At 51.0% G+C, this 70762-nt stretch overlaps 1 protein-coding gene across 2 annotated transcripts; it reads right to left on the bottom strand.

Moving 5' to 3' along the window:
- Positions 1–22610: 22610 nt before the first annotated feature.
- Positions 22611–43901, bottom strand: CTTNBP2NL (CTTNBP2 N-terminal like). Of its 2 annotated transcripts, none has more exons than XM_050326701.1 (5): positions 43848–43901; positions 38852–38959; positions 29201–29431; positions 27406–27513; positions 22611–26632 (listed from the first exon to the last, which is right to left on the bottom strand). In XM_050326701.1, the coding sequence occupies exons 2-5, from the start codon at positions 38948–38950 to the stop codon at positions 25157–25159; spliced, it is 1914 nt and encodes a 637-aa protein (XP_050182658.1). In that variant the 5' UTR covers positions 38951–38959; positions 43848–43901; the 3' UTR covers positions 22611–25156. The 2 variants fall into 2 exon arrangements, with proteins under 2 accessions (XP_050182658.1, XP_050182659.1); XM_050326702.1 differs by having other exon boundaries at positions 43725–43854.
- Positions 43902–70762: the final 26861 nt, after the last annotated feature.

Genomic DNA, 70762 nt, shown 5'->3' with positions numbered 1-70762 from the left:
TCACAGAACTGTGGAGAGATTTGGGTTGGAAAGAACTTTAAACATCATCCTGTTCCAGCCCCTGCCAGGGACAGGGACACCTTCCATTAGCCCAGGTTGCTCCAAACCCCATCCAAACTGGCTTTGGGACTTCCAGGGATGGGGCAGCTACTTCTTTTCTGGGCTGTTTCAACCATGCTGTAGCCTGGCTCCTGGAGCCAGGTGAGGATGAGGGCAAATACTGTCTGAAACACATTACTGAGCTAAACCTGCTGTAAAAAGCCCTCTCTGCATTGTGCCTTACTTGAAAGATGCTGCTGTGGTTCAGAGGTTAACTTTTATCTTAAGCTTAGCTAGGAGCAGAAGAGTTTTAGCATTTTTTAAAATATCAGAAAAGTAGGGGGCAAAAAAAAAGAAAGAGGACAAATTGTGAGCTCTGCCACATCGGTATTAATGGGGAGAAATTTAATGGAAGTCTGTAGAAGCTTCTGATTTACTCTTGTGTGAGATTGGATAGAAATAGCCCAAAGAATCTCATTGCTGCTGCCCAGATTCAGCTGCACAGCAGAGAGCTATTAATGCTCTGTTTTCTTGCCTTTGGTCAATACATCTTGCAAGGCAGGAGGAAGCTGGATTATGTCTGCAAGTGTCCCAATGTCATGCTATGTCGGATAATGAACTGTGGATAAATTGGATCAGCTTTTCAGTTGCCAGCCTCTCTGAAATCCAACAAGGAGTCAGGGCAGCAAGCTGTGCTTTCAGCCTTTTACTCTGATAACCTGCGTGCTGCTGTCGAGAGCTATTGTGGTGATTCCGGGCTGGAGCAGGTGAAAATCATTGTTAACCTGGAAAATGTACAGCTCTGTTTGGCCTGGTGCTTCCCCAAACTTTAGAAATGTCTGGTCTGGTGCAAATCTGCTGTTCAAGGAAATAGAGATGTAATGAGAGCGGCCTCTGGCTGAGCTGAATTCAGGCTTTGCTTTTGACCTGGTTATCCAGTTAATCCTGGGGGGTGAGGAGTGTGGCTCGGGAAGCCTCTCTGGAGGAATGTGACGACCCTGGGGATGGACACCTGAAGGTCTGGGTTTCCATGGAAATGGAGGGTTTGATCCAGAGTTGCTAGAGAATATTGAAAGACCCTTGCCTTGGTTGCAGGGGTATCAACCCTGGCAGTGGAAAACATTTACCAGCTTGGATGGGATCCCAGCTCCACTGGCACTGCTGGGATGGGCTCCCAGCTCCATGGGCTGTCCCTGCCCATTGGCTGTGGCTCAGGGAGGTTCCAGCAGGAGTCTGGGTGTTGTGCTGAGGGTGACAGCAGAGTGTGCTGCTGGGTGGCACAGGGTCCTGGATCACATCCAGCCATTCCAACAGCCAGAGCGCCACAGCCTCCTGCTCCTGCCTGGTGGGATGCTCTGGGGGCAGCTGGAATCATCATGGATCCTGAGGAGCCCAAATCATAGAATATTAGAAATCCTCAAATGCTTTGGGTTGGAAGGAACCTTTAATATCAGCTTGTTCCAGCCCCTGCCATGGGCAGGGACACCTTCCATGGGCAGGGACACCTTCCACTAGCCCAGGATGCTCCAAGCCCTGTCCAAGCTGGCCTTGGACATGTCCAGTGATGGAGCAGCCACAGCTTCTCTGGGCAACCTATGCCAGGGCCTCAGTACCCTATAAATAACAATAAATAATTTATTCCTAACATCAAACCTGAATGTCTTCTGGTTTAAAAGCGTTCCCCCTAGTCCTGTCACTAACCACCCGTGTAAATCCCTCGTGGCTGGTGGAAAGTCGAGCCCCTTCCCTGTGATTCCATGAGGAGCTCAGCCCCACACTTTATTGTGACATTAAACCCCCCGAGCATCTCTCACACCCCGGGGACTGTGGGGCCGCCGGGAGGAGGGATTTGGGGGGGGGGAAGGGGGGGCTGCCCGGCCACTCCATGGGCAGGGTGTCTGTATTTTCATTGGAGCTCCCGGCAGCGTAATCCTGTTAAGGGCTGGGAGTCTGATTCAGCTGTCCTGCTAGATGGCTAATCCTGCCAGCGGGAGCGAGCATTATCCCCCCGCGGGGGCGGCCCCTCCGGGCACGGGGGTCACCGGGGGTGCCTCTGCCAGCCCCGCTCCCCTCCCCTCCCCTCCCTTTGGGAAGCAAGCCCCCAGAAAACCTGGGAATTGTGCGGCACCCCGGGAGCTGCGCTGGGCTGTGTGGGCTCCTTTGAAGGTGGCTGAGCAGCTTTAGGGCCCCGGGCGCTCTGGTGGGCACGGAGCCCGGCTCCCGGTGGGCGCTCCATTGAGACCGGGGAAATCCTGGCTTTGATCCCATTGTCCGCTTTCGGGTCTGTGCTGCTCAATGGCTTCGCAGCCAGGGAGTTAATTTACTCGTTACCTACACATTTGCCGGGCTTAAAAATGCTGGGTTTTTACCCACATCCTCCCTTCGCTTCTGTGATTTCCCCTTATTTTGGGGAATACCACCCTCCTGCTGTGGCTGGGTTTTGCAGGCAGGACGTGGTCTGGTGGGGTTGGTGTCACTGCTGGCTGCCTTGGCTTCTTGGATGGAGGCTTGTAAATGCTTTTTAAAAATAAGATTTCTACAAAATAGGCCGTTTCACTTGCAAGTCTCTTTAGGAAAAAAAAAATAGTTTTGTCCATCTCTGTCCTTAAAAAAAGGAAAAAGATCAAAATCCACTGTTGATGAATAAGGAACATGTCGACAGTAAAACACACGAGTGGCTTCTAAGCAGATGTGAAGTCCCACATCTGAAAGGAGGTGTGGTGGAGATCCACAGGAAACCCACGAGTGCCAGGGACACCCACTGAGGATTTCAGTTTGCAGCAGCCCTTGTTTTGGGTTCCATTTTTTGCCATTTGATTAAATTTGGCCACAACCCACCCCCCGAGCAGACGTGCCAGGAATGCCCATTTCATCACTTTCTGCTATAACCTGAGACAGTGAATCTGGGGTTAAAAGCCTGGAGGAAAGCTGATAAATGTGTATAATATAAACTATTGAAGACTGAAAAATTCTGAAAACACCGGAGAAAGTAAATACAATAAATTTGGGGCGACATTTCTCCTCCTTGCTCAGGTTTTCCAGCAACAGCTTCCCAGCCCTCTAACAGCCACATCACCTCCAGAAGGAGATGGAGAGGCACTCTTGTGAAAGATTTTTTTTTCTTGAACTAAGTGAGCACGAGGAACCTTGGCTCTTTTGTTTCCACCTGGGGTCTCCTGTGGGGTCTGACAGTGCTGTTGATGAGGGACAGATGCAGGTTCCTCCCTGGGAGCTCGTGCCCCCAGCACCCCACTGCCAACTCACTGCTGCCTGTTTATTTTTCCTTGTCTCTTCCAGTTTGGCCCCACAGGAACTTCTCTCTCCCCATCCCCTGTGTCCCAGTCCTAGCTCCTAGTGCAGGCAGGTTGGATTTCCTCATGGAGAGGTGGGAATGGTTGGAATGGCTCTGACTCAGCTCTTGGCTCACGAGGGAGCTGCAAGGGAGCAGTTTGTTAATTTTATTTGTTTATTTTGCTTGAACACAAACCATGAGGTCACCCAATCTGAGGAGCTGGGCTGTAGCTTAACCTGCAGGAATCAATGAAAAAGGGGAGAGAATCATATGAGAGAGGGTGATAAAGTGCATGTGTGGTGTTCCCAGAGCTGCCCATCCTTGGGAAGATGATTGTGGGAACATGGTATCCTCAGACACTCCTGTAAAACCCTTCCCAATTTTGAGGCACAACCCACATCAGGGTCTGGATGCCCCTTGCAGGTCTGAGGTGGGCACTGGGTTCCACGTCCCTTCCGATGCCACTCTCAGGGCACAGGAGGGTCGTGAAGATGCTGAGATGCCTCCAGGGCCTCTGCCAAGTTGCTGTGTGCATTCAGCACGGGCCTGTTTATCCAACAGTGCCAGGGCACTTAAGCCCTTTATGAGGGTGAGAGTTATGCCATGTTTACGGGCTGGCACGTGATGCTGCCGGCCTGGGTGGTACAGCTGGGAGCCCACAGCACCTTGGGCTGAGCTTCCTGAGGCCGTGGGATGAACACCCAAGCGACCCAGAAGCTCTCAGCCCCCCGTGGGGACCCAGCCCTTGGCTCCCCACCAGCCCTCCTCCTAATAATTTTGCCTAAATGCTTTGCAAATCAGCCGGCAACCAATTTATCCCCGAGATGTCACTGTGAGAATGTTAATGGCTCGTTAATTCACGGGGTGCCTCGAGCTGGAGCTCTCGTGGCCGTGCTGCGGGTGGGTGCGGGCGGGCACTGGGACAGCTGGCAGGGGGTCAGGGACTCACTCACAGAGGGTCACCCCATCCCCCAGACCCCGCTTCCCTCCGGTGCCACCCAGCACACCGGGGAAGAACCAGAGCCGTTGAGCTGGAAGAGGATCTCGTGCTTCAAACTTGTTGTTTTTGGACGGAGCTGCCGAGCCCCCTCTCCCCCCACGGCCCTCCCCGCGGTTGTTTATTGGAGCCGACAGAAACACAAGCAGTCGTCGGTCGCTTCTGCGAGCGCCGCGTCCACCGGCACAGGAGGGAGCGTGACGGGGCCGATGACTAACACAGCCTGGAGTTTTATGTGCTCCCAGCTAACGGGTCCCAGATGTTCCCCCTCAGCAGCCCGAGGGGAGAGCGGCTTGTTCGGCCCCAGGGCAGGAAGCTTTGCTGGCTCCAGAACGAGGATCTGGAAGAGGGAACAGGGAATGGGACTGCTCGGTGCCCAACTGCCCCTCACACCTGGGCACGTGTCCTCCTCGCTGTGGCAGCTGGAGCTGTGCTGAGGCCTTGGTGACACTGCCCAAACCCTGGGGGGAATGTTGGGAGCGTGTGGATGGGGCTGGAGCCACCGGCGAGCTTTTGTGGGCAGCACTCAGGCACATGGGAGAGATTTATGAGGCGATCAAAGAGTCTCCTCTCTACCCCAGCTCACCTGGATCTGCTGCTCTGCAAGAGGCCATTCTGACCTAATTGATGCCCCTCACTTGGAGCTGTCTCTTGCAGCGTGCTGGGAGGACCCAGCAGCAGGGGAAGTGGTGTTTCCTCAGCAAGCTGCTGCGTCATTAGAATGACCCGTTGGCTCTCACAAATCACGCTCAGTAAAGCTGTGGGCAGCTTTATTGAGAGAGAGATCATGAGAACCAGGGAGCAGTTAAAACCCGTGTCAGGCATGTGTAGACCACGCTCTCCTGGTGGCACATTCCCACACGTGCCCGTGGGTGCTGCCCACCCCTGTGCCTGGCTCTGGCTGTCGGAGCAGTGCAGCAGCTCCTGGAAGGAGCAGGGGAGCTCTAAGGTGATCACACAGCTTGGACAGGTCGCTTTCCAGGACCTGCAACATCAAAAGGTCATCCTGGAGTGATTTTCTACAACCTGTGCTGCTGTTCCCGTGCTGTGCCAGGGCTGAGGGAGGGGAAGGCTCCAGTCCTGTGGCACGGACTGCTGCCACCTTCCCCTTTGCTAAGGGTGTGCTTTGGTTTGTTGTAGATATGCAAAGATCAGGATCCACCTTCTTCCTCTCCAAATGAAGAAGGAAGTAGTAGGAAGTCCGTGGCCTCTTGCAAGCAGCTGTCTGCGGTCAGTGAAGCGTTTCCCACACTCTGCTCCATGGTCTCACTCCTGGCACTTCTGCTCCTTCCCCTGCCCTTTGCCAGGGTTGGTGGCCTGTCACTCCTGGGGGCAGCACCTGGGAAGTCAGGCACACCTACAGGCTGTTCCAACAGGCACGTGGCACGTTCCTGACTCTGGAAATAATTCCCCAGTCTGGGAGAGGTTTGACATCCCAACTGCCGGGCAGTGAAATGCAGCTGAGGGGGGTGGTGGCTGTATCTGTCCCTTGTTGACATACCAGAGCCTGGTGGCTGTGCCCAGGCTGGTCACCTGCTGCTCCCTGGGGAATTCTGACCTTGTGTGAGTTTAATCTCCAAGTGCAACCTGAGCCCAGAGCTGGCAAAACCAGCGGGTGGCAAGGGTGAGACTGGAATCAGGAGCACGAGACCTTTCCTGCAGCGATGCCCCCTGTGCCCATCATTTCTTGGATGCGATGCCCTCCGTATCCATCATTTCTCGGATGCCACAGGGCTGGAAGCACGGGCTGGCGTGTGCCAGGGGACATGAACTGCTGCCCTGGCTCCTCTTGTCTGGCTCTTGGAGGACAGTTCACCCCTGGGTGCTGCTTCACTCCCTGTTTAACCTCCTCACTGCTTCCCTGCAGAGGTGGTCCCGACGCTTCCAGGGGGTGAACTGCCAGCCTGGCCCTGCACTGGAATTCCGGTTACAGCGTCTCCAGCGAGGTCCCATCTGTTACTTCATTCATGTGATTAATCTGCCAAAGAAATTCCTGATATAAACACAGCATTATCAGAATTTTACTCCGGACTTGGCCCCTGGATTCCCTGCCAGCTTTTGCTGGAATTGCACTTCTGCTGCAGCGACTCCTCAGTGCAAACAAACCGGCTGCAGACAGGGAGGGAGGCCACGGAGCGGGCTGGGGAGGCAGGGATGCTCCGGGTCAGCCCCGGGAAAGGCTGCGGGTGTGATCCTACAGGGATCAGCTGTTTGTAGCACAGCCGGGGAGCCGCGGAATGCCGGGGCCACTGGGATGTTTGGGCGTTCTGGAGCGTGCCAGGAAAAGGACCTGTCACAAACGTGACTGTGTTTCCCTTCCCTGCCCGCACAGATCCGGCAGCACCAGTGCCCCTCACATCAGAGGTCACAGCGGGCGGGTTCCACAGTGGGAATCCTCGCGGATGGGTCCCACACCGGGAATCCCGATGGGTAGGTCCCACACCGTGGGATCCCGTCAGGCAGCACCGCCAGCTCGGGATCCCGATGCCCGCGCTCGGATGGTGAGAAGCGACTGAGCGGGACCATCCCCACGCTCGCTGTCACTCGTGGCGGGGGTGGGACGGACAGAGGGACGCCGGCGGGGACGGAGCTCGGGGAGGTGGCAGCGACACCGCGGAGCCAGGGACGGACCCGCAGCGCTACCTGCTGGCTACGAGCCCGCGGGGGACACGGACCTGCGGGGGACACAGCTCTGAGTGGGACATGCGGGGGGACCCCAGCCCTGCACGGGAGATGTGGATTCACAATGAGCATCAGTAGGTGCAAGGGGACCTCCCCACGCTCGTGCCTCACGTTGCCTCTCTGAGCTCTGGTCTGTCATCATGACTCAGTGAGGGTGCTATGGGGGAGCCCCCAAAATGCTGCTTTACTGCCGGAATGACTGTGTTCTGAATTATCTTGTGGGGCAAATGGCACTTGAGGGGACTAGAGGTGCTGGCAAGAGGCAGTGCCACCCTGGCTGGTAAAGTGTGCTGGGATCAGGATGCTCCAGGGGCAGATCAAGTCTCTTGTGCAAGGTATTTATCAAAACAGACTTCTTTTTTTTTTTTTTTTTTTTTTTTTCCCCCCTGGAGCAGCTGTGGGATATTTCAACGTATAAAATATTTCTTTCCCCCAACTATTTTGGCAAAGAGAAGTTTTTCATATAGATTATCTTTTAAACTTTATAGAGCTTTTATCTGGCTTTTTTTTTATTCTTTCAGTGGAAGGAAAAGTCACTTCCCACTCCGGTGCTCACTCTCCTGAGCAGCATTCCAGCTGGGATGGCTCTCCCACACCCAGCCCCATCCTGCTGTCAGTGCACTGTCCTCTGTGTGATCTTGGAGGCTCTGAGAGCTCCAGTTGATGTTTATGCAGGGAGGGCACCTTAACCCTTCCTTGCTGATCGTGTCTGGGGGAGGGAGACAAAAACTTGCCTGTGCACAGCCAGGGCACAGGTGGGTGCCAGGTCTCCATCCCTGTCTTCTCTGGGGTTTAGTTTGAGTCTTTCTCTCCCCATTCCTACCCCTCTGAGAGGTGGGAATGAGTTCACAGGTGATCAGTCAGGACTGGGTGCTGTGTGCCCCTCAATGCCTCTCACCCTGGGAGGGGCATGGGATGGGTCCCACACTGGGAATCCTGATGGATGGGTTTCACTGTGGATCCTGAGAGGATCTGGGATTTAGTTCAGGCCTTTCTCTGCCTGCTGCTGACCCTCCACGAGGAAGGGGTGGGTGCACAGGTGAGCACCCAGGACTGGGTGCCCTGGCCAGGACACACATCCTGCTCCATCCTCACCCCGGCTCCTCCCTCACCTCCTGCAGGAAGGGGGGTCAGAAGGAGGCGGCTCTGGGGGGGGTCCTGCTCCTGCACACTGATGGTAGGAAGGTGCAGATGCAGGGCAGGATCCCAGCAGGGCTCCCAGAACAGTCCCCAGCCATCACTCGCGCGCGCGGAGCTCTGTGTTTGTTTTTGTAATCCCCCTTTTTTTTTTAATTGTGATTTTAGCGGTGGTGAAAGGTGCTGGATTGACAAGCCGTGGAGACGGAAGGGCCTCTGGACTCCACCGAAGTTTACATTTACAAAGGACACAGAGAATAAATAGAAGACAGTGTTTAGAGTCCTCTGTAGACACTTCAGACTTGCTTATAATTCTGCAGCAATTCCATCACCTCCGAAGTGATTGATGCTCTCTATAAAGTCTCGCCTTAAAACATTTTCCTATGTGTCAGGGGAAGAAGTTTATTACACTTTACTGAAAGGGCAGGATTTGTATTGAGCTGAAGGCTTGAGTCCTTCCCGGCCCCATCCCCAGGAGAAAAAATAATCAGAGTGCTGGAAAAAAAAAAAAAAAGGAGCCTGACCCGAGGCAGGCGTGTGGTTTGTGGTGAGCTGGGTGTTGGGATGAAGCTCTCCCTGGGTGCTACAGACAGGGCAGGAGTAACAGGTTTTCATCAAATTGTTGTTTTCTACAAGCTTATATTTTCCTTCAGTGGAAATGTGAGATGTGTCTGCTTTCAACAAAAAGTAAATCATGTTTTTCATTAAATCACCGAATATATTGAAAAGGGACCAGTTCAGCATGGGGCTGCATGTGTTCTGATCAAAGTACCAGGTCTAAATTTCACTCTAAACTTCTACTTTAGGAGTTGTTTTGATTGGGTTTTTATATGGTGAATTCAAGGCAATGCTTTTTCTCCCTGTGTCCCAGGGTATCCCTGGGCTGTGGCACCGTGGGGCTCTGTGGGGAGCTTGGCTGCCAAGAGACACTTTCAGGAAGGCAGTGCAGGTGATTTGGGATCTTGGATGGATTTCTAGGTGTTGGAAGCAAGGTTTTCCTTCCCAGCTGGTGCTGGTGAGGGGCTCAATGCTGCAGGGGGAGATGCTGAAGGGACTTTGGTGGGCACAAACCCTGCAGGTTGTGCTGGTGTCCACACACAGCCCTGGTGATGCTCTGTGCAGGTGAGCCAGGCTGATGTGACTGTCAGAAAGGGCACAAGGTCCACCTGCCAGCTCTCCCCACGCCCCGTGGTGCTGATGTTCACTAAACTGAGGCTTCCTGCTGTTCATCTGCCTCCAATACAGCAGCTGATGAAACACCCAATTTCTTTAAATGCTTGTTGAACAAAATCAACCCGCGTTTCCAGGCGAGGCACACGCAAGGCCCTTTGGCACTGGCTGTGGAAACACGGAGCAGATGCTGTGAGGAGACATTGTTTTCTCCACTGTAGTTCAGTTGCCTGGAACAACAAGAGCTCGGTGGCTTCTTCTGCTGGTGGCACTGGCGTCACCCTGTGCCTGTCTGGCTGCTGGGCTGGATCTTTGCATCAGCATCGCTCCTGGCTCTTAGGAGTCAAACTGGGGGGGTGGATGCTGAAATAAGGCTGATGACTGGTGGGAGCTGGGGTGTCCATCCTGCTCCTCTCCTGCAGCATCCCTGGGATCAGGGCTGGATGCTGCTGTGCAGCCACAGTCGCTAGTGCTGATTTATCACCGGGCCCACTGGCAGGGAATTAGTCGTGTCTGCCTACATTTAATCTCCAGTTTGATGTTCTAGGGAGAACCTGATGTCAGTTCAGCTAATTATCTACTAAAGACTCTGCTCCTTCCCTGCTTTCGTGCTAGATTCACCTTTTCTTCTTTCCTTTCCACACTGCCCTCAGGTAAAAGACAAATTGCAACATATAAAAAATGACCCCAGCCACTTAATTCGAACCAGAGAAGACAATAAGAGTCTGGAGGCAGAGCTGGATTTATCTTTTCTCTCTGGAGGAGGCCCCTCCTCCCGCCGTGGCCGTGGGCCGGCGCGAGCGGCATCTGAAGCAAATTGAGGGTAACCTCTCGTACTGCAGGGATCTTCCAGCGGGGTTTGCCGGTCCCAGGGACATCTGCAGCCCTCATGTTGGATTTTGGCAGCCCCTGAGCCCATTGTCAGCCAGTTCCATTGCATTAACTGGTAATGGAGAGAGAGGGGTCTGCCAAGCCGGCCCATGCACGCGGGGCCGGGAGCTCCGGCCACGGGCACAGGGATGGCAGCAGAGCTCGGGCAGCTCTTGGCTGCTGGACTTTAATTTAGGGCCTTTCCAGAGCCTGTTTATCCACCCTAAGCTGCAGCACTTGTTCTTCCCTCTGCTGTTTTCCTCCTGGGCTGAGCGGGTGTGTGCGGGTGCCTGGGCAGCCATCCGGACCTGACACAGGGAGGAGCTGGGAAAGCAATTAGAGACTCGCCCTGCCTGCTAATTCAAAGGGATTTTTCTTTTCTTTCTTGTGTCCAACAACATGGAAAAATGTGGATGATGCAGATCAAAAAGAGGAATCGGGAAGCTTGACCTCTGGCTTGCGAGCTGTTGGACCAGCAGCTCAGGGATGAGAAGCCAAATGTCAGGCTCATGATGCCTCTCCTGTGCTTTGGGATTTAGGGGTTTGTTAATTAGTTTTTCCAAGTTTTGAGGTGCTTGACTGTGTATCAGTCACAGCTGGGCTGCTGTGATAAGTTCCCTCCTCACTTCTCTTCTCTGGCCAACATTTCCTGGGTGCCAGGGACAGTTTGTCACACCGGTGTGCCCAGAGACCACCATAGGTGATGGAGCCACTGGTCTTGGTGCATTCCTGACAGGAATACAGGGCACACAGGCTTGGGAGGAGTGGAGTTAGTGGAGTACCTTCAGCTTGGCAGCCCCTGCTTCCTCGTCAGCCCCTTCATCCTTGCTGTATAATCTGCACATCATCAAAATGCCATTAAACAGCAGGCACTGAGGTGGGTGCTGGCCAGAGGACAGTAATTCTGCTGGCAGCTCCCACTTGGGACTCATTATCTATGGGACATTTCCCAAAGCATGAAGGTCACAGCTGCACAACCCCAGGCACAAGCTAGTGCTGACAACACTCTCAGGCACAGAGTGGAATTTTGGGGTGTCTGTGCAGGGCCAGGAATTGGACTCCATGATCCTTGTGGGTTCCTTCCAGCTCAGGATATCCTCTGATTCAGTGATTCTGTAATTCCTTGTGCCTTGGCTGATGGGAGGGCAGGTCAGTGAAATGCCAGCCCCTTCCCTGCCCACGGGGGACAGCCACATCTGACACCCAAAGGCACGGGCACACTGGAGGGTGCCCCTAAGTCGGCTCTGTGGCCTTGCAGAATCCATGCTGTGTCTGAAGCCCTGATAAATCCCTGCTCTTTTTTTAGCCAAGCAGATTCCTGCAGCTCTCGCTGCCTTTCAGGGGTTGTTTGTTTGGTTTTAGCACAACATAAGCAAACTGGAGATTGCAGGAAATTGCAGCGTCCTCAGCAAAGCGCTTGACTCCTATGGAGGAGTCTTTCCACACAAAAAGTAATGACAAAGTAGTGGTTTCAACCCTCGGGATGTGAAAAGTACAGAGATAAGTTTTATCCAGAAGGTCAACAACTTTTAACTTTCATCCTTCAAATCCAAGCCTCTTCCCCAGGAAGTTCAGCTGCGGGTGGCTCAGAAAGCTTTGGACAAGGAGCTGCAAGAGGCTCCTCTAAGCTCCCTGCTCCATCCTCCATTGCTCCCTGCCCCCTATTCCCTGTCCCCTTGCTCCCTGCTCCCTGTTCCCCCACTTTGAGCAGCCCTGGCTCAGGGCAGGGAGGATGGATGGATGGATGGATGGATGGATGGATGGATGGATGGATGGATGGATGGATGGATGGGGTGGCCAGTGGGTGGCTGGAGGGAGGCTGGCAAAAGCCTCTGCCCCAGGATTTGGACTGCCAGCCCAGTGCCAGCAGGGATTGGCACTGTGCAGCTCAGGCTGAGCACAGCAGGGAGCTGTTGGTGCTGTGACCTAGAACATCAGTGGCAACCCATGGCCCTCCCTGTGTCACTTGGGGGAAGCAGGAAAACAAACAAACCCAAGGACAATGGCCAGAACCTCTTCGGGGGGACTTACAGCTTTCTAATTTTATTTAAAAAAAAAGAAGGAGAAAAGTAAATTTTCCCTGTCAGAGCACTGCTATCATCACGCAATGGCACTTAGGAATATTATAAACAACTGGGTCGGTTTATAGGGCTGAAGACGTTTTCCTGTGGCTCGCTCAGCTTCCCTCTCCTTGGTGGGCTGGGAGCTGGGCAGGATGGCCTGGGAAATGAGGGATCAGCAGAGGGGTTTGTGCAGATCCTGGGCCTTCCCATCCACGCCTCCACTCCCCCCAGAGCTCTTCCTGCAGCTCAGAGTTGCTCCCTTTGTCCCTCCTCAGCCACAGGCCGGTGCACCAAGGCAGGGTGGGATGACTCCGGCTCCTGAAACCTCCCCGGTAAAACCCCCCTCCTCTCCCCGGTCTGGTCCTCATTTTCTCCCAGCTCAGCACTTTCTCTGCCTGCAGCCCCATCAGCTGGCAGGCTGTAAATCAGAGCCCGGGCCTGTGTGGCCGCGCTTTGCTCCGGCAGCGCAGCCGAGGAGGACGTTGTTTCGGAGGGGTGGGGAGGAATTATCTCGGCAGCGGAGGAAACCACCCCGGTGTGTGCTCTCTGCTGGCCCTCCCTGCACTCTCTGTGACGGTTTCCTTCACACAGCTGCTGCCTGGAGGGTTTTTTCCCTGCAGCAGAGCATCCCTGCTCTGGGCGTTGCCGGCTGGGAGCCTGGCTGCGATGCCTGAGGATGGACGCGCGTGTCCTGCCGGAGGTGCCTGTGAGGGGCATCCACCCCTCTCCGCTCCTGTTGTGCTCAGAAATGAATGACTCTGCTCCAGGCTTTGCTCTACAACGCTAAAACCTCCTAAAAACCTGCTTTATTCTGCATGTCCAGGGCTGCAAAACACGTGCTGGGGCTGGGCTGCTGGCGCTGCAGTCCCTTACCTGGCAGATGGAGCGTGTAAGGCACACCCTGCAACGCTCTCACATGGAGCAGCAGAGGATTTATAAGATCAGTACGTGACTGACAGATAAGGGACTCCCACAGAGCAAAGATGAGAGCAGGGGAACCAGTAAAGCTCTATGCTTGGACCTGAGTCAAGGAATTCGCAGCCCCTCTTGCTCGGGCAGGTTCTTGTAGAAAATTTGCCAAATCAACCGAACGCCGTAAAAACGTTTCTTGAGGAAGGGCTGGGGCAGAGATGGGTTTTATAAAAAACACCCACCAATAGCCCCGTGTCCCACCCTGGTATTTATGAGATGCACGAGGAGGGTGTTGATAGCAGAGGCATTTTTGCAAGTCGATAAAACGGAAAAAGAGATTCCACTTGGTGAGGAGGGGTGGTGACTTCGAGCGCATCGAGGGCAATGAAGGAGATCATTCCATTGTTCTAAGATTTCCATAACTCACTGTGCTTAAGCACATAAAAATGTAGACATTCTGGCAATAAAGTTTGGGTAATTTTTGAGTATGAATCAAAAATCTCTCCCTCGTGCTCCCCTCCCCCTTGTTCTGCCTTTTGTTGTTGCTGCAGGCGCTGCCCCCCCCCTCACCCCCCCTCCCTTCGCCCGCTCCACCCCATGGCCTCACGAACGGAAAAATGTCTTCAGCAGAAACCTCCCAGCTTTTCATTCTCTAATCTGCAGCATCTGTGCCCAGCCCTGGCCGTGGCCCTGGCCTGCCCCACAGCCCATGCTTGCAGGCTCGTGCAGGTGGAGCCTCTCCTGCTGGGCAGCTGGGCTGGTGGAGGTGACACTGCCACCACCCGCCACACTGCACCTCTGGGTTCCCACTGCCTGGGCAAGGGGGTGGTCTCTCAGGGCACCCCATCACCAGGGTGATTCACCACAGCCCAGGCACCCACCCACTGTTTGCTGTCCTGTACCTGCCACGAAGATCAGCTTTGGCTTATTTTTCTTTTCTTTTATTTTGCAGAGCCAGGATGAGCCCCACGTGCTGCCACAGCCCTCGATGCGTTCACCAGCATCCCCTTAGCTCACGGTGGGATGGGAATGGGAATCCAGGCTGTGGCAGGCAGCAGGGGACATGATGGCAGCAGGAGCACCAGGGACTGATTCCTGCTCCCGCTTTTCCCATGGGAAGGGCTCAGGTGGCAGCCAGCCCAAGGAACACGGTGGGTGCAGGTCCCTGTGGCACTTGGGGTGTCCATGCACTGGAGTCACCTGGTGATGGGTGGCCACTTCTCCTCTTCAACTCGCCAGATGGAGGCACTTTCACCAAGAAATTGGAGGGCTGGGGTGTTTTCCATCCACAGAGGCTGGGGAGACTCTCTGAGGGCTCAGTGCCTGCGTGCCCAGGGGTCCCTCCTGCCAGTGTGGGCAGCTCCGACGTGGGGCAGCCCCTCACCAGCCTTTTCCTTCCTGCTGTTTGTGTGAAGTGCCAAATGTTTTCTATGAAAATAAACATTGTTTGGCCAGCATCTGATTTTCTTTGGGGAACAAGTCTCCCTGAGGGGCAGAGGGGTCTGGTCTGTGCTCCCAGGCCCTCCTGGGCTGCACAGCCAGAATCGTCCCTGCTTTGCATCACCTTCGCTGCTCTTCCTGCCCTGCTGATGGATGGGGCTGTGACACCTGTGCCAGTGGGGTGGGAGCTCTGCCAGCCCATGGTCGTACCAGCTGGGAGGTGTTTGAGTTATGTAAAACAGCGAGTTTTATGGGCACGTGGCAGCCACAGTACAGAGCTGGGAATCTCATGATGCTCCATATCTGGCTCATCACACTCCTACCCAGCAGACCCTCACCCTGCACCTCTGGGACTTGTTTCTTTTTGCCTTTCCCTTTTTCCTCTCTTTCCCCTTTTTTTTTCTCTCTCTTTTTTTTTTTTTCTCAGTGAACAACTTTATTTCCCACTTTGACATTTTCCAGACCCACCTGGGAGCCTGCTTGCCAGAAGGAGAAATGGCACAAGAGGAAATACATCTTCACAGCCTCGAGAGAGGAGAAGGCTGGAATCTGAGTCCATAAACAGCGTTGCTGCACACTGAGCAAAGGCAGAGCAGGTTGGGCTCTGGAGAGTGTAACCCCACCTCTGCTGCTCCAATGCCAGTTAAAAATAAAGAGGAGAAGAGAAGCTTGTTTGGTTTTCCCTCTTGGGCTGGGGATGCCGTGCAGGGAAAGCCCTTTCACAGATATTTTTTTTTGTCTTGGGAACCCCCCAGTTCATGCAATAGCTCAGGCCTGGCCTGGCTGGTCGGGACCTGCCAGGAGCAGGCACAGCCTCCCTGGCACCCACAGCCTCCCAAAAGCCACCATATCCCTGCCCTGTGCCTGGCTGAGCTCCTGCAGCACCCCAGGGTGGGACACAGGGCTCCCTGGGGGTCAGGGAGCTGCCTCCAGTGAAGATCCACAAACAATACCCATTTCTGCCCCAAACCATCAGCCCAGCTCTTTCCACTGCCCCAATGTGGCCGCCACCAGCACATGTCCCCATGTCCTTGTCCCTGGCAGTGAGCAATGTCCTCCTCCTGCCACCTGCCCTGGGTCATCACTGCCCTGCCTCTCCTGGCAGGGAGGTTCAGCTCAACCTGAGCAGTGTTGCAGTGGGTTTAACTCTGATTTAAACAGGTTTTCTCTGGCTCTGAAGATGATGTGTTAGGGTGGTGGTTACCAGGGATGGCAGGGAAGTGGCAAAAGCTGCTCTCTTCAATGCCTTTCCGCTGAGCGCTGTCACATCACCCGCCAGCATCGCTATTGACAGCCCAGAAAACATGGAAAAATCAACCTGAGACGCGCTGGTGCTTTATTTTACATTGGTCAAAGCCTGATCTTGATTAAAGCCCCTTCCCAGCACTGCTAGTGCTGGTACCCGGTGACCCAGCGCTGTCCCCAGCGGTGAATCCCTTGGAGCATCATTTACTCTCCCACCAGAGCACGAGAGCGTTCTCCTGCGCCCGAAACCGCCAGGATAACCTGCGCCTTTGGCATCGGGGTGATGGATGCGAGCCGGCCCGGGGAGGAAGCGCTGCCGATGCTCCCGCAGCCCCTCCCCGCAGCCCGGACCCTCCCACCCTCCCACCCCACCGCAGCTCTCAGCCCTTCACCTTTTTTTTTTTTCCGACTCACTGAGCAACAACTGTCATGTTTATACTCTCCCTCCCCGCCACCGCCACGTCCTGCTCTACCTCAAGGATTAAGCTTTCATCCTTCATTGTGAGCTTCTCCCCCGGGCAACATTTTCCACGAAGGAAAAGGAATTTCTGGGATTTTGCTTTTAAGAGATTATGTTACTAAGCGTGTGTGTGTGTGTTTGTGCCGAGGAGAGGAGCTTTCCCACACACACACACACACTCACACACGGGTGATCTGTCACATCCTGGGGTGGTGCAGGGATAGGTGGTGTGGGGGGACAGGTCTGGAGGTGCTGCCTGGCCCTGGCAGCTCATGGCCCTTCCTCCCCTTGCATCCCTGCATCCTCTTCACCCCTCAAAGTGGTCCCGGTGACAGGACACCCACGAGGGTGTCCATGGCCCCAGAATGGCCCCCTGGGGACCAGGGTGGGTCCCACCACCACCCTGGTGTGGGGTCACCCCTCTGGGATGGGGAATTCAGGGTTGGCATCGCTGGGCATGTGGGAAAGGAGGGGGCTCACCCTTGCTCACTGTTTCCAGGGGTGGCTTCCCTGGCCCTGCTGTTTGAGCCAGAATCACCAAATATCACCTTCTCTCTGCCTGAGGCTGAGTTGCTGTGGCTTTGTGGCTTTCCCTGTCCCCAGTGCTGTCACAATGCTCTTGGGGGGGCTCGTGCCCTGGCAGAGCTGGGACCCACCTCCTGTGCCTGCAGGGCACGCACTGACCTCGCTGTGCTCTCGCCTGTCCTTACAGGAAACCTCAGCTCCTCACAGGGAGCTGATCCCACGCCTGGAGGCTCGGCCTTCCGAGGGTTTGGCTGCACAGCAAGTGTTGAACAAGGTTGTGCTTTCGTTGGCAGCAGCTCTTGTTATTAAATCCTTTTCGGGAGCTCATCTAAGCCCAACAAATTAACATAAGGGAAGCACGACAGCTCGTGTCAACCCACCAAAATAATCCCAATCTGTACTTGCAACAGGGAAGACGTAAACACAGCCCAGGAGGAATAACTGCTGCGTGTTCAGCGTCAGCATCTGGGCTGCTGCTGCTGCTGCTTAGCAAGTGCTGCAGTTCTGCTGGGAAATAACCCGGGGAAGGGCAGGTGCAGCCTCTGAAAAATCCCAGCCCCTGCCAAACCCTGGGGCACTCAGGGGACACCCCAGGACATGGCCTTGCCACAGGCACGGGGGGAGCAGAGGCAGAGCCCCCTGAGAGCCGGGACATCCCCACCCCTGTTCGCATCTGCCGGGGGATGAGCAACAGCTTCACCCGGTGAGTCACAGCTGAGTCAGCCCTTGCTCATCCTCTGTGCTCTCAGTGCCTCTTATTCGAGGTGTTCTGGGGGACAACACGAAGATCTGTTCCTAGAGAGACGAGAAGCTCTTCCCTTGCTTCAGCTGTAGCCAGTAGACGCAGTGATTAACAACCTCTTTCTCAAAGAGTTGCCAGCTTGCTGCCTGGCTGAAGGAACAGCTGCCATGACCCTGCTGCTGGGAAATCAAACAATTCCCAGCTTTCCACTGCTCCTGACAAGTTGTTTTCAACTCCCCTTTAGGAGTCAATAAATAAAAATAGTAGATTCTGCCGAGCTTAAACACAAATGTGGAAGTACATTGAGAAAAGGCTCTCGATGGCACAGGCAGCACAAGCACACCCAGCCTGCAGAGCCCCCACCAAAATACACACAACAGTAGGTCTGTATCACACATGCAGACACACGCTATTGTGGGTATTAAAGAGTCTAAATCTGATTAAAGCCTTTCTATCCCCACCAGTGGTCAATTCCAGAAACCAGCTCACCCAGGAGGCCGAATTCATTTCATCCCCAAAGTCTAATTAAAGCCATTAGTGTATTCCTTGTCTTTCTGATAAGATCAAAGCATTCCAAGAGCCAGGCATTACCTTATTTTCAAGACAATTATACAGCATACAGCATCGATTTATTCTGCCTCCAGCTGTACACGTTTATCTCTGTCTATCATCGGGTAATCGGGACCATCAGACACAGCCCAGCTCTCGGCTGACAAGTGCCTGTGCTGGCTGGGCCGGGTTTCTTTGTCACCCTCACCTCAAATTACCATCCGAGGCAGTGCCTGGTGTCCAGACCCCAGTGCCCACCGCCACGGTGGGACACAGGGCATGGCCAGGCTGCTGTGGTGGCACTCGGGTGCTCCTATGGCATGTGCCAAAGGTTGGGGTACCACCTCCCCACAATGATGCCCCTGAGTCCCTTTGTTCCAGCTGTCCCCCCTTCCCCTGAACAGCCCTGGATTTGTGGGTCTGCAGATCCGTGACTGTCCCTGCCTGGTGCTGACCTGGGGGGCTCTGCCCAGCCTGGTGCTGTCGCAGCTCACCAGGACCACCAGCCCCATGAGGGGCTGGGCAGTGGGGCAGCGTGCAGGGGGGTGCCCTCCCCTCGCATAAACACCTCTCCAGCAGCTCACGGCCCCTGCAAGAGCCGAGCTGTGAATTTTCATCTCTCAGCTAATCAACTCGCCGGCTAGTCCAAACTTGTCAGGAGCTTTATCCCTGCCCTGCCAGCCTCCTCCCGGCCCACGGGTGACAGGAGACGTTCCCATCCCTCCCCGAGACACATCCAGCTGCTACAAAAACAAACATCCTCCCGCTGGTGATTCCTCCTCGTCAAACAGTCCTGACCCTGCTCCCCTGGGGAACATCTGCTCTGCGCCCGTGCCCGGCCACCGGCACATCCCAGTCCCCGGCAGCAGGGATGGCAAAGCCCCGTCCCTGCCTAAGCTGGGGGGGTTATTAATTGCCCATTCTCCCTATTCCTCCATGACAAAACATTAATCACCTGGCTGGGAGGCTCCTGCAGACGAGAGGCAGCTGTGGCAGAGCAGGGCTTCTGCACCGGCCGAGCCGACAGCCCCACGCTGTGCCCTGGGAGGATGGGCTGGCCTGGCTGGGCTGCCTTCGGGAGCTCAGCAGGGTCTGGGCAGGTTGCACACCTAGGGGTTCCCAGGAACCCACCTGGGAAGCAGCTGGGGGATGTTGGGGAGATGGCAGGCCTGGTCCTGACCCTGGCCGTGTGTCTGTCTTGGTCTGTTTTGCCACTGTGTACCCTCGCATTAAATGCCCTGATTGCTGTGCCTGGCCCAAAACACCCTGCAGACACTGCTCTTCACCTCCTGTTTCCTTGGGGGTTGCAGCCCTGCCAGCCTCAATCCATTGTCCCAGACACCCAGGGATGAGCTGCTGGTCCCACATGGAGTAACTCACACACCAGCAGGACGCACGAACTGGCAGCAGAGGACTGAGACCGGCACGAGGTGTTTCACCCTCCAAACCCAGCCCTGTGTGCGTGCTACTTTCACTGTCCTCATCCCAAAAGAGACAATTGCCTCCCCAGACTGATCTTCCCACACCCTTTAAGCTGCTGCTCTGGCTGCTGTGGTGGGTGGCTGTCGGGTGCCGTGGCGGTGAGTGCGGCGCCGGGCCGGCGCCCAGGGGTTATCAGAGGTGGTGGCCGAGGCTGAATTAGCAGGGCAGGGAAGTGGGGTAAGCAGAGCTCAGCTTCTTGGCATGTTTGCTTGTGCTAAACCTGCAGCAGGAGAACTTTTCACAGCAACACTCAGCTCTTGAAGCCTCCCTTGGCCGCGGGTTGGGTTGTGCAAACAAACCGTGTCCGCAGGCACCGCGGGCAGGATGGCCTGGAGCTGGTGCTCAGGGTGGATGCACAGCAAAGCAAAAGAGCTTTTCCTGGCAGAACTGCAGGTCACAGCATCTGGAGGGGCAGCCACGTTTCCCAAGGGATGCTCCTGCTGGGATCACCCCAGCCCTGCTTTCAGTGCTGCCTGACAAAGCCTCACCAGCACCCTGTGTCCCCAGCACTGCATCTCCCTGGCTGGTTTCTCTCCCCAACAGCACACTTTGTGTCGTGCAGCGGCTCCATAAGATGCTCTGGAGCAACATGGTGCTCCAGGACTGCTGGCTGACCCTGCATGAGCTCCAGTCCTGGGACAGGAGGACACACAGCTGCCCCCAGCATCCGAGAGCTGGGACCAAGCAAGCCCATTCGTCAAGCAAGCTCTGTTTCACCAATTAATTTAGGCAACCCAAAGCTCCTGCCCTCCCTGCCGTGGGCACCGTGGTGGTCCTGCAGCTGTGTCCCCATCAGGAAGGCACCACTCTCGGGTTTTGTGCCATGTTTTATCCATGTTTGGAGGAAGTTGTGGCTCTGAATGGGAGGGTGGGATCTGGCACGTGGAACCAGAGCCTCGCAGGACTCACGGCGTGTGGCCGGCTGGGTGCTGGAGGCTTCTTCCAGGGCTGAGCTCCTGCTGGGACAGAGCTGGGAATACTGGGAACAGCTGGTGTGTCCTGACAGAGCAGTAAAACCATGGCTGTTCCAGTAGGATGAGCTGTCCTGTGCTGAGAGGTGCCCTGCGATGGGGCTGCCTTATGATGGGGGTTCTCTACAACAGGCATGCCCTGCGATGGGGGTTTCCCTACGATGCGGGTGACCTCTGTAGGGACAGGTGCTGCCCGTTTCCCCTCCGGGTCCGGCCCCCCCTGTCCCCAGCGCTGTCCTGGCACGAAGCGGCCGCAGGGCAGGTCCGGGCGGGGGAACGGGCGGGGAGCGGCTCCGGTCCTATCCTTTCCCGGGCGCAGATCGCCCTCCAGCGGCCACGAACCGAGAGAGGATGAGCCCTGCACAAGTCCTGGCCCGGCATCCCTGTCCGTCCCTGAGCATCCCTGCCCTGTCCAGGCTTCCCTGAGCATCCCTGCCCGGCCCTGAGCATCCCTGCCCTGTCCAGGTTTCCCTAAGCATCCCTGCCCGGCCCTGAGCATCCCTGCCCGGCCCTGGGCTCCCCTGTCCGTCCCTGAGCATCCCTGCCCAGCCCCGGGAGCGCTGGAAGCAGGGTGGGAGCCAGGGGCTGCAGCCCCAGCACCGCCGGGTGCAGGGATGGCTCAGGACATGGCACTCCAGCCACAGCCCCACACCCAGCAGTGCCTGCAGAGGGTGGCAAAGCCCTTGGCCCCCTCCTTTCATTACACAGACCTCTGGATCCCCTTCTTACCCCACAAAACCCCCCAGGACCCCTCCTCACCCCACACGAGCCCAGGGCTCCTCTCCTCACCCACACACGCAGGATCCGAGCTGGTGCGGTCGCATTTCGGGGGGATGAAGGGATGTCTTCTGTCCAAGGAACTGATGCCCTCTCTCCTGTGCAGAACCCAGCTGTGTGCAGGGACCAGGATCAGAACCAGGACCAGGTTCAGCTCATCCCACTGGAAACAGGCTCCATCCTCCCCCCAGCTAGGCTGGGACTCACGCCACGCTCACCGCACGCACCGTGGCGTGTTGGAGGCACGAGGAACCAGCTCGGTGGTGTTTACCCAAGGCTCTGTCAACATTCCAGGCTTGGGCAAGGACCTGCCACCGCTGCTGCTATAAAAAGCCATCAGGGCTGTGGCTGAGCCACACCAGCTCCCGTTCCTGCCCGGGCAGGGCTCCTCACCTCCGGCTGCTCACGGGTAGGAAGCGGCGCTTGTTCGGTGGCTTTCGGCTGGTGCCACCACTGGCACAGCACTCTGGGGTGTCATCACACCTGGAGAGGTGAACAGAGAGCTTCTTCTTCCCAGGCTGCTGCAAAACCCGCTCAGCTGAACTGATGTAAAGATAAGAAAAACAGGTCACCACTGAGGTGCACATGGGGGAGGCACAGGAGCCGCGGGCTCTTCCCTGTGGGTGGGACGGGAGGCACCCGGAGCAGCTCTCCAGGGCAGAGAGGTGATGGTTCTGTGCATGGACACGCTGCATCCTGGGCAAATCCACAGCCCAGGGCCTGTTCTGAGCTGGGTCACTCCCTGTGACATGACTGAGCCACACTCCTCCAGGGCAGAGGGAATTTCCATGAAATTCTGCCTGAACAAATCAGCAGGGGCCTGGCACATCCATTTCCTCCCCAAGGGTTCATTCATACAATACCCTAAAAGCCTTATCCATCCAATACTATAACACTGTGGCAAAGAGGCACTCTGGGAAAACCTGGTTTAACTCAAAAATACCTAAAAAACAGAGCTGTGTGGAGCACCCTGAGCGTGCTGTGCCACCTGAAGCACACGGTGCCCCAGGGAACCTCCCAAATTCCAGCACCAGCAGCTGCAGGTGGGGGGTGATGGAAGAGCCACACAGCCCAGGCTGCAGCAGCAACTGCTCAGGACTTGCTCCAGTCCCCAGAAATTTGCTTCCTTCTGATATTTCTGAGCCTCCATTAAAGCTCCAGGTCCCATGTGATCACAGACACCCCATTTTCACCACCAGGACAGTTTCCTGCTGGGCGGTCTCAACTCCAAACACCTCCTTCAGCAATTTGCACATCTTAAAAATAAAATCCTTTATTGATAATATGAATGTTTAACATGTTTAATGCCATCAGCTATAAAAATGATTAAAGACTTCAGCTTGGTACATTTGGCTTTACAAATTTACAAGTGTTAATGAATTAATACTAGTGTTATACATTTTGCACTTCATTATACTCCATTAGCCAGTGACAAACTCTGCAACAATGTCTGCTTAGGACAGATGTGAGTTAGAGAAGAAATATTTAGTTGCTTCCACACAGAATCTACATCAACAGTTAAATACTAACTCTAAATGTCTTACTGAATTAGTTGGATCCATTTTAATCCCTTGTGCTTAGTCTCTCTCAGAAGTTAGGCTACTAGCAAAAATACATTCTTTTGCATACCCCCTTCCCATATTATATTTCAGAAGAAACAGTACTCAGTGCATTTCCTATTAGACTTCATCATAGCATCTCTCTCTCTCTCTAGAGCTATCAATAAAGGGGATAATACCAGTTAGATTAATGCAAAAGCAAAGAAACTCGTTAAAGCAGTGTATACAAAAGCCTCACTTTTGAACTGGAAGGGATACATGGGCCAAAATCCGCCTGCCCATCCATTTTTACAGTTTCTCCCAGCGAGAGGGAAAAAAAAAACGTCTCCTGTGGATACTTAGTTAAAAAAGTAATAAATGTGCTTCCAAAAGAGTCACTGCCCATTTAGCTCTGGCTGCCTCTGTCTCTCTGCTGGTGTAACCTGCTGGATTAGGAACGACAGCCCATAATCCCACAATTTAAAAAGGGCTGCTAAAAGGTCTGTACAAACCTCTGTTCCAGTCTAAACACCTGCCACGGTGCGTGGGGTCACTCAGAGCAGCCCAGAGCTCTGGTGTCCTCTGGAACGGGGCTCAAAGCCCGAAGGAACCTCCACGCCGTGGACACGAGTGCAGGGACCCTCCCACGGCACAGGGAGCCTCCCCCCCAACAAAGGTGGCTTTTGTCTAATGAAATACTGAAAAAAATGGCAAAGGAGAACGTGTCTCTGGCAGTGGGAAGCTGTGCTCTGTGTAAACACCACGGGGAAGTGCTCTCAACGCTGGACGACACCGAGCAGCAAGTCCAGCGGCTAAATTTAGGATCAGTTCCCATCCAACACCAGAGATCATTAACTCAGGGTCGTGCTCTCGGCCCCTGCCACTGATCTGTGGGGTTTGTCCTGTATTTCTCACCACAGTGACTCAGAAAATCACCGTGCTGTGCTGGCTGCTTTGCCTGCAGCAAATGTTTCTGCACAGGAACCAGCTGCTTTCTCCCCTCTTGGGCCCAAATGCTTTTTCACACTCATGATTTGCCTCAAACTTAGACAATTCCTCACTAAATGTTATTTGATTTTTTTTTTAATTGCCACATCTTCTTCATATTAGGCAGAAGATCAAGAGTAGATAAAGATTTCCCTAACACACTGTGTGTTTAGTACATATGTGTGTGATAAACCTACACATACATCCATATTCATGTCCACAGCAGTAATGATTTGGTTCCATAATTGTAGCCAAGGAAGGCCAGCAAGATCCCAAAGCTAGTGGGTAAAATCCAGGTCAGTCAGACACAGCTGACAGAGATGAGGAACAAAATTATTGCTTTTGTTTACAGTCGAAGATCCCGTGTTACTGTTGCAAAAAAAACCGGTGTCATATGGATTAGTGATTTTTTTTCTTTTTTCAAGTAATAGTGAGATCTTTGTCAAGTAACAGAAAGATCCTTTTTCTCAGAAGTTCTACACACAACAGTAGAATGCTTGAGGAGCTTGAAAATTCCGGGTGACACACCACAAACCAGAGTTTAGCCATTTAAAAGCACACTGACATCTCTGCAGAATGTGTTCGAGGAAAGCAAAAAGAACTATATGGACAAGAAACACCGTGAGAAAAAAGTATCTGGATTGTGTTACAGCTAAATTTTACCCCAAAAAACCTCATGTGCTTCCTTCAAATTAGCTGGGAGTGTTGGTCTGGTGGTCACCTCACAGAATTTGTAGCGTTATTTGCTAACTTCTCGTAGCAAATGGAAAGAACTCAAAAGAAAAACCAGTGTTGGCTTCAACATTCAGGACTCAGAAGGATTTGTTTCTGCAGCTAGATGGTCCCCTCCTCACCTTTTCCCGAGAATCACATTCATATTGCAGGCTTAGTTCAGGCACTTTTAGAAAATGTTCATCTGGAGTAAAAAGTCTGCAAAAAAAAAAAAATCATCTTTTTCTCCATAATTTAAAAGTAGCATTTCAGTCCCATTAGAGGTTGATAGGTCCCACCACACGATTATGGTTCTTCTCTAATGATCTGACTGTTGCCATGAGACATTTGGAGGCTACTGTATAGCTGTAGTTAAGGTTTCTTCATAAACAAAAATATTTTCCTACCTATTAAAAAAAAAAAAAAAAAAAAGGGAAAAAAAAATATACTAAATGCTTTATACAGACAGAATCTGCTACTATGGAAATAAATAACATGGAGTGGAAAAACAGTGTCTTAGCTCCAGGGTGCTGAGCCGTGGAATGCCACATTCCCAGTTTCTGGAGACTAGCTGCTGGTTGGCAGGAGGATCTCCAGGTCTTTGCCATTCGACACGACAGCGTTGTTGGAGCAGCTGCTCGCCACGTCCATGGGGGCACCCAGGGGGGACGCCTGGGAAGGGGTTTTGGCGAGAGGAGCAGCAGCAGCAGCAGGAGACTGAGCCAGGCCAGGCTTCTTCGGAGGGATGGGCGGGGGGTTCCCCCTCTCTGCTCTAGGAATGGTGGGCGACTTAATCCCAGGAGACAGCGGGCTGAGCGGGCTGGACACCTTGACGGGGCTCGGGGAGTGCCCAGACTCGGTTTTGGGGCTCCCAGCACTGGCCAGGTTTCGGTAGTCCGTGCCAAAGGGGGAGCTGTTGGGGGAGACGGGTTTGATGGGGCCCTGCTGGCTGGTGAACCTGGACAGCACCTGAGTGACCGTGTTGCGGGCCAGCTGCTTGGCTGCCGAGTTGTCGGCCAGAGTTGGGGACAGGTCCCGGGACGGGGGGCTCTGCAGCCCGCTGGACTGATGGTCCTGCTCAGCCTGGGACTGGAACTTGTGCCTGGCCGCGTGGAAGCGCTGGTTGATGCCCACCTGGTAGGAGGATTGGTAGCCAGGGCTGCTGGCCGAGGCTCCCACCAAGCGTTTGGCCAGCACCGGCGAGGAGCAGGGGGAAGGTGTCAGGGAGGACCCAGCTGTGCTGCTGGGGGACAGGGAGACCCCAGCAGAAGGGTGCTGGGACATCAAGTGCACCGGTGACTCCGTTCTCACAGGGGAACTTCCATTCTCCACTACGTTTTCGGAGGCTGCACCAGCAGATTTCTCCCTCTGACCGTGGCTCTCTGTGGGGTTTGTCTGCAGGGGCTCCCCACCCGTCTGCCCATCCGTGTCACAATGCCCATTGGATTTTGCATAGGAGTGAACTGGGCTGGGAAACACGCTGTGAACAGCTTTGCTTGTGCTGGCAGGGTGTGCTCTCTCTGCCTGCAGACACTCGGTCTGGCAAGACACAGATTTCACCAGGGGACTGTCAGTTGTGACACCTCTGGACACCACCGAGGGGCTCGGCTGCAAAGGCTCTGAGGGACTGTGCTCCTGCTGAGAAGCCTCCAGCTCCTTCAGGGCTTTCTTCAGACATTCCACCTCTTCTTTGAGTGCTTTTGTACGGTTTTCTTCTCTGTTCAGCTTGGCTTTCAGCTGCTCCCTCTCAATGTCGAACTCCGAGAGCTGCTTTTCTACCTGTGCTTCCATCTGCAAGCCCCGCTTCCTCTTGGCTGCCAGCTCCTCTTCCAGCTTGCTCACCTTACTCTTCTCCTTTTCCAATTTCAAGCTCAGTTCTGCTGTCTTCTGCCCCTCCTCAGCTGCTTTGGCAGTGGCTTTCTTGCACTCCACCACAAGCATGGAAGACAGTTGCTTATGGCGTGCCCTCTCCTCCTCCAGCTGGCTTGACAGCTTCTTCTGTTCTTTCTCAAACTTTTTCACTTGGGATTTTTCAAACTCCACCTGCAAATTAGGAACAAAAGAGGTTCTAAGGGAACCTTAAAGCCTCGAAGGGCAATGCCCCAAAAAGGAACAGGGCTTAGTGTGTATCTTGGAGCAATCACACTATAAAAGACAGCAACGGCTAAGAAAGAGGTTCTTTGCCCCAGGAACCTGCAAGGCAGTCTGGAATGACTCAGCTTGCACGTAGCAAGAATTATTACTTACTAGTAGTTTTATCATGTATGAAATTCAATTGACCTTTAGTGAGGTACACACCCAGCCTGCCATGCACTGATGGAACAAGCGAGCCGGAGCAAAGCCTGCTTCCACCTCATTTACTGCTTTGTCAGTTTGCCTTTTAAAGGCATTTAGGCTTTAAAATGCTGATGTGTTATGTGTGCTTAATAAAGGCAGCAGCGCTGGAGTAACTGAAAACCGTGGCTTAAATATTTATTAGCATCTCTGAATAACACCCCCAGGAGATCTTCCATGACTTATCCTGAATTTTGAGCACACGGAGCACCACCAGCTGTAAGTTCAGCCCTGTTCTTGAGCACTCCTCAGATTTCAGGCTGCAGTAAGATCTGATTGCCTATTAATAGCTTTTTAGCACTGCTCAGCTACCGAAACACCCCGAGAAATTAAGGTTGTTTTTCATAGCAAAATGATAAAATCCAGGAGTGCCTTGGAGAGGGAGGTTCCTGCTCCTCTTTCAACACGTCCGTGTGTGGAGTTCACCACCCAGGAGCTCGGGGTTTCTGAGGGCTGGGCAATCAGCAGCTCCCAAACTGTACCTGCTGGGTGAGCCGCTCCCGCTCCTTCTCCAGCATGTAGGTGACATCATCCCCCTCGGCCGTGTCCTGGGCGTGCCGCTGCCTCTCCTCCTCCAGGTCCAGGATCACCTGCCAGACAAACACCAGTCAGTGGGTGCCCAGGGGTGTTTACAAGCAGGGAGAGATCAGCACAGACATTCACACAGGTCCAAAGTCACAAGGAGAGCTCAGTGCCTTCACACAGGTCCAAAATGACACACGAGAGCAACCGCTGCAGCCTCAGAGTTCCAAACTCAACTCGAAGTCACGTTTTTGGACAGGCTCAATATGATGTTGTTACCTGGCCTGACCGAGTCAGTTTGTGAAAGAGGTTAGGAAAATGTCACACTGCATCTATCTTCATCTCTTCATTTTAGTATCAAATACCTAAATTGCAGCTTCTCCTCCACACTGTGGAACTGCCTTGAGAAGTTCACGGTATCAGCGTTCCCATCCCAGAATGGTTGGGGTTGGAAGGGCCCTCTGGAGACCCCTAGTCCAAAAGGTGGTCTTGCCACAGGTTCACCTGGAGGGGTTTGGATATCTCCAGAGAAGGAGGCTCCACAGCCTCTCTGGGCAGCCTATTCCAGTGCCCACTGCCACCCTCAAAATAAATCAGTTTTTCCTCATGTTCAGATGGAACCCCCTGTATTTCAGTCTTGTGCCTCTTGTGCCTTGAAACTCAGAATTTCCTGGCAGGACCATCAATAAAATCCCCAGTGATAGGCCAGTCCTTGCTATGGTTCCAGCAGTAATTCCCACACAGCCTTCTCCCCAGTGCCTCACAGGGATTTGAGGACTCCAGTGCAAAGTTTATTTTAAAGAACATTAATTTGTTCCTCCACTTAAGAACAAGATGAGCTCTTGAAATGAAACTGCTTCCCATAAGGACCCAGTTAAGGAGCTCCTTCAGCTTTAACACTGAATTACATGAATAATTGAAATTCTATTAACTCAACAAGGAAGAACCACCCCAGAATACAAACTTCCCAAGAGGATCTGCTGTATCTCATCACCAAAACTCCAAGCTCTCCCAACACATGCTCAACCTGAATTTAGCAGCTCCTCCTTAGCAGTTCCTCAGAAGATCCATCTTCCTGAAATTTAAGCTTCCAAATAATGCTTATATATCATTACATATATAAGGGAGATTTTCACAGGAGGAGACAGGGAGAACAGAAGGAGAAGGAGGAAAAATGTCTGATTTTAATTAGATATTTGGCTGAAAAGTGAAACACAGCCTTGCTGTTACTTCCACAGACTTCTATTTCTGTGGAAGTTTGTGAACCAAGGACTTTATTGGTGTCAATATGCACTAAAACCATGTCTGAAGAATAACAGGTGCTTCATTATAGAGGTCAAATAGCACAAAAATACTCCTGGTCACTCCATACTTCCTTAGGGAAGCACAAGGAGGTGCCCTCCCATAACTACCCGGCACCAGCTCTTCAACAACCACTGAGCATAAGTCACAAGCAGGACAGTGACTTTCTGCTGAGAATTCCATCTTCCAGAAATCCTTTCGTACATTTTGGGAAGCACTGCACCTGCCAGCTGTGAGCTAATTCCCTTTTGGAGTGTCCCAACAAAAACCATCTCGTGTGTGCTTCAAATTTGGCAGTGATAACCAATAAACTTACCAGCTGCATCATCTTGAACGAGAAGTTTAAACAAAGGTGCAAAGTCCTTTCAGCTACCAAACCTCAGGGATTTAATTGTTCTTGCTGAAGTCAACATACCATCAAAATGCACATCTTATTCGAAGCAAAAAACCCACCTTTCTGTGTCTGCTTTCTGCAGCAGCCAGTTGGGATAACATTCTTTCCTGCATGTTCTTGCAGTGTTTCATCACCACTTTCAAAATAGATAAAGGGTTGGAGCATACTGGTTGTTTTTCCCCGTGATTCCCCTCCTTCAGGGTCTCAAAATCTCTCTGCAAAGCCATCAGTGGGTCACTGATGTTGTACTTGCCATAGCGTTCCTCAATGAAGGTGTCTCTGTGCTGGGCCTGCAACACAGAAACGAATTAGCATTTTAATATCCTTGAAGCAAAAAAAAACCCCAAAAACCAGCTAAAAGAAAAGCATTTTGTAGTTAATATTCCTCTCTCTCTGTTTTGCACTTAAGAGATAAACAGAACTCAGCACAATCTGATTCATATCCTGTCATCTGCTGTAAGAATGGGAGCATTCAGACAGGAAAAAACACAACTGTGTGTGTCACCTTAAAGGTTAACAGACAGGAGAGCAATTCACAAAACAAAGTGATCCACCTGAAAGGCAGCACAGCCCATGCCACTGGTGTGACCTCCAAAGTCCCCCTGGACCTTCTGATCGCACCAATAACAAAGGGACAAACACTCTGATCAAATTAATACCACGAGAAGTTAAGTGCAGGACAAGGACAACAATCCTTCTGCTCTCCAGGTGACACACCTGAGTCTTGAAAGTGGTTTTTGTAAATGTTTTCATTCCCACAGCTGGAACAGAAGCAAACCCACACTATTCAGCCTGAGGGAGGTTAGAAAAAAGCATTTCCTTGATTAATTTCTCACTGTCCCTGCTGAACAGTGATTTTTAACCGAGTGGCCCCAGACAAACTAGAAATAAAGGAAAATCTTGCTTAAAAACAGCATCTCCACAATACATTCAGTCTACAAACATCCTCATACCACAGTTACCTGCCATGGCCATGACTTAACATTCCAAAACTGTGTGAAAGCAAAGAAGGTAAGTACCAACTCCTGCTCTACAAAAGATTTAATCATTTACTGTCCCATCAGTGAAAGAAGCAGTTTGTGTGGTTTCCTTGACTGTGTCACCATCAAAGAATTTCATGTTGAGCAATTAAGGAGTTTCAGTCTTGCCAGAGCCTATAAATCCATGAATTGTTAATAAAATCCTTAATGTCCTCATCCAGACTAAACAGAGTTTGGTTTCTCAAGAAGCAAGACAGGAATGATGAGGTTTCTTTGGTGACATGTAAGAATTAAGACAACTCCCATGTACCAGGCTCTACATTTACAGTGTTTAATGGTTGGACTCGATGAGCTCAGAGGTCTTTTCCAACCCAAACGATGATGAATCAGCCATTCCATCTGGAAATCTGTTTGTCAGGATACCAGCAGGCTTATCCTACTGAATGATTACTGTGAAGTTCTGAAAACTAAACAAAACTTCATAAACACAGAGATATTAAAGTATTATCTGCATGTTTACCACCATGATAAGAAACCACAGGAAAACAGATATTTATGCAACAAAAAGGCACAGGAGGGAAAAGAGCCCTCAGAGCTGTCCTGGCTGGGAGAAACACAATCATTGATTTCTACTGAAGTGGTTCTGGGCTCTGTGAAAACCTGTGACTGTTTTCATCCTGGGATTCTGAGCATTTGTGAAAACCTGTGACTATTTCATTCCTCTGACAGCACAACCCCCTGCCCAGAGGAGCTGCTGCACCTGCCAAGGAGTAACACCTTCCAAACCCCAGGTTTAAATTTGATTCCTCTTGACTCACAACTGCCTCCTAAGGACTGGTTACTGTGACAATTCACACCTTTACTTTGCCATGTAAATGGCTCTGTTCTGTTCTGCACTGGCACGTTTTTTTAGTGAGGCCACACACGTGGCTTTTCCTCTGCACGAGTTGCCTGCACCACAGAAAGCCAAGAGTGAGTTCTGGTACCTTGAACCACAGAGTGTTTAATTTAGAACAAAACTTCAGCGTGTTCAACCAGCCAAGCACTGTGTGACCCACAGGAGGGTTCTGATCCAAGCTGCACTTTTCCTGCCAGGGCACACAAAGGACATGTTTTTGCCTCCAAACAAACGCTGCCTGTACTTCACCAGATGGGCTTCACCTTTCTGCTCCCAGCAGAGCACAAATGGCAACTAAGCCACCCCAAATCAAGCACAGCAGCTTTCCAGAGCTGGTGGAGGGCTCCAAGCAGCAGCCCCCACGCAGCCCTGACTCTGCTGATGCTGTGAATGGCACTGAGCTGGCACAGGGTGGGAAACAAAGCTCCCAGCTCTGAATGCAGAGCCAGCCCGTGCCAGCCTCGCTGGGCACTGCCCCAGAAACCCCTTCAGGGAACAGGACTGGCAAACTGTCACCCAGTTCTTCTGGGACTGCACAAGGGCATCTTTCAGATAGGAAAGGCTGAGCCTGGCTCCAATGAAAAGGCAGCTCAGAAGCCAGGACTTCTTGGAATGGCTGTTTCCTGATGTCCCAGTACCAAAAATGCAAATGTTTCACTTGAGCATACAAGGGCTGTGCTCACAGAACCACAGAACACCCAGAGTTGGAAAGGACCCACAAGGATCATTGAGTCCCACTCCTGGCCCTGCACAGGACACCTCAAAATCCCACCCTGTCCCTGAGGGCGTTGTCCAAACCCTCCTGGAGCTCTGGCAGACTTGGGGCTGTGCCCACTGCCCTGGGGAGCCTGCTCAGTGCCCAACCACCCTCTGGGGGAAGAACCTTTCCCTGAGGCCCAACCTAACTCCCCCATCCCACCTTCCAGCCATAGCAGGAGGTGTGTGATGCTCCACTCCCCACCCCACACTGACACACAAGAGCAAACTGCTCTTTATTTCCATATCTTCTCCATAACCAAACCCAATTAAGGGCATTCATCCTGTTTGGAGCTGGGTTTTAACCCCCTGCAGTAAACAACCACAGAGGAACAGCTCACACTGACAGAAACCCCTCCCTGTCTATCAGCAATACCCATCAGGAACTGTGGATACCTTTGATCAGAGCTGCAGATATTGTTCTAACTTTACATAATTAAAAAAAGGAAAAAAAAAAAAGGAGAGGAAGGAAAAGATCAGCCCTGGAAGTGGGAGGACAATCCTGGATAATGGGGCAGCCCTGGTTTAATGAATCACAGGAAACACTACAGGCTTTTTTTTTTTTTTTAATAGGAACAGGGAATCTTCAGTTTTTCTGAATAAATTTATAAAAATTACTCAATGAAACCTCAGTATAAGTGTGGGGGGAATTTCTACATGACTCAAGCTTTAAAAAGCCTGTAAATATAAACTGGGATATCCATCCAGCTGGCCTTGACAGATGAGCTTAATCCCAACTCATCCCAGTGCTGGTCATTCCACAACCACACAGAAACACGGGAGAGACCCTTCCAAAGGGCACCAGCGTTTCACCAGTGTAAACAAACCTCGCCTTTACTGGGCAAGTTCTTGCCAATAAAATCTCAAAGAACTGGCATTAAGGTGTGTCCCCCTCCGTTTTTTGCCACCCTGGAGGTGTAACCAAAGCCCTGTTTTCCTCTGCTCCTCACAGCACTGCTCTCTGGTGAATTTACTGGGGTGGTTTATTTCCTGTCTGGGAAAGAACAAGAAGTTCTTCCTTGCTACTCTGAGCAATTAAGTATTTTCCTGCACTGGCATGACAAACAGATGAGACTATCATAACATGAAGAGCTTTCTCAAGTCCAGCTATTCCTCTTTAATAGCCAGCAGAGCACAAACACTTAATTAAAGTTGTCTAGACTAGGAAAAGCCTTAGCCAGGTCATCCTACACCGACCACATCTCGTTTGCAAACACAAACCCAAGTGCTTTGGCCTTTGGGCCACCGTGCACTTTTGTCCTGTCTGAACTGGATTTCAGTCTTAAAAACTGTTGTTCAACTTTCAAAATAGAAGGAACTTGATGATGGAAGAGACATATTCTGTTAGTGAGCCCAAAACCTAGATCTCAGATCCCACTATCAACCTGTTGAAACACATAAATCCACAGGAAATCAGGCTTTGAGAATAAGGAAATGAGGTTACAAAATGCATTGTTAACTTAGGAGTGGAAAATTTCATCTGGATCAGAGATGAAATATATATATATACTTCCAACAGCAGCAACTGTGCTTTGAAAGGAGATGAAATCCTCAGCAATTGCATGATCTCCTATTTTAGCACCTCCACCTGTATCATCTCAAATATGCAGAGCTGTGAATATCAAAACACTCAAATTCCAGAAGCAACTAAATGGATTATTCAGCCATTCTGAAGACTATTAAACTGCCCTCTCCCAACAGGAAAAGAAGATAACATTTAAGCTTGGGCTGCTTTTAAAAAGGGAAGCAGCCCTGCACATCAACTAGTCTTAAAAATAAAACTCCAGATGATTGGAAGAATTAGGTAAAAGCAGAGAGGGTTCCATGTGAAACCGGTTGGCTTTGAGCTCGAGTTTGGATAATGGGTCACTGCTAGTCCATTTGGGAAGAGAGAATTCTGATTTTATGGAGCAGAAGCAATATCTGACCCAACTGAAGAGATATTTCCTGTGCAGGCAAAGCTGCTGTTTCCTCTTGGGATTTCTAGGCTGGTTTGGGATGAATGTTTCCCATAACCTATTTCTGTATGATTTTTTAATAAAAGATTTCCTTTTACTGAAGCCTTGTTTATGTGACAGCGTTTTCTCTCTGCACTCAATAAGCTTTACAACTCGTTCTACCGGAACATCAAACAGGGAATTTCCAAGACTTGTTTCAAGTATTTTTTGGACACAATGTAGAGTATTCCTCTTGCCTGTAATTTTAGAGTTCATCAGCACAAGGCAAACATGCTGTTAATTAACTGCAGCTACTGTGTATGCAGTTCTCCAGTAATAATTTGCACAGAAGTTCCTCCTTCATGCAGCAGAGAGTGGAATAATCTTTAAATAGCTTCTTGCTGCCTTGAACTTCCTTATTAGCTTCTTTCCCCAGAGACAGATATTGGGAATAAAGACAGGCTGAGGTCACACTGACAGAGAGAAGGGAAATGGGGGGTGGGGACCACTTGCTTTGCACAAAAACAAACGTCAAAAAAGGCTGGAGTGGGATTCCCAGTGCTGCTTCAGCTCCAGCTCTGCAGCAGTGCCAAGCACAGAGCCACAAAGCAAAGGGCTCAAACTCAGCTTCTGTCTTGATTGCCATCATTACACCGAGTGAACCAACCAGATAAACGAGAGCTGCCCACGTTTAACCCACGCAGGGCCTGTTATCAGCTTTGAAGAAGATAAGGAGCTTTTCTTAGGAAATGTCAAAGAGCATAAAATTGCAGTTTCTTCCTCTGGCAGCTTCTGGTCCAGAGTGTGAAGCCTGGCTGTGTCCAACTCCCAGATGATGCAGGGATGGCACCACGCTCAGGGACTGCCCCTTGGTCACCCCTAAAACATTCCCACACCTCTCTGCTCCCTGTTCAGCACCTTCCTGGGCACTGAGAAGGTGACGAGAATCAGTTTGTTTTGAAGGATCCTGGCAAACTGTGCTGCTTCAAGCGGGGAATAAACAAAAAACTCCCCCAAAGTTGCAAGAAGAGCTGTGAGGAAGGGCTGCATTCCAGCAGGACAGCACCCCTGGGAACACTGCTCCGTGGAAGCTGCTTTCCAAGTGATGCAAAAGCCCAATTTGCCCCATCTGTAAAAGATTTACCAGCATCTGCAGCAAGGTTTTGTATTACTGAGCTTTTCTTTCTATTTAAACAAGAGGTAGAACTTCAGGTTTTGAAACTGCTCTGTGAACTTTTAGTCTCTAAATCCACTGACAAAGGAACACTTAATTTTGCAGTGCATTAATGCTGCTCTAGAGTGAATCACTGAACTCAGAAGCAAAGAGATGAACACCAGCTCCCAGTCATTAACACAAAGTAGTTTCTATTCCAGTGTAAACTGCCTGAGGCCTTATTAACATAAAAGAAAAAGCCAGAAAGCTGTTTCCTGTTTTCTAAAAGTAAACAGAACTTCAGTCCTAATGTATGGAAAATCCTCTTTAAAGAGCAGGGGGGCAGGGACCAAAGTGCTCTAACACAGCACCGGAGACCCATTTAAATATTGAATTGTTTCCAGTCGTGGTGTGCTATTTCAGAAGATGAACCTGTGGTTCCTGCAGTCCTTTCCACATAGCAATAAGGACTCAGAGTCTAACTCTCAGTATTATGCAACTCTCTGACAGCATCTGGGGTTTTTTGGATGATATAAACACAATTATAACTACAGGAAAAGCAGCACAATAAGAAGTGAGACTTAAGGTCTGTTCCAAGGAGAACATTGAGATTTATGTCGTGGACAGGAAGCCACTTTTAGGCAAAAAAAATAGAAAAAAAAAAAAGGGGTTTTTTCTCTGAAGAGATTTTAAAATAGAGGAAGCAAACTGAAGTACTGGGAAAGGGTATTTTGAACACAGTAAACTTGTTCACTTTATACAAGTATAACTGTTGAATAAATAATTGTTGAAGTAATATCACAATTTTAAATGGACATCAAAAGGCAAGACCAGGTTCACAGGGAGAGATGATTGTCCTTATTACAATGCCCAGCACTCCAAAAACACAAGAAAAAAAGCAAACTACAGGAAAAAAAACAAGAGCAGTGAGGGCCACAAGTCAGGGAGGGCGAGCCATGATATGCTGGAAGCATCAGTTAGAGGTGACCTCACAACTGCTCTGGGAGCAGCAAACGCATCCCAGGAGTTAAAATTCCACCCCAGCACACGGAGAGGTGTGAAGAGACATCCACAGAGAAGGCAGCGAGGAAGAAAGAGTCAAGATTTGGGGAGGGAGGGAAGCAAAGGGGGCACAAGTGGAACCCCCAGCTCAGCAGCTCGAGTTTGACCCAGAGAGAAGCAGGGCCAGGGCCAACCAACCGTGAGGGGGAGGAAAACTATTTTAAGCTTTGTCATCTGCAGGCATGGATTCCCTCTGCTAAATGCCAGATGCAAAATGTTTGAGTGTGCAGGAGTATCAATTATTGCAGGCTGTATTACAATCAAATTACGAGTTTACAAATGGGAGATGCTTTTTCCCCTGCAAGTTCCTGTCTTCTCCTATTACGTAGCAAAGGATTTGCCTCAGACAGCCAGAGTTCAGAAGCACTTATATCTGAACTAGGAGTTAAATTAGTCCATGAAGGGAAATGCATTTTTGCTACTATGTGGGAAGTCAATGGGCAGATAAAATTCTGATTTTTAACCGCTGACATTCATGGGTTTAAGGTAACTGCTGGAGAAAATCACTGTCGTGATTTAGGATCGTGTAATCCCCTAATAAAGTTCAGAGGTTTGAACTCCACCTTTCCCCCACAATATACCTGCACTTCACATAAAACTATCACTCCTCCAAAGAAACTTGGCAGCTGAGGCAGGATATAATGTCCACAACACTTAGGGAACAGAGAGAGCTGTGAGGCCACAGTCAGACAATTCCTTTCCCTAGACCTGGGTGTTCCAACTCCTCTCTCAGTGCAAATTACAGCTCAATTTGTCCAATATATGCAAGTTAAACTAAATGCTCTCAGAGTTTCAATCTTTAATTCGGTCTTAAAAGGTGTTTGTTTTTTTTTTTTCTTCAGGGCAGCACTTAAATGTATCAAAACGTGAGCAAACAGATTAGCAGGGTTTCCTTTAATTAGTCACACACAATCAAACTCTTCAGCCAGGAAGGCCGGGGTAAAGCTGTTACCACAGCTACTATCAGCAAACAACGAGAAAAACACAACAAACCCCAGAATTTCTCCAGCTCTGTACTCCAAATAAGTGGACAAAGCAAAGCTGGGAGCTCTCTGCTGCTGAACCTCTGCCCAGCCAGCGGATCAAGCAGTGACACGACTTTTCCTTCCACGTATGGAAAGGGCAGCGCGGGCTCCTGCCAGCAGGAAGCCAGGCTTTGGATGCAGCAGCCCTGGGAACGAGCTGTTGGATGTGAGGAGCAGCACAGCTGGAGATCTGCAACATCTCCCACTGCTGCAGGCACTGGCCAGTTTTCAGGGGTTGCAATTTTCATGCTCAGGAGGCAGCAAGAGCCAGTTGTGACTCGAAGCTTTCCCTGCCCTGTCCTCCCACCTCCAGCTTTCCTGACAATCTCCAGATGAAACACTGCAGTATATCCCTTACAGAAGAAGGGGGAAACAGCACTAACCTTTGATTAGCTCAGTATTTTATACTCCATAATTATCAGGCATAGGTTACAATTTCATTTAATTCCTTCTCAGTTATGAGTACTTGACAGATTATGTCAAAGGGTATTCTGACTGTATTAATCTCCTCACACAAGAGGGAACTGCAGGTTAAATTTCAACAGAAGAGATAATTGCTTTACACTGGGAGGGAGGCAGTAAAAAGCCTCTGGAATGGAGCTGCTGCATTCCTTCCCATCGGTCTCCCTGTGCTCCATTACACGCATTTCACACTGAAATATTAAAGTGAAGCTTGTTTGGGTAACAAATTCTGGCCACACAGAATGAGAAAACAGATCCCAGGACAGAGGAGAAACAAATCTCTTTCAAGACAGCAGCTAAACCTTCCACCTGATGCACAGTTTTGAGAGGGTAAGATGTACCTCCAAAATGAAAATATTATTTAAATGCAAAGACAATCAACAACAAACATAAGCAGAGGACATCCCTCTACTCCCCTAAGAGGTGTTTGGAATCGAGCTACAGAAGCTTTTGCTGGAAAACCAAGCCCTGCAGCTCCCAGGCCTGCAAGCTGCCATCCCTCTTTGGAAATAGCTGGGAATTTTAAACATTATGAGCAGTGACAGGTCAGCTTGGAAGAGCCTTCAATATTCGACCCTGCCACAACTCATTGCTTCAAAGACTGACCCCTTCCATCATTTATACCACCGGGGTTTTTTTTTTTCCACCTTCCTGATGGTGCTGAGTGCCAACCAGGCCTCCTTCAAAGGGCAGCAGTGTCACACACAGACTATATATTTTTAAAATTAATTTCCAGGCTTGATATTAACACAACAAACTGGCCAGGGAGCACCACAGACCACACGACTTCAGCCACTTTCCCTTGCACCACCAGCAACCCCTGCAAGAAGAGGCCCCACCACGTCACCTGCACTGATGTGGGTTAAACTTGACCGTTTTTGAGCAGTTTTAGCTGGTTTCTGCCTCACTGGAATGAGGAATCTGCTACACTGATGCTTGTGGCAGCAAAGGGAAAGAATAAGCAGCTGAGCCCACTGGGCTGCTGCTCTCAGCAGTGCCAGCTTATGGGGGCTTAGACAACACAAAGCCACGGGTGCTTTTCACTCGGTGTGACGTTATTCTCACTAAAGGACTGATCTGTGATCCCTCCCGGGGAGCAGAGTTCCTGCTAGAGGAGAACAAAACCAACAAAGGAATTCTGAGGGACGCTCCTGCACAGCAGAAACACGTGGATCTTTCCTGGGGAAGGCTGGAAACACGCAGGTAAGGCCGCATTTCAACGCTGAAATGCTTCCTGCAGCCAGCATCCCATAATGAATTCCAAGGCATAGGGGGTAATACAGCATTTATTAGGTAATCCTGCTGATATTAAGGTGGGATTCTGAGCCAGTGATAAGTCTTTGCCTCCGAATTTCACCTTGGATACAAGTGCTCTGCAGAACTTAGAGCAGAACTGAGTGGCATTTTTGTCTCTTATCCTGGTATTTACAACGTTACCTTTAAGGCCTCTATGACAAGATCTCTTGCTTCCAACTCTCCCTCTAGAATGCTAAAGAGCGTCAGTAGTTCTGGTTTGCTGAGTTTTTCCAGATTCATCCTGAAAACCTGAAATAAAAAAGGAACAGAGTTTAGTTTAGGTGTTTCCTTGGACATGAAAATCAGCATTTTAAGATATGACATATAATCTCCATTTGAACTTCAGCTTTCCAGATTTTGGATTGCAGATTGCCCCGAGGGGAAGAAGGGAACAATATACAAGGGGATCATTTTCCTCCAGCTTCCAAGGCCAGTTGTAGGAGAGGCATTGTCACCTTTTCCCAGGGGACACCAACATATGCACACCCAGATGGTGAGGGCAGAGAGTGCACAACAATCACCAAGAAGTAGCCAAAGTTAACAGGAAAGTGGGGGGGGAGAGGAAAAACATGGATATTTAAAAGCTGTGAATGACACATCTGGATCACACAGCTGCAAACATCACTGAGGAGCTGTGGTGAATGGAGGCCAAACTGGGCCACCCACACAAGCTCCATGGTGAAGGGAATATAGCAGGGCTGAGATATGATTCCTAGGAATGCCATTATCCATTCCTGATGGAACGGGCCCAGACCACTTTACAAGAAATCAATGCCACAGAAAATACACATTTAATTACCACTCTTTCCAACTGCTTCAGTATCACCATCATTTATTAAATACAATTTTACTGCCTACGTAAGAACAGAGATCCATCATCTGAACTGCACTTAAAGAAGCTTTTTATTCCCTTGCATCTTTGCTGCTACACTTAATGTTGCCCAGTAATAAGCCTTTTCATTACATTATTTTGCTGAAAATGTAAATCATTTCAGACTAAATCCTTGCCTGTAATACAAATATACCCATCAAGACAGCCTTGTGCTTTGCACAACCATCAAACACACTTTTCTGAGTCCAAGTTTCACCAAACTTCATGCCAATCAGAAGATGCTACAGCACAAAGAAGCTTCTCAGAGATATCAAACTCCAGTGGCAAGTGATAAAGGGTTAAACTGGCCTTTACTGGAGAAGCCTATCCAGCTAAAACATTCAGCTGAAGCCTAATTTGTCTGAAGTCACTGCTCCTTTACAACTGATTTGCATAACTGTGCCTCGGAGAGTTCTCCACAAAAGCGAGTTCTGTCTTGTTTGTGCCAGAGCAGTTTTCCAGTCACGGGGAACAGAAAGTTCTGCTCAGAGAGGAGCAAGTGGCTTCACACAAGCAAGAGAAATCAGAAATGTGGCTCCCTGGCCTCCTGCTGAGCGGGGAAGGCTCTCACCACACACTCACGTTCTTGCTTCATGCAGTGTTTGACGTGAAATCCCATAAAGCAGCAACATTTCTTGCTCTCAGATTCTTCTGGCTCATCCTCCCAACTGCCACGGGCTGCTCAAGAAACACCAGGGGAAGTGACCACGACTGGCTGTTCCAAACCCAATTAACTGGACAGCAGGGACCTGTCAGCACTGCATCCACATATTCAAGAGGAAAAACCACGAGTGGAGTGTTTGGAAAACCTGTTCAATCTGTCACCAGGTTAAAAAAGCCTGATCAAGACTTGACACAAAGGTGTAACTTAGGATCCTAACTCACTACATTGACTCAGATCACACTTTGGTGGGCCAGGATGGGAACCTGACCAGAAGTTTCAGGAAAGGCTGGACAGTTCTGTCACCATGAGGATCCTGGCTCGCTGACACCGCAGGGAGAGTGTGATTTACAACTCGTTTATTAACTTAAACAGGGAGAGAATGCAACAGAAGCAGCAAATTAATGCTACAATGTAATTAAGCAGCCACACAGGGTGAGGAGAGTAGGCTTGTTTTTAGCCTTTAATATTTACTGTGCTTCTGTTGGTGCTTAAGTCTGAGCTGCACCACTTCCCTGGGCACCTTTTAAATGTGGAATATCCAAACATCTGCTCAGGAGATGCACAAAACCACCTCAGTCCTTGCTCAGATTAAATTCACAGGTGCCAGGACTGAATCAGTACTGAGGGGAAACAACTTTGTTATATTGGTTTTCTGGCATTATAAACCAGAACTAAAAAGGAGAAGTTTCCCTTGAGATCTCGGAACAAAGTGTATCATCTCATTCTGCCACCCCAGGACAGTAAGTGTTGAACATGGGCTTCCAACGTGACCCTATCCAGGCTTTTCCCTTAAAAAAGGGGACGACATGGAAATGTGCAGCTGCATTTCTCCATGAGCTACCAACCAGCTCCAGTTTGGCATTTAAAAGCTATCAGTCTGGGCAGTAATAATTTCTATTCTATATCCTAAATACTCCCATTGTGACTTGTACCTCCCAGTGTTACAGGAATAAGCCCTGCTATTCTTACCACGCCCCTGTAGTCTTTAATCAGCTTAATAACATAAACAAGCCCTGGCCTAAAATATACAGGTAAAAATACTTACAGAAATAAAGAGCAGGAGCCGGTTTGCAAGGGCAATCATTTATACAACAACAAGAGGGAACATTAAAGGTGTAGAAGTGGTGCAGCCTCAGCTTCCTTGCGTGCAACCTGCTGCTTTTCCACCTCTAACTGCTCTGTTTGCACCAGTTACCCCACACTGAGGGGACAGACTGGCAGCAGAGGCTACAAATAAGGTCACTGCCCTAAAAAGAACCACATTAAAACGCTCCTGTATTCTGCAGGGATCTACAGGGAGCTTCTAGAACCCAGCTGGCAGATTCCTGCTATGCTGAATGGATCCCAACCCCAAGCGTTCCCATCAACACCAGAGCTGAAAATTGTGGGGGGTCAAAAGTTCTGGTCATTCTAAGCTGTTATTTTACAAGAACAAGAAGCATCTCTGGATCAAAGAGCTGATAAGCACATATTTGAGCTCCTCCTCCCCTGCCCAAATCTAAATCCAAATCCATTCCCAGCCCTTTGGCATCACGGGCTCCTGAGCACATCCCTGTGCCTTCCCTCTTCCCACTTATTAACAGAAAATCACACTCCAACCCTATTCAACCCCCCTGTTCTCCCCCTTCTGCCAAAGGGATCTGGATGCCTCAGCTGGGGAACCTGACCCTCTGCTTCCAAACCTTTAAGCAGGAGATTGAGTTTCCCAGCACCAGAAACAGGAGCTAGCAATTCCCAGGGCACGTTTACCCCTTCCCATCCAGGGAAAACAGGCCGAGTGGAATCACAGAGCACAACCACAAGGACCTCATTATTTAGCCTGATGGTATAAATATTTTCCCTGAGCCTGAGATATAGCACCATTTTTGGACAAATAAGCCCGAGTTTAGAGCATAAACAAAGATAATTGCTTATTGCTTGCCTAAAGGTGAGCTCTGGACCATTAGAGTCTCCCCAGCAGACTGTGAATGGAGATAAGACTCTTCTAAGAAAGTTATTTCCCGGTATTTAACTGAAAATAACCATCAAGAGCCGTTTAAACGTAGGTACAACCACACAAGCCAACAAACCAGGGGGGAGTTATCTTTGGCATGTGCCACTTGAGGAACAAAACAGATAAGCTTCCAGAGCGTGGCAGCTCCTCCTCGCCCTGAATCACGGCGAGGTGATTATGAAACCAGCCCAGGTTCCATTTCACTTGTCTCACACACACACACAGGAGCACGACCCAAGTGAAAGAAGGTTGCCAGCCCAAGGGAACTTCACCCACCCGCTTTCAGCAAAGGTTGGAGGCAGAGGGCAGCAATCAAAGATCAGCCCGAGGCACGGAGAGGGCAGCTCGTCAGGTGGAAGCTTCAAGATCCTCTGCAAACCCCCTGGCTCCAAACTCTTCCACTTCTTAAAGCAATATTATGAAGAACAAAGCTTGTTGTTCCTTTTTCCTCTGAAACAGGGTATTTCCACCGCTGTGCCAATGCAACAATGCCTCTGTGTCCATAACCCAGCTTCGTTTTCTCTTGCCTGTCCCCGAAGAGGAGCTGATATTTTCCAGGAGCCAGCACGGGCAGTCGTGTAATGGCATTCCCAGGAGAACCTAAATGACTAGTTTGGGAACTCCTGATAGACAAGTTCCCCTGAACTGCTGCTGTGTCTGTAGCGTGATGTTCGAGTCGTTACAATAATTACACGATACGTTTATGTAATAGGAAAAAAAAAAAAGCCAAGATGCACTTTATAATTGTGCATCTACGGTGCTAACCTGGCATTGCATCACAACTGGGGAGAATCAGGTTAAAATGAGAAGGGTTTATGCCTCCATCTCATAGGAGAAAGGACATTCACACACACACACACACACACACACACACACCCCAAAATAAAAACATCCTTGCACTGTTATTTTTTGAAGTACTACTGGGAAAAAGAAGAATATCAGCAAAATTTTGAGCGTGTGCTTCGTGCGAGTCCTCGAACAGCCCCTTTGCAGCTCCTTGAAGGAAAACCAAAACCATCGCTGACCTTCAGCCCCCCCCCTAGACCGGGGGGGAGCCTCGCCCCCTCCTTCCACACGATCGCTGGTGACCCCGGCACAGGGACGGGACGAGGGTCACCCCGGGACACGGGGCAGCTCCAGCCGCACATCCCGGCCACCGGCACCCCGGGAGGGGGCGGCTCGGCGCCTCCCGAGCGGCACAACCGGGCCGGTGCAACCGAAACAAAGGGAAACACCGCCCCGCAGCCGCAGCCCGAGCCCCCCGAGCTCCCCCGGCCCCGGGGGCGGCACCGCTGGTCCCGGTAGGGGGGAGGAGGGACACACAACAACCCACCCCGCCGCGCCAGGTCCGGCCCAGCTCCCCCCGCGGGAACGCCCCCGCTCCCCCGCCGCCTCCGCGCCCCGCGGTGCCGCCCAGCCGCGGCCGCCCCCACCCCAGCCCGCAGCGGCCCCGCCACCGCCCTCCTCAGCCCGCGCCGCCCCGCACCTGCCGCTGCCCGCCCGCAGCCGCAGCGCCGCGACAGGACGGGCCGGAGCGAGCGGGACCGAGCGCGGAGCCCGCGGCGGGACCCGCTTAGCCCCGCACCGCCCTGCCCTGCCCCGCACCGACCTGCCCCGCACCGCCACTGCCGCCGCCGCCGCCGCGCCGCTCCGCTCCCCATCGGCCGCCCCGCCCCTCCGCCCCTCCCCTCCCTGAGTGACGGCCCGCCCGCCAATCAGCGCCGCGCCCGCCGCGCCCCGCGGCCAATCCGCCGCCAGGGAGGCGGGGAGAAGGAGGGGAGCGGCGGGGGCAGCCAATCAGACGGAGCGGGCGGGCACGCGGGGGGCGGGGCGGAGGGTGAAAATCCCTTTTGTTCGCGGCGGAGCGAGCGGGCGGCCGTGATTGGCGCGTCACTTCCGCCGCGGGCGGGGCCGGGGGCGCCGCCCGAGCCAACGCCCCCGCGCTGAGGGGACGGCCCGGGCGGGGAGCGGGAGCGGGGTGTGTAAAAACACATCGAAAGGAGCACCCCCAGAGCCCCTGGTGGGGACAGCGGCGGTGCCTGAGCTGGAGGGGGCTCGGGGCAGGAGAGTGCCCCTCACAGCCCTTCGTGGTGCCCAGGCAAGGGCGGTGCATCTGAGAGTCCCTCACGGTGCCCATGGCAGAGCAGTGCCCGTCACGGTGCCCGGGGCAGAGCAGAGCCCCTCATGCTGCCCTCCCAGCATTTCTGAGCTGTGCTCCCCTCACGGTGCCCAGGGCAGCCTCATTCCCCTCACACCTCCCGGTCCCGTCCTCCACAGTGTTTCTGAGCCCTGTTCCCCTCACGGTTCTCGGGGCAGTCCCGTTCCCCCCATCAGCAGCTCTCCCCTCACACCTCCCGCTCCTGCCCCTCATGGCAGCCCAGCCTGAATTTGGCCTCACTCTCGAGGCTGATGGTTTGCCCGAGGGTGTTTATAACGCTTGTGTTTTCTTTGGGAAGGGCCATCACACCACGCGCTGTTTCGCGGCGTGACTCACCTGGGCACATCCCTTACAGCCTGCCACAACTTCCCTCCGATGAGCTTTCACGACTCCCCTGCTTGGAGCTGCTGTGGAAAAAATCAGTGTTTAGATTGATTTACCTGCCGTCAGCTGTGGAAAAGAGCCCTGAATACGGCTGCTGGAAGGAATGTTTGCCCGTGGATGCCTCAGCTGGAGCGGGGTCACCCACACTGTTGAGGGCAGCAGGATTTTCACTGCCAGAGCTGCTTACCCAGCACTCTGCTAAGCCAGCACGAGAACCAACCCTTTCTGTGGAGAACGTGGCAAATCGTTCCACCCCCGGCCTTCCACGAGGTGTGCTCGCTCGGCATCGCTGATGTGCTCGGTCCTGTTGAGCTGAAAACGCTTTTTAATGGCTTGTCCCGCTGCTGGGACTGTCTTAAGCTGCGCCAGGGGAGATTTAGGTTGGACATCAGGAAGAATTTCTTCACAGGAAGGGGGGTTAGATACTGGAAGGGTGGTGGTGGAGTCACGGTCCCTGGAAGCTTTTAAGGAAAGACTGGATGTGGCGCTCACTGCTCTGCTCTAGTTGACAAGGTGGTGTTTGGTCATGGGTTGGACTCGATGATCTCAGAGGTCTTTTCCAACCTCGCCGATTCTGTGACTCTGTGAATGTGACTTTAGGAAGCGCTGGGAACACGTGGAGCTGCAGCACGAGGCCTGTGAGCCGTGCCATGAAACCAGCAGCGTCCAAATCCGCTGCAGAAAGGTGTCACACGGTGACAGGACTTGGCACAGAGACAATGCCACCTCTACCCATTGCAATCTTGTGTGTAGTATGTTCAGAGGATGGTTTTGTCTAGACAGGCTGTCTGAGCGTTATTTCCCAGCCTTGATAAATACTGGGAGTTTTGCAGCGCCTCTGGTGTTGCAGTCTCAGAGCCCGGGGGGGGAAAAAAAGCACATGGGTTACATCTCCTGAGCTGTGCCAGGCTGGAAGTGCCCTCGTGGCACTGCCACAAGCAGTTGGTTTATTAAGACCTATAATTGTAATTACCTTTCTCTCACCCTGGGCTCCTCCCGTCTCTCCTCTTTTATCCTTGAAATATGGTTTTAGGGCAGACATCCTTTAATCATATAGATGAAAAATGGTGATAGCTCACATCACAGGCTTCTCTTTGCTTCCTAAACACCATTTTCACCCTCATTAGGACACGAGGGTGCTGGGTGAAGCTCTTGGAGGAGGAAGGATGGGCTGGGGAGGGTGTAAGAGGAGGGGGATGCTCTGGGAAGTCTGGGTAGAACCAGGGGAGTAGATGGCTGCTGGCAGAGGGAGATGAGCTGTCTGCAGGGAGGATTGCTCAGAAAAGGGGAAGGGGGCTCATGGAGTGCCACAGATTAAGGAAGTCAGACAAAGCAAAGGCTGACTTAACTCACCACATCCTACGAGCAGGACGTGCAGCCTGCCAGGGAGATCCGTCAGCTGGCTGTAAACCGGCACAGCATCTCATCTTCCCAGAAAAAATGGGCTTTGGGGGAAAAAGTGGGTAGGGACAAAGATCCACATCGAGTGGCGATGGTCAGTGAGGGATCCATGCTCGCACATCACCGCAGGGAACATCCATTCCCAGCACAGAACGCTCCCAGAACACACAGGCTGTCCCCACCATCTGCCCCTTCTGCGTTGGCTTCAAGGGGTCAATCACGGTTTGAAATCCAAACCGGCCCAGGTTTGCAGCCCCGGATCTCTTGGAGCGCCGGGAATCCGGCGTGTGGAACCGCGGGTGGGTGGGAGGCGCTCCCTCGTTCGCGTGGCTGCAGCTCCCCCGCGTGTCCGCAGCACTCGCTGCTCGACGGGAGCTCGGATTTTCCAAGAATTGCTGCGCTTTTTCCGAGTCCCACCGAATACAGCTGAAACGTTACTGACATTTCCGTCTCAAGCAGCGAGGGAGGGGTGGTGTTTCCTTGCGTTTCCAGGTTGGCACGGCCCATCGGCGGGATCATCTGCTCGCTGGTCATTCCTGCTGCAGACATTCCTGGCGCTGCCCGGTCCCACTCCTGGAAACACAGGAGAAAGGAGACCTTTGTGCGGAGAGAGCTTTGCGTGAGGCTGATTGACTGGTGATGAATTGAGCCTGGAAAGGTCACGGATACATGAGTTACATCAGGGAACATCTGGCACCAAAAGCTTCTCTGTTCTGGGCCTTGGGGAGGACACTTGGTGAACCCAGAGCAGCTGAAGAGCAAACATCTGAAGGGACCGAGAGTCCTAAACGTCCTAGGTGGTCTCAGGGATGGCAAATAAACAACTGCAGCCTTGAAATCCAGAAAATTAGTGCAGATGAGGGGAAAAAAACCCCATTTCATAGCTGAGCCCATACAGAAAACATGTATTAAAAAATAAAGAATATATTCAGATGCTCACTGGTCTGCATTTGAGGGGACAATAAATTAGCTGTACAGGAGAAGGAGGAGGCTTTCCAGGCCTGCAAGATATTTCTTTCCAGGCTGTTTGGTCACTTTATATTTGTATATTTTTTTAACATGCAGTGGAGGCTCTGGCACAGGTTGCCCAGAGAAGCTGTGGCTGCCCCTCCCCTGGAAGTGTCCAAGGTTGGACGGGGCTTGGAGCAACCTGGGCTGGGTGAGAGTGAGAGATCTTGGCTCTCTGGGAGCCCAAAGGAGGAACCAGGATGGGCTCCAGCCCCCTCAGCAGCACCAGGCAGGCTCAAGACCCTCTGGAGAGCATTAACCACCAAAAAAAACCTTCCAGGAGGGAACACAGCAGTAGCAGAGAGATTCCTCCTGATGCATCACGGAGATAAACCACAAACACAAACAATTAGAAAGAAGCACATCTGTCATGTTCTTGATGCTGTCGGAGCGAGAATCCATCTGGGAGAAGAGCCAGCCCTGCCTCCCTGGGAGTTATGTATTTTTTCTTTTTAAATATGGTATGACATCCATCTCGAGAGCTGCGTGTTGTTTGTCCTGGCAAGGGGAGGGGGGTGGATTTCTGAAGGCTCCCCATATTAACACAAGATCTATAGTCTCATTCTAGAAATTTTGGGGCTATAAAAATATATTCTGGATTTGACTGAGTGGTTTTTCCTTCCCTCCTGAAACTCCGGAGCTGTGTAAAATAGCTTCATAAAACTTGTGGGGCTTTTTAAAGCACAAGTTACTGCCTTGCCTTGCTTTTAAAAATGCACCCTTGGTTTTAAGTGTTGGGGTATTGTTTGCTCTTAAACAAGTGAATGCTGAAGAGATGCTCTAAATTCGTTTTCTATTTTGTTGCTTATTGAGAAAAATCCAATTATACCTCAGGGAAATAGGAATAAAGCACTTTATAGAAATATATGGTAGGAAAGCAAAAAAAAAAGCCTCAGTCTTCCAAAGCAAGCATGCAAAAAGGGGTAAATCCTTTCAGCATTATTCCTGGAGTAAATACTCTCTCTTGGAAACACAGTGGTGCCCAAATTATGAGTGTGAGCCCTTCCTCAGCACCAAAAAGTCCTTGGAGTGGTGTTGGTGTCTCAGGAAGGAGTGATGGGAGCCTTGGATGCAGCCTGGGGTCCCTGGTTGTGTGGCTGCTGCTTCCCAGCCCTTGCCTGGGCGGGAGGGGCTGCAGTTGAGGGACCTGCCATCGGTACCGATGTCATTACAGAGCCATCCAGGAGCTCCTGGAGCCGCTCCCAACCGCTGTTCCCACCCTGCGGGTGAGACACTCGGCTCAGCAGGGAAGCGGCTCCTGGCTGAGGGTTCCCTCCTTGCAGCCAGGCTATCACTGCTTCCATCTCTCTCAGTTCCTTTGGGAAGTGCTGGAAGGGTGTGCTCCAGCAGCCAAGAAGCAGCTCCAGTTCAGAGGATGTTGGGAAACCCCTTTTTCCGATCAGGCACTGCGTAATTTCGATTGCTGAGTGTTTCCCTTTCATTCCTTGGCTCACTTGCTCTGACTGAATTGGCTTTCTCAGCACTTCAGGAAGGCTTGTGTTACATTATGTAAGATTTAACAGCCATAACTTCTCCAAAGGTAACAGAGAAAAGTCTTTTTTATGACACAAGAGGGAGATTTCTCATTTGGGAAGCTGATTCTTTGTTATTATCAAATGACTGCTTCAGTGGCTCCTTCGTGCAACTTTATGAAAAAAACTGAAATAAATTCTGTTGATATATCTGCTAAATGGAAGTACCTGCTGAGAGGAAATTAAATTTGCTTTTTTTATCTTTATACATGCATATCATATGCATTTATGTGTCATATTTAGATAGAAAGACCCCTCAGATCACTGCCTTCAGTCACAGAAGCACAGAATGGGTCAGGTTGGAAGAGACTCCAGGGGGAAGGTCAGGCCTCAGGCAGTGAGAGGAAATGTTGCTTTGCTCTCCTGAAGCTCTTCAGCAATTTCTCAGGAAAAAGCACTGCAGGAGTGCTGGGCTAGTGACAACTTTCCTGACAGTGATTGAATGCTTTGATAAGGAGCAGGAGTTTGTTGCCACCTCATTTACCATGCTGGGCTATTTTCTCCAAAGCTCATAATACATTCTGGCCAGAGCAGGATGTAAAAGAAGTAGAAACCAAGAAATATACTGGGAAATTACCCTCACCTGAGAGCACAGCCCCTGGTCTTGCTTTCTTTGAATTACCCGACGCTCCGTGTGCTGGGAAATTGCTTTCCCCGATGGACAATTTCTTCCAAAAGCCCTGGGACCCTGATTGATTTCTGTGCCTCTGCAGCTGGGAGGGTAGAGAGGAGAGAAGTCTGAAAACCAGCACAAGAAATGGGAAGGACGAGTTCTCCCTGAACTGGCTGGCTAATGTTTCCTAATTATCCCTCTGAGTGGAAAAGAGAGGGAATACAAAGAACTGTGTTAGGCTCACACAGCTTCATGGCAGCACAGTGTAAATTAATCCTCATTTTTGAGGATATATTTCTGCATGGCACCTGGTCTTGCCATCAGTCCCAGGCTGTCTTTCTCCACAAGCTGCTTCGTTCTGTTTTATTTCTCCCTCCTGGAAACTCATTTATTATTTTACATTACTCTCTGAAGCCTTGAAGCATCTCTTCCTGCATTTAAAAGAGGAGGAGAAACCTCCCTCTGTGACATTCCCATGCAGGGTTGGCTCTCCCAGCCCCTCTGAACAGCTCTGAGCTTTGGGATGGGAAGCTTTGGTTAAACCAACCCACTCTGAGGAGCAAAACATTTCAAATAGCATCTCATGAAAGATGCTGTAGGAGGTCTGGGAGCATCCTGACACTTGATTAATTGCATTACAGCACAGTACAGGACAACAGCCCTAAAACAAACACAGACACATTCCAAAGGACAAGAATTAACTCAAACCCAGCCAGCTCATAGCACTGCTGACCCTGCTCACAGGGAGCAAACAGCTTTCAGCACGTGGGCAGGTTTGTGGTGCTTTGAACCTCACCAGGGAGGAGCAAAATCCACAGAAAATGAGGTTTGGACCTGGGTTCTGAATCCCAAGAGAAGGAGGGCATGGAGGAGTCCAGCTGCCTCCCTTCACCCCTTGCATGTCCCTGCCCTGGGGTCTGATGAGACCCACGTGCAAGGAGCTCTCAGGGGCCAACACCAAGAATGAAGAGCTTTGCTGGACCCTTCATGGCCACCAAAAGGGGGATCACAGAGCAGAAAAGTTCCTGGGAGAGGAACTTGCTGCAGTCCTGCCCATGGTGGAGTCGACACCACGAAGAGCTGAAGGCAGGGAGCATGGAGGAAGTTCTTCACCCACCAGACATCCTGTGGTAACACCACAGACCCAGCAGCCACTTCCCAAGGATGCAGAAATTAGGAGTTGTGTTGCATCACAGGGTGTAGAGGAAGTCAGCAGAAGATAGCTGTACCTTCTGTGGGTGTTATGTGAAAATAAGAAATACTAATGGCTTCAGGAACTTGGCATCTTTAGGGAGAACTCTGCGCCTTTGGAGAGGAGGGAGCCCCTCCAGAGGAGGAGCAAACCTTGAACAATGGCTCTGACTACTCCCTCTGTGTCTGACTTGCTGCAGGAGCACAGGTGAGCTCTGCACTCCACCTCACTTCAGCTGGGAAACACAAAATGCTCCTGCAGACAGGCTGCAAAATGCACTGAGTCTACCACTGAAGGGAAACCATAAAGATGCTCATGCTAGGTCTTGGTTTATGCAGAGATGCAACCAGATAAACCATCACCTGGAACAGGAATTGCTCCCATTCCAGCCCCTGGGGCAGTGCAGGGGCAGAGGTGAATTTTCTCACAGGACAGCAGCCAGGAGTTTCCCTGCTTCACAGGGATGGTTTTCATCAAAACAAGAGCATGAGCAGCTGGTTCCTACAACAGTAAACTAATATTCCAGAGACATTCCTACCCACGGATTGCAGGGCTCCTGCACTGCCAAGTGCCATTCACACTGATGGATAAGGAGGTCACAAGAATGTCCCTCAGGGGGGAAACCAGCCCAGGACAGCCAGATCTGACACTGTGGGCCATGCCTGGCCACCCACATCTGAGGATGCCCCAAACTTGCTCCTCTTTGACTTGGTTTATCTCCCTTTCCCGTTCATTCCCTCTGGTTTGTGAGCTCTTTGGAGCAGGGACAGCGCTGCACAGTCTGTTTGTGCAGCCCTCACATAACAGGAGCCTGTTTTCATTGAGGGTTCCCCAGGCATTACTGTAATATAAATGTTAATTAATAATAGAGCCTCCTAAAGTCCCACATCCTTAATGATATATGTGGCCTGACTTTAAATTTGTCTTTAAAAACCACCTCACTGCACCTCCACATGAAAAAAATTCAGGATTCAGACCTCTCCTCTGAGCAGCAGGAGCACCATAATCCCAGAGCTGTCCTTGGAGTCACATCCTCATCTGTCTTCTGAAAACATCCAGACCTTCCTCCAACCCCGTCCAGAAATCAGTTTATCTGCCCCTCTCCTGCACAAGTCTTTGGGAAACCATTGTAACAGGAGGGGCAATAGTGGTGGGAAGAGGTTGGATCCAACTCTGGAGGAGAACAAGAGCCTCGGATATTCCTGGTTCTTCTCCCTTGGCTGCTGCTGTGCTTGAAGGTCCTGCTGCAGCCCAGGAGGGGAGTCCAGGCTTCCAAAGCTGCTCCCATGTGTTGACTCTCAGATGAGTAAATAATTTCTTTCTAACATCTAATCCAAATCACTCCTCTTTTAATTTAAAACTGTGCCCCCTTTCCTATCACTATCTGCCCATGCAAAAACCCACTCTCCCTCTGTTTTATAAACCCCCTTTAGGTACTGGAGGGCTGCAATGAAGCCTCCCCAGAGCTTTCTTCTCCTCGATGCTGAGAAGATCCCAGCATCACATTATCCAGATTATCCAACTTGCAGGTTTATGATGTTTCCTCTGCCCGCAGAAATTTGGCCCTTGCTGCATCCCCAGACTCTGCCTCCCTGAGCTCTCCACACCGAGTCTGCCAGCAAAGGTAAAATCCTCCAGCATCTCCCTCTGACTCCACATTCCTTGGCTTCTGCTGGCTCTTTGTGTGCCAGCTCTGCTGCTCTGTTAATGTGCTGAGGAGGGTTTCTCTCAGCAGGCACCGAGGGCTTCCCTAATGGGGATCAATGGGCCAGAAAGAAAACAGTGTGAGGGCTCTGCAGCATCCCCCCATTTCCAGCAGCCCCCTGGGACTTGCCAAACCCACCCCCCTTCCCCAAACTGGAAAAATCACCCCATGGCCAGAAATTCTGGGTTAATTCATCAGGGGTTACTTAAAGCAAGGATGACTCTGCCACGAGGTGGTTTTCTCTCTGCTCTGAAGTGCTGTTGAGGTCAGAGTTGCTGTGAATTCAGGCACAAGAGGCAGAGGAGATGCAGCAGACCCAGAGGTGGGGAGGCAGTGAACAGCCTCAAAATTTCCAGCTTTCCTCTCAAAGCCAGGACTTGCAAAAAACCTTGAGAATAAAAAAAAAAAACCCTAGCACTTTTAGGGTGTCTTCTGGCTCGTGGCTGCTCAAACACATCCCCTGTCCCACATTTGCCTTTGTCCACACCTCACTCTGGGCAGGAACACTCACAGTGGGTCCTGGACCAGGGTGGGATGGATGGTGCAGCCACAGGTGATAGATCACTATTGATCCTACTTATATACTGATTGATGAGCAACATTACCTCACATCCACAGGAAATACACCCTGCAACAAAACAGACCTTTGAGTTACAGAGCTGCTGGTGTCCCTTGGAGTGCAGGGCAAGGAGCAGGACACAATTCCACGGCAACTTCAGCCCCAACATGTGAAGTCTTCTGAAATGGAGAAAACATGAAAGAACATAAATAAACTTTACTTCTGCCTGGAAGGAATTCTAACTGTTTCTCAGCAGCATCCTTAGAGGGAAGAGGTGGATGGGGAACAGCTGTGAGACTGAGGAAGGACCTCCTGAAGGCTCTGTCTGGAGAGATTAAAGCAAACACAAGCACAGGGCATTTCTGAGGCGTTTAATGCACCAGGCTCCCTCCCCTCCCTTTCCCCTGGCAGATCTCTTGTCCCAGGAGCCTCAGAGAGGTTCCTGTTCTTCCAAGGAACATGACAGACATCAGCTCTGGAAGAGGAGCAGGAGTCACCCAGAGCACGGGTCCTGCTTGGATTATTTCCGAGCTGGCAGAGGGAACACGAGAAGGAAGAAGATGTGAAAGCAACATTTTAAAGGCCATGGGCAATGAGGCAAGTCAGGAGGAATAATGAGAGCCCTGTCTGCATTAGGACTTCACTTACAGATAACGTCTGGAAGGCGGCTCTGAGATCACCGTGATTTCATACCCGATTAAACCGTAGTGCAGAGTCCTGGAGGCAGCTGAGGAAGTGATTTTTGCTCTGTGCAGCTCACACATTCACTAATTATGTGTTTGCCTCAAGTGCTTTCTCAGCACAACTGGGCTCAGGTGTGATCAGTGGGCAGTGAGGTGGGGCACGTGGGTGCCCCAGGTCCTCCATCACCCAGCTCCACCCTGCCAGCACCCCAGCTGGTACAGGATGGAGCTGGGCACCATCCCCAGCACCCACACACTGCAGCATGAGCGAACCTCAGAGCAGGTAAACCACCATCACTGGTGGTGTCTCACTTGCCACCTCAGGCCTTGGTTTGTGTTCAAAAATGGACATTTTTATGGGCAGCAACCCCCCATTCCCAGCACCTGCAGCTGGGAATGATGTGCTGAGGACCAGCCAGCCCCTGGTTCTGTCCCCTGCAGCCTCCCTGCTTTGCAGAGGGAACATCACCCAGCTGTGCCAGAAACCCACTCCCCTGGCCAGCCCAGCCTCAGACCTAAATAGTGAAAATAATGAAATATCACAGTTACAGTGAGCCTGAACTGCTCAGGAGAGCTGACACCCAAACCCCCTCCCCTATTCCTCAAAACAAACCAACCCAAACAAGGCCTGGGAAGCAGCAAAACCAAAAGCTGATATTTCCTCTCCAACATATTTAATAGTACAAAGGCAGAAGGAAGTGGTGGGGCCAGACATTCAAGAATATTTCTTATTCTTCAGATTTAGCTCCTGTGGGGTTAAACCACGACAGATCTTAAAATATTAATGCAGTGACTGTTGAAGGTGATTTTCCTGCTCCAGCTGGAGGAGCAGAGGTGAAGCAGCATGGCTCGAGCACGATGTCAGTGCAGGAGATGGGATGCAAGGGCAAGTCCTTGTTTAAATATGAACACACAGGGAACAGGCGAAGCATTTACAGGTACACGGAGAAATACCTGAGCGAGACGTGGGGCGCCTGTTTCAATCTGGCACCCGTGAGGTTTAAAACCCTCTCATTAAATCCGGATTCTTTTCCCAGAAATCGTAAATTACCCTGCACTTCAGCAAAGTCTCAGTAGCATTAAATCAACCTGAGAGGAGTCAGGCTCCAGGCCTCTCTCACAGTTCAGGAAATCGCTGGTTCACGGGGAAGCAGCCACAGCATCCAAGCTTGCTGTGCCACAGGGAGGTCCAGGCTCTTCACGGGTCATGGATCGTGTCTTGGATGCTGCTCCAGAACTTGCTCAGGTTCTCATTTTATTGCATCTGCTGAGAAAATACAGCTGGGGTTTTATTACCCAGGAAAGCCTCTCTCTAGCAGGTATAATAGTTTATTGAGAAAATGACTCATTCAGTTTAATAACGAGAGGACACTTGTGTGGCCGCCCCGATTAATCCCCGGCCAACCTGCCAGCATCCTGGAGCCTCTGCTAATTCCATGCTGAAAATCCCTGGCTCAGTGGCCTCAGCAAGGCTTAAGAAAGAAGTTGCGTGCCCAGGACCCCCTTTTCTCCCTTTTTTTTAGTGCCTGGGCTACTTAGGCTTAATAGGGATGCTGTAGATCACAGAAAGCTCGTGTGTGTCCAGCCAGAGATGGTAGGTTTGATGTCCAAGGCTCCCAGTTCCCACAGGGGTGCAGCATTGCACCTTCTGCCCGGGGAATGGAGCGGAGCTTTCACTGCTGGTGTTTCAGCTCCCTCTCACACGAGAAGAAACAGGTTCAAAGCTGCACCTGAAAGAAAGCAGCTTTTGGGAAAAGAGCAGCTTCGTAGCCTGTCTGAATGCCACAAGTCTGCAGGACCAGTGCACACTAAATGATTGGATTGGGAACTAGGGTAACATGGGCTCTGTGGCTCTCGGGAGGGCACAGAAGAGATGGGTCAGCCCTGCCTGCCTCAGTTTCCCCACAGCAAGTACCAGGGTGGCAGCACTGGTGTGTACTGTACTGCAGTGCAGGGACAAGGGCATTGCCAAGGTTAATTAACATCAGCTTGCAAAATGCTTTGGATTGAGCTCTCAGACACTGGATTCATATCCACTGCCCTGCTCAAGGATATGCCACTTCCACCCACAGATGGATCCACGGACTCATTGGCAGCGTAACTCAATGAAGTATCTGGCTGATTGCTTGCTCAAGGAGTGGGAACTCCTCAGGGATGGCAGTGCCTTAGTGCTGCCAGGCCAGTGAGGTGCCTCACTGCACCGAGCTCATCCCCATCACCCTCGAGATCCCGCGTGGATTCTCCATCCGCATCGCCCGAGTGACAGAGACAGAACCACTCTTTGTGTGACAGGAATGAATATTTAACTCAGCCTTCCTCACACCTGCCCTGCTGGCTGGGCAGCCCAGCCTGCCTTTTCCTTCACGGGCAGAAAAGCCTACATTGATCTGCTGCTAAAAATAGGAGCCCTGAGGTTCGGAGGCAGCGGCACCAGCTCCGCCAGCGAGGCTGCGAGAGGTTCCTCGCATCTGTTGCCTGGCAGAGGCCCAGAGTATTTTTCTGGTACAAGGGGCTTTTTTTTTTTTTTTTCATGCATCACCAAAGAACAGAGCTGCTATTTTTAGCTCTAATAAGCATATTTAATTTCCTACTGCCTCATATCTACTGTTTTGTGCAACTCGCATTTCTGAGCACGTCCCTGGGGAGCAGGTGAGGATCAGCTCCTGCCTCGGCCTCGTCCCTCAAGCGTCCGAACTGATGCTGATCCCCTCAGCACCACCAAACCCTGGGATTCAATACAGAACAACGTGCTGGGGCTGCCCCAAGGCTCCCACCTCCACCAGGGCCTGTGGGGTCCTCTGGGCAAGGACTCTGGCACCCCCCACTACCCCAGTTATTATCTGGGGCAGCAAAGCGTTCCCATTACACAAATGATTAATCAACACAACATCAAAGGTCGCTCATTTGAAGGTATAAAATGCAGAGTAAGGCATTAAGAGTCATTGTCAATTAAAAAAGAGCTGCAGTAAGAGCAGGAATGGTGGAGCCATTTCCCAGTTGGAAACACTGCGAGGAGAGTGGAGCCAGTGCTGCCTCACTGGGACTTTGCTCCTGCTTTGCTATTCACCAGTCCTGGACCACAGAAGACAAATAAATTGCCATCAGCTCATGGACACTCTGGGCTGACTCAAAGTATGGTCCACATTCCCTTTCTATCTATCCATCACTGATTTTGGTGACAAGGGGAGGGGATGCAAATGCTGAACTGTGTTGTGTGAGAAGTAACACAACCCACAGCATCCTCCATAATTCACTGCCAAGTCCAGGCTGCAAACACAGACCTAACAACCAGGCAAATAAAGAATATGGGCTGTTTACACCTCAGTCCTTTTCCTCCAGTGATCAATATGGCTCATTAGGTTTATGAGACAATCATGTCTTCTGCTACCCTGGCCCAGAACCTCTCAGTAATGGCAGCCAATGCCAAGTAATTATAAGGACCTCTTGCAAGTGAAGCAGAAACAACCAAGTAAATAGATTTAAAGCAGTTTAATCAGCCTGAGTTTTCCTCGAGCTCAGTGTCATTCCAGTGTTCTATCAGCCCAAACCTGAACTTTAGGAGATGTTCTTGTTGGCTTTCAGTGCCAGAGACTTGAGGAGCTGCTCCTCCTTTCCAGCCCTCTGCTCATTGGCCATATCCTCAGCCTGGGAGCAGAAGACCAGCCTGAACATGTCAAAGCATGTTGTCACTCTTCCCACCCAGAGTGACAGCAGCTGGATGAGCAGGGAACGCTTTTCTTACAACTGTGCCTGACAAAGGTCAGTGGCACGTGGTTTTGGATGAGGACATGGACTCCTTCAGGAAAAGCCATTCCCCTGCCAGTGGCTTGGCAACAAATGGGAGATGCCCTGGGGACTCAGTACAATGATTAAAGTAATGGCAGTTACAGGAGCAACGTTATTAACCAGGGATAGGAAAGCAGCTACTCTAAGCCCTGCACTGTCTGTGGGGTGAAGCTCTCCAGGCCCACCCAGGTCCCATCAGCCACCTCATCCCTGCAGTTCCTCCTGCTTGGTGCTCCAGCTCTCACTCACTGTCTGCCCTGTGAGGGGTGAGGTGTTTCATTTCATCCCAGGCTGATGCTCTGCTTCAGAGCCAAGGTTCACCCTTTTCCATCTCCCCAGAGCAAAACAAGCCCAGTGATCCACTGACCTCACCTGACCAGAGCAGGGTGGCTGTTAGTAAAGATTAACTGAGAGGGGATCTCATCAATCCACACAAACATCTCCAAGGGGTGCCAGGATGGTGCCAGACTCATTTCAGTGGTGCCCAGTGACAGGACAAGGAGCAATGGCCATAAACTAAAACACAGCGAGTTCCACCTCAACATGAGGAAGAACTTCTTTCCATGGAGGGTGGCAGAGCACTGGAACAGCTGCCCAGGGAGGGTCTGGAGACATTCCAAACCCACCTGGATGAGTTCCTGCGTCACCCACTCCTGGTGACCCTGCCTGGGCAGGGGGGTTGCACTGGGTGATGTCCAGAGGTCCCTCCCAGTCCAAACAGTTCAGTGATTCTGCACCAGACAGAGCCCACAGAGGTGGCTCAGGGGTGAAGGTTTCTCTCCCTACAAACAGCAGCTGATGTGTTTTTCTGGTGTCTCTGCAGCCCACACCACACTGCCATTTCTCCACCTGTCCCCTCCTTCCCAGTCCCTCCTGGCTGCACAGCCCCTGTCCCCCCAAACATCTCTCCCACTGCTTCAGGGACAAACCCAGCCCCTGCAGGCTGACAGCTCCAAGTGTTCCGTGGATTACTACCTTGGCAGGGCTTAAATGTTTGCTGCAGACATAAGCCTTGTCATGGCTGATTTTATTTACTGTTGTGTATTTCCAAATAAAACAGAAAGTGAACAAATAAACTGGGTGACAGAGCTATAAACCCCGAGCCGGCTCATTCACTTGAAGAAAAGCCTTCCTCAACTAATTAACCTGTGCAGGCCTTGTGCTGTTCATAAACAAGCCAGGAATTAATAGTGTGTTTTTTCAAACAGCCAGCATATGCCACTAAATCTTTATTGGGCAGCAAAACAGAAATAGCTTTGCTTTCTAGGGTAAGTACTACAACAACAACAACAACAACAACGAGAGGCTGAGCTCTTAAATGAGAGTAAAAGATTAGAACAAGTTTATTCCCTGCTTTTTCTGCCTGCACTGGGCAGCATCTGGGATGTGCTGGAGTGAGGGTCGTGTGAGTGGAAGCTGCAGCCTCCAGGGATTACAGAAACAAGCACCAGGACATGGCTTTTCTACACCAAATCTCCTCACAGATCCAGCTGGGGGATGGATTACGTGCTACAGCAGTGTGAGAAGCTGAGGGGAGCAGAGGGGAACCTGTGGAATGGGTAAAGGAAGCTGTGGATCTGCTGGAACGGTGGGAAGATGGTCACAAGTAGCCTCCAGGAAAAAGAAACAATGGGAAAAGCTGGCAGAGGGCACAGGGACCTCCTGACCCTGCACAGGTACTGCAGGATTTGCTCTGAGACCAGCCCTGTGCAGTCACTGGTCACACACACAGTGGGACACCTCAGGCAAAACAGAGAGGGGGCAGAAACACAAATCAAGGAGCAACACTTTTGAAGGAGAAATTATAAATTGCAATTTAATCACATAATCACTTTGACACTCTCAAGAAAGCTAATTTCTTCCCTTGCCTCATTTCACCCACTTGGCAAGATGAATCTTGATGAATAATGTCCTATGAATATTTAATTTTTTGATCAATTTGATTTTTTTGCCCCCCCCCTCCTATCCTTACCTGCTGGATAAATCAGTTCTTTCCTCTTTTCCTCTCACAAACATACAGAGAACAACAGCTTCTCCTTTGACTTCCATTCTCCACTGATCTCATCATTTTCTCTTGAAGGCTTTTTTCAGCCAAGCTGATCATTTCCATCACATCTCACCTGTCCTCTGGCAGCTCCCTGGGGCTCACCCTTACTGGGAAACTGGAGCCAGTAACACCAACCTGTTTCACCCTGAAAACCACCCTCCAGCTCCAGGGAACTTCCTCAAACCAGGAAAACTCTGCAGGCAGACAAGAAAATTGATGGCAGAATGGCAGATCTTTCTTGCTAATTGATTATCTGTAATGGTTTTTAAGCAGTTTAAATATAATCAGATTGTTTGTGCAAGACTTTGGTGACGGAGGAGAGGGGAGTAATTATCTCCCTGCTAATGAGCATTGACAGCAGCACCCTGTGACGGGTGGTCTCATCTGTGGGACCCTCAGGGTCACCTCTGCCAACCTCACAGCTCTTGTTCCTTCACTAAACACGAACAGGAGTGGTGCTGGGGAGCAGTAGGATCCCTGCCAGTTTAGGTTTCCAGGAATTAGCTGGATGTGCCTGCAAGATCTTGCTTAAAAACAGCCAACCACCTCTTGAAGCAGGAGAGAAGGATAAGTGGCCCACCCTAATCCCTGTCTACTTTATTTCCTGTTTCTTCTTTGTCTCTCCCGACTGTTTAATCCATTTCTGCCTAAAATTACCAAATTGGGAAACTGTTTGCACGGTTCACACTGATTTCCAGCTACAAATCCATGCCCTTGACTTTCCAGACCGATCCATCCCCAGCACTGCTGCTCCTTAACAAGCTGCAGGGAACGACCCGACCGCGCTGAGGCCACGGGAAATGCAGGAGAAGCTCTGCCTGGAAAGCCATTGGATTTGGGACCCTTCCTGCTTGCTGAAATCTTCAGTCTGAAGGCAAATCTGCACTTCTAGCTCAGCCTGACAGGGTGTTTTCCAAGCTTTGCTGTAAATAAAAGTGGTCCCCCAAGGAAGCGCTGGAAAAGTTATCGCAGCTGAGCTCTGGGATGGGGGGATTTTGTCTCTGGGTGGATTCCCACAAGTGGAGCACTTTGAACAGGGTGGGGCTCCAGCTGCCTGGGGAGAGGTGAAGATGGTGTGTGTGGAAGCTGGGATGGTTTGCTGGGTCCTTGGGGTGCTGGCATGACAAAAAACCACCATCCCAGCCCACGAGCAGTGTTTCTGTCTCCTACTAAGGGCTCAAAGCAGGGTAAGGCAGAGCATGGGGTGACAGGAATGGCTTTGAACTGACAGGGAGTAAGTTTAGATTGGATTTTGGGAAGAAATTCCTCCCTGTGAAGGTGGGGAGACCCTGACACAGAGATGCTGTGGCTGCCCCATCCCTGGAAGTGTCCAAGGCCAGGTTGGAGCAAGCTGGGCTAGTGGAAGGTGTCCCTGCCTCCCATGGCAGGAGGTGGAATGGGGTGAACTTTAAGGTCCCTTCCAACCCAAACTATCATGGAATTCTATACCTGTTACACTCCAGTCCATGGTGGGCAGGGATAACCTGTGTACAACGCCTCACTGTCAAACAGGGGTTCTGGGACACCCTTCAGTGTCAGCCAACTTTACTCAAGCAGTAGGAGAAGAATTTAAGGACCAAGAGTTTAGAAACCATAAAAAAATCATTCCCAGGAGAGCTGATCCTGCTCCCATTGCTGGCAGGTTATTGCAGAGTCCTCAGCTAAGCAGAGACTCCCAAGCACACCGTGCTCCAAGAGCATTGCAGCTTATGTTTCCAGACACTTGATTTATGGAATGAGCTCCCCAGGCCATTTGAAGGAATTCCAGCAGTTTTTGGCTGGCATGTTCTGAGTGATAATGAGCCTTTGGCCAGGATTCCACATTTCCAGCACCCAGGAAGGCTCCCACAGGCTCCAAAATGCAGCTGCTGTAACCACAGCCTTGGTTAACTCAGTGTCCCCCATTTCCTAGCACACAGGTGATCACTGAGTGATGTGGTTGATGTTTCCTGTAAATTATTCAAAAGAAATCTCAGGTCACAACTTATGAATGTTCTGCAAATGGCAAACACGAAATTTAAGGCCTGTTTTGAGTGAAAAGCAAACAAGCTGACAGCCTCAGGAGGAGGTGGCCTGAGTTCTGCGTTATCCCATCAACATCCTAACTGATATCTGACCTTATCCCACCCTGATCTGCTTCCCCCAGTCACCTCCCTCATGGAAAGATTTGAGCATCAACTCAATCTCACAGGATTCATGTTTGCTCCCTTTTTAATACCTCAGGTGATGCAGATTGAGCTGGACAGGCTCCACCACCTCCAGGTGAAATAGAACAAGGGGAAACAACCTCAGGTTCCACCAGGGGAGGTCCAGGTTGGATATTTGGAAAAATTTATTCACTGAAAGGGTGGTCAAGCACTGAACAGGCTGCCCAGGGAAGTGCTGGAGTCACCATCCCTGGAAATGCTCAAAAAAAGGAGTAAATGTGGCACTCTGTACTATGGTTTGGTGGGATTTGATCAGAGGTTGAACTTGATGATGTGGAAGCCTTTTCCAGCCTTAATAACTCTATTCTATGAAGTCCCTGAAGATAATGCCAAAATACCACCCACCCTGTGACCTCAAATCCCTTCCCCTGCCATCCCCTTTCCCCACATACCAACCCCAACGTTGGAGAGGTGTGCAGTGGGGCTGTAACAGGGGGCACAGTGCCTGCCACAGCCCAGAAAAACCAGCCCCAATCTTTGTGGAGGATGAAGGAACCATCACTGAGGCTCCCTGCAGGTTTGCATTATTGGCTGCAACTGATCACCAAAAATGAAGTTGAAAGACTGAAAGGGAGGGCCACAGTTCAGTGGCAGCCCCGTCAGTGATGGATTAAAGCTTGACTTGATGACCTTAAAGATCTTTTCCAACCTCAACAGTTCTATGAGGAGATGAAAGAACTGAGCTGCACTGAGGGGAGAGGGCAAAGCAGCCAAAAGCACCAACCAAGGCTGCAGGAACCCTCTGGATTCAGGATCCCCCCCCTCTTCCTGCTGCTCCAGCCGAGCTGTTCCACCAGCAACTGTGCCTGGTGCCTGAGCACAAACACTTCCCTTAAATCCATCGCCCAATATTCAAATCTGCCAACTGTTTGAGCAAGAGAGAGGCTGTGAGAGTGCCTGGCACGTGCTGTTTGTTTAAGCTGTTTATTAAAGCTGACAGTCAAATCACTACAAATCCAGCTGAAACGCCTCCGTGGGTTTAAGGAAGGAGAAGGAAGAGTGAATTATTGTGGCACAGGGGGTTTATAACCTCTGAGGCTGGGTTTTGCAGAGGGAGAACAGAGGACAGGGATGTCCTGGGAAGCTGCATATGCCCCAAAATGCTGTGAACTGCTCCTGCCTCTGTCTCACATTCCCGATTTCCCCTCAGTGCTTTTGGGAGGTTGTTAGCTCAGGCTCCCACTTTCCCTCCGTGCAGTGGGATTTCTCAGAGCCTGCCCTTGCCCTGGAGCCCTTACAGGGTGAAGTGACAGCTCTCAACAGATGCTGCTCCAGCCCAGGCTCCTCCCTGTGCCAAGCACCAGTGCCAATGCTTACAGCATCTGCAGGGAACACAAATGCTTCCTCATTCCCTGTTTTCCCCTCTTTCTCTGCTGGTTTAGAAACAGCCACTCATTCACAGGGTCCCAATCCATCCCTGCTTTCAAAGCAGCCAAGCTATTGGCTTTCCACATCCATCATCCCATCTCCAGGCGTTCCACTGGGATTTCTCAAGCAGCAGAGGGAAGGGACTGACAGTTTACAAACAGAGTTCTGTCCCTTCAGGATGAGCAAAGGGAGAGATGACAGTTTTCTCTCTCTCTCTCAGGTAAATACTTCAGCACAGAGTTTGTCTGTGATGATGGAGATCCCAGAGTGGGCACCAGTGGAAAATGGATTGTGTGGGAAAAACATGAATGGGGAGAGAGGAGCAGCCTCTGGAGGGAAAGACTGAGGCTCTGTGTGCCTGCTTGAGTTTCTGGGGTTGCTGCTGCAGCCAAGGGAGAGGCAGAACCGCCTGGAAGGAGCTGCTCAGCCACGTCACCTTCTGGCTGCCAACTGCTGCTGTCAGTCCACTGGCCTGATCTTGTCAGTGTGTGAAAATGAATCCAAGGGAAGCGTGTTCCAAAGCGTTCGTGACATGACGCTGTCTGAGGCTGCCATCAGGCTGGATTAGTGTGTGTTTGGGATGAGTCAGGGTGACACAGCCCCTGGTGGCTCAGCCCAGCTGACATGGGGTGCCTGCAGACACCTCCCACCATCAGGAGGCAAAGAACTCTACAGGCTGGGATAGTGCTCTGCATTCCCACGTTTTTGTGGCTGTAGAGGCAGTCAGAGTGAGTTTGAGCTTAGTGCCTGAATCCTGACGCCCATGGGCTGGGTGGTGATGGTTTCTCTGCACTGGGAACAGTAAGAAAATCACACACAAAAGCCTCTAGAAAATCTCTGTGAGGTGCTGGAGAGCAGAACAGCTCCAACAGGCACTTCTGATGTGCTGGGGAGAAAGGAGTGATTGCCCAGGGATGAGCTCGTGAGGGACTGAGGACAGAGGGATGTGGGAACAGGAATGAAAACAGAGAGAGGTGGAGATGTCTGTGGGAGGGAGGGCAAGATTTAGATGGCAATACAGTTAGACAAACCATTCCTGCTGGAAATCAACACACAGCAGCCCAGGCACAATCTACAGCAAACTTGGCCAAAGACACCTAAATTTGGCAAGAGGAGAAGCCTCCTTATAAATTATTACCTTTGGAAAAATCTAACACTAAAGAAGAGAATGAGAGGAGAGGGTGCCCTGGTGTAATTTTTGAAATCTCAAATGTTTTCTTGTCATCCAGAGCTGTTATTTCCCCAAGCACACATCACCTCCCCTTGGTGATGCCCTGGACTGGGGTAACACCAGTGGCTGCCAAAACTGCACCCTCCCACACCAAACTGCACTGCTCACATTGCTACCAGAACGCTCCCTTTTTTTGAATTAGTTGGCTTCTACATCCGAAGTCACTGGCAGGATGTGCTGAGCAGCTCCTGGCCTGGAGAAATCCAGCCCTGTGGGTGCTGGAGGGTCAGGTAGGAAGGCATCACTCTGCAGGACACGCACCAGGGATTTGCTCTTTCACTGCCCTCATCATGTTGCCATTTGCTCTCCTAAAAAGGGGGAGCAGGGTCGTGTTTTGAGACAAGCAGTGCTTGCAAAAGGTTACCCTCCCTTTGGCATTTTCCTAGTGGAAGTCACAAGACAAGGAGCTGAAGTTCACAGCCAAGCTGCAGAATTAATACTTCGCTGCACTTGCCTGTTTGTTCGCTCGATGGATTGAAAGAGTCAGGGATGGAATTGAAAACAAACCAACCCCAAAGCCTCCCCACATCACCTGCTGTTGGAATAACCCATGGTGAGCTGCTGATACGGAGGGTCCACTTCCCTGCATGGCACATTGGGAAATTTCCCAGGGATCTCTCAGTGGACACTGAGCCTCTAGCAGGGTGTTGGTGCCTGCAAACCACAGCTCCTCCACCACCATCTTTAAAATCTGCCTCCCTGGGCCAAAAAATCATCAAAACTCTAGGACAGAGACCATGCCTGCTGGTTGTGAATACAGATGCTGGGAAGCCATTCCAGGGAAGCCAGTGTACTATGAATAATGAAATAACACGTGAAATAGGGGAGCTTGATCTCCATATATCCCTCAAATCCCAGGGCCTTCCTGTTAGTGGGCTTGGGCACATCCTGGTTGCTTCCTCTCCTCTTATCCATCCCTCCCTGCTCCCCTCCTCAGCAGTGCCAAAGCAAAGCCCTCCTCTGCCCACAGCATCCCATCACAGCCAGCTGGCAGCTTCCCCTCCTCCTCCAACTTATCCCCACAGTTCCTATTTCCAAGCTCTTCCCCACAACCTCTGCCTCTCACCAACTTTCCCCAAAGCTTGAAAACTTCAGCACAAATCTCTGTGTTCTTTTAAAACCTCATCAGCACAATTCCTGTGCTGCTGCTGCTGCACAGAAACTGCATCTCCTGAAGTCCTCTCCACTTTGGTGCCTTGGCCGTGCCTCTCCATGCCTGGTTTCATTCTCCTCTACAGCATTTTTCTTCATTTTCAGGAGCTGCTTAATGAGGGGCACAGTGCATGGCCACCCCCTGCTAATGGGAGTCACTTCATTACCAGCTTCAGAGAGCCACAGAGAGCCTGAATCTCACCACGAGGACTTTAATTTGGGATTAACCGATCGGGAAATTGGATCACTCCTTCCATCAGTCATCCCGCTCTCCCTCTTACCTCGTGCCAGCTTGGCTGCAGCAGGGCAGTGGGAACAGGCTGCCCAGAGCTCAAGGAGTGTTTGGATGATTCTCTCAGGGACAGGGTGGGATTTTGGGGTGTCCTGTGCACGGAGCTGGGCTCCATGGTCCTCCTTGGTCCCTTCCAGATCAGCACATTCCGTGATCTTTTATGCCTTGAATAGGAACCACTCCATGTGCCTTTGTTTCCTTGGGGTGAACCTGTCCCAGGTTGATCCAAACCCCATCCAATCTGGCCTTGGACACTTCCAGGGATGGGGCAGCCACAGCTTCTCTGGGAATTCCATCCCAGCCCCTCACCACCCTCACAGGGAGGAATTTCTTCCTCAAATCTAATCTAGACCAACTCTGACAGTTTGAAGCCGTCCCCTCTTGTCCAATCACTCCAGCCCTTTGAAAGATGTTTCTCCCCATCCTTTTTGCAGGTTCCCTTCAGGCACTGAAAAGCTGCAATTACATCACCCTGAAGCTTCTCTTTTCCTGGCTGAACAACCCCAATTCCCCCCGGTTTTATGTTCCTTGCTGACAGGAATTCTTTCGGACCGCGAGCGACTTCCCAAAGAAATCCAAGTGCAACATTTACATGCCATAAGCAGGATGTGGGAATCCCTTGCCCAAGGTCAAAACCAATTTATTATCCCGTTAAAAGCAATACCCTTCTGAGTCCACCCCTCTTTGTGTGCCTGAGTCCCTGCATAAACATGCACACACACGCACACACCCCTTATCTTGTAAATTCCTGCTTTTTGCTCTCATTTCTAGGGCAACACTTCACAGAAGATGCAACATAATAGAAGCCCCAGCTGGGGAAGCCACGATAGAGCCCAGGCCCCAGAAAGTCAATTACTCTGGAGGAGAGGGTGACAACTAATGAGATTTGCATGGAAATAACTGATCTCCCGATACAAAGGATCACACAGGCCGTGCTGGCAGACAGGGCTGAAGGAAAGGTAAAGGCAGAGGATCAGAATACATCAGACACGGCTGGGATAATCAGCATTTCTTTGTTGCTTTGTTGGAGATGGCCAGGCATGAACTGGTGGAGATCTGGCTGCATTCTTGCAAAAGGCATTCATTGAAAATTAATGACAGCTTAAGTTTTCAATTAAATTTTAATTTAAACGCTGTGACTGGTGCAAATCAGCACAGTGCCACTTGTGGCAGTGATTTATGCGAGCTGAGGATTTGGCCCCACGTCCTGAGTGAAAGCTCTGCCAAAATATGCTGCAACAGAGATCCTCTGGCCAGATTCTGGAATGTGTTAAAGCCCTGATAGGTGCAGATAGGCATGAAATCAATGGAGCCAGGCACCCCTGAAAACTCCATTAGGGGCCTGTCTGAATCTCCTGATACTTAAAAACTGTCCCCAAGTAAAACTTTGCCATAAAGGAAAAAAAAAAAAAAAAAAGATCCTGCAACTCCCAAATCCTCTTTTCTTTTCCAAGTGGGATCTGTTCATGGCACCGAACAGATCCCACTGATCTGGGATCTGGGCTGAGCTGGTGCCTGACACAGCAGAATCTTTTAGTTTTGAGGGATTTAATTTGCTTTCCTGCAGCTCTGCTCTCATTTTCCCATGTTTGGCCTATTTGAGCATTAACCTTTTAAAAAACCTAAATGGACCATGGGATAAAAATCAGGAGTCAGACATTTTGATAATTCGAAAAACACCTCCTGCACTTTGCAGAGGGCATAAAATAATTGGCCATTGTGAGATAGTATATCTAATTTACAAGCCATTGCTCCTGTACTTTTGGTAAATAATGCATTTTAATGAACACATTAATTGTAGAGGAGCTGAATGACTGAGGTGAGGGCATTTAGTTTCAGATCCCAGCCTGGACCTGCACAACCTCTCCTCAGGCTGCATTTCCTCTCCCAATGATCCTCCAAGGAATGATCTTCCCACATGTTGCCCACCCAAAGCCAAGGGAGGAGTGGAGAGTTTCTAAGTGATGTGCTGTGCAGCTTCAGAAACACGTCCTAATCACGACAAAGATCATAAAAACCCAGGAAAGTTTATAACCAGAAGCAGAATAACAAGTTTTCCTGCTACTCCAATTTCCCAGGTTTTCCTTCAGCTTGGAAATGATGCCACCAGTCGTGTTGTTCTTCTGTGCTGTGAATTAATCTGGTGTGATGGGCACTGGCAGAGCTCTGACTAATCATGGAATCATGGAATGGTTTGGGTTAAAGGTACCTTTAAGGTCTCCCAGTCCCATCCCCTACCATGGGCAGGGACACCTTCCACCAGCCCAGGCTGCTCCAAGCCCTGTCCAACCTGACCTTGGGCACTCCCAAAGGTGTCCTTTGCTGAACCAAGGAGATAAACACTGAATGCTGTTCCATCACCCCCCTGGGCTCACCTGTGGTGCTCTCAGACCAAAAGCTGGGTCACCTCAACCTCCCTCCTCCATCCCTGCCCCAGCCAGCACACATTCCATGGGCACATTCCCTGTGGCTTCATTCCAGAGGAGAGGTTTGATTTGGACTCAGCAGCTCCTTTAATAGATCTGTGGCAGGGAATTTAATAAGTTAGGAAGTTTTACACACACTCTTTTTCTTTTTTATATTTAATGTAGTTGTTTCTCAGTCTGCCATTCTCAAGAGGTCCTTTTTTTGTCCTTGCTGTCGAGGTCTAGCTGAATTGAGCCATTATTCCTGATGTTCCCCAAGTCCAGTCCCGAATATTTTTAGATGAAAAAAAGCGAGATTTTAGCCCCCGACTTTTTTTTGTTTATAAATTTTGCATAAATTTCCAACACACACACACAAAAAAAGGAATTCAATTGAATCTTTTCAAGAACAGGAAGAGTCTGTGATGTGCAGAGCAAAACCATTGGGATTAACAGGCTGAGAGGCTGGAAGAGAATGAAGCAATTAAGGGGAGGGAGGGATGTGGAAATGAGGGTCACTCACACTTTGCAGAAAACCAGCCCAACTTTTAGTTATCTCTTAAGCTGTGAGGGCTTGGAAAATCCAAGGACAGGGAGGCCAAGGCTTTCTTGACGTGGCTGTTCTCCTTTTTACCAGTGAGGATACTGAGGGTGATGACAAAACCACTTGTCACTGCAGCTTTAGCCCTGAAGGTTCATGGGTTTTGTGCACTGGACTGGAATAGCCAGTTCCAACTCATCTGGCAGTGACTGGGCTGCACTAAACTCACAGAGACGAGAAGTTCAGGAGGGGTGAATCACAGCCCTCCCACTCCCCAGGATCAGGGGTGACTGGACGAGTTTGACTCACACCCACAGACTCAACAATATTAATAGAGGCCCTTGCAGTGGAAGCCTGTGATGGGTGGAATTTGTCAGGCTCATTTGCAGTGTTTGGAGGAAACATATTGTGAGTTTGTTCTCGGTAATGCTTGGAAAGCTTCAGAGCCAGTGGCAGTGATGGATGGGCCCAAAGGATCAGAGCAGGCACTGCCAGAGCCGCCCAGCCGAGGGGGAAGATGAGGAGCTGACAGCAGGAAAAGCTTCTCTGCACATCCACTTCTTCCTCCAGGGGTTCTGCAGGTGGAAACAGGCGTGGGATGATGCTCCTCCATGCACAGCACAACGCTGTCCTCCCAGCTGGAGCACAGACCTGTGCCACTGCAGGCACCTTTTGTACAGCTGGGCAAGGAGGGATTCTGGGCAAGCCAAAATGCAAATATTTTAAACATTTTTCAAACCCAACCTCTTCTCCATCCCCAGCTTTTCCTGTGGCCACTGAAAGCAGCCAGTGGGACAGGGAGGCTCCTCTCCCTCTCAGTCGTGCCCAGCCTCCTGGGAGGAACATCCCCAAGAAAGGGTTAAATCAAATCACAACTAAATTCACTGGCCTTTTATTAACAAGTGTGTCAAATTTAAATAATTAGCATTTTAATGCCACATGCTGTATACAGGGACACCGAAGGGATGGCAGAGCCATATGGTCCTCTGATTAATAATGTCAAGCAGAAGCAGGAAGAGCATCCAAGGGAAAAAACATGCAGGTTGCAGAGGCAAAGAGCCCTGACATGCCTTGAGCAGTGTTATCCCTGTGGAAAGGAGCTGTACCCATATGGTGGGGTGGGATGGGCTGGGGAGCTGCAGTGGCCACAGCCCCCCAGGGAGCCAGAATGTCCCCACAGACTTCCTGTGACCTCAGAGGCTGCCTGGTCCTTGAAAAAGCAGGAGCTGCTGTGAGTTCCACCTGACTCATTTCCCCAGAATTCAGCACAACTGGATCGCTCAGCCGAGGTCTGAGGTGGGAGCAGCGTGGGTTGGGCAGAGCTGGGCATTGTCCTGGGCGGGGGAGATGGGGTTTTCAGTCAAACCCCCCTCCCACGGCTGGGAAGGGCTGGTCTGGAGCTTGGTCTGTTGTGGAGGTGGGTGGTGGGATGGGGAGTCACAGAGACACGGCCACTCTGGTCCTGAGTAAGGTCACCAGCAATTTATCTTCTGGCATGATGATTAAGCAGATGACACGTGTGGGAGAGCCCAAATGCCCTGTCCTGCTAAGGGACAGAGAGGCACAAAGGGCTGCACAAGGGGGAGTGGTTTCAAGCTGAAAGAGGGTAGATTTAGATGTTAGGAAAAAAAATTCTTGGCTGTGAGTGAGGTGAGGCCCTGGCACAGAGAAGCTGTGGCTGCCCCATCCCTGGAAGTGTCCAAGGCCAGGTTGGACGGGGCTTGGAGCACCCTGGGCTAGTGGAAGGTGTCCCTGCCCATGGCAGGGGGGTGGAAGGAGATGAGCTTCAAGATCCCTTCCAACCCAAACCATTCTGTGATTCCATGACTTATGATCCCAGACTGCAACACTCCTGACAGAGAATTTGCTCTGGGAGAAATCCCCCTCCCTCCTCTGCTGATGCCACTGCTCCCACCTCGGCTTTACCAAGGTGGGGTTTCTGAGAGGGACTTAAAGCTTTTAATGCTCCCACATCTCTGAACACAGCAGATAAGAAAGAAAAGCCATTTTCCATCTGTCTGCAAAGGCCTGTTGTGTTCTCACTCACACGTCAAGCGGAGCCAGCAGAGATTGTTACGGGCTCAAATGACAGTGCTCTACAAATGTTAATATGGTTTTTAATTGGGAGGAATAATAGCTTACTGCTGCACGCTTGGCAGGCCAGTCTCTGCAGCTACTCAGTCCTCCCCCTCTTCTATAACAGAAGGGAAAAATTGCAATTCTGCATTGCAGTCAGGGTTTATTTTAAGTAACTGAGGTG

Source organism: Myiozetetes cayanensis, unplaced genomic scaffold (assembly GCF_022539395.1).
Source record: "Myiozetetes cayanensis isolate MyiCay16 unplaced genomic scaffold, myiCay2020 scf32, whole genome shotgun sequence".
Taxonomy (NCBI): Eukaryota; Metazoa; Chordata; class Aves; order Passeriformes; family Tyrannidae; genus Myiozetetes; species Myiozetetes cayanensis.
This window is presented reverse-complemented; position numbering and strand designations above follow the sequence as displayed.

Coding starts and splice junctions, on each gene's coding strand:
- CTTNBP2NL (XM_050326701.1), bottom strand. CDS start 38,950: ATGAATCTGGAAAAACTCAGCAAACCAGAACTACTGACGCTCTTTAGC. Junction 29,432..38,851: donor TTGTCATAGAGGCCTTAAAG/GTAACGTTGTAA, acceptor TCTGTGTTGCAG/GCCCAGCACAGAGACACCTT. Junction 26,633..27,405: donor GGGAGCGGCTCACCCAGCAG/GTACAGTTTGGG, acceptor CCTAATTTGCAG/GTGGAGTTTGAAAAATCCCA.